The 72,089-nt window shown below is 37.7% G+C and overlaps 1 protein-coding gene across 1 annotated transcript; it reads right to left on the bottom strand.

The window, feature by feature from the left end:
* Positions 1 to 15,735: 15,735 nt before the first annotated feature.
* Positions 15,736 to 71,237, bottom strand: PTCHD1 (patched domain containing 1). The gene is made up of 3 exons (XM_063305177.1): positions 70,631 to 71,237; positions 43,999 to 44,659; positions 15,736 to 17,438 (listed from the first exon to the last, which is right to left on the bottom strand). Exons 1-3 carry the CDS (start codon positions 71,057 to 71,059, stop codon positions 15,784 to 15,786), a joined length of 2,745 nt encoding a protein of 914 aa, XP_063161247.1. The 5' UTR covers positions 71,060 to 71,237; the 3' UTR covers positions 15,736 to 15,783.
* Between the last annotated feature and the right edge of the window lie 852 nt (positions 71,238 to 72,089).

Genomic DNA, 72,089 nt, shown 5'->3' with positions numbered 1-72,089 from the left:
TGGCTGACTTTGTTAAACAAAGCAATAAGTGGAGAAAGAAGGGAAACAGGAAGTTTTGTAAAATCACGTGACTACAGAAGTATGGAATACTGAAAGGGTCTAAAGAGTTACGGATATAGAAAAAATAAAAGCCTCTCTCTTATTCTTTACCTCTCCTTTCTGGATTGCAAATTAGAAAAAGAAAAATGGCTACAATAGAAAGGCAGCAAAAGTTACAGAAGGGAGGAGAGAATCATGTACATAGGGACAACAAATAGAAAAAGGGACTACACCAGAGTCTTTACAAAGGAAGTTTGAAGAATTAGGGAAGAATGTTATAGTATCAGTACCTGCATCAGTGTGTGCATCACTCAAATGAGACCTAGCTACCCTTGAAGAGGGAATGGAGGAAAGATTTACATATGGAAGAAAAGATGAATAAAAAACTGGAAGAATTTGTAATACAGATTAGTGGAGAGGTTAAACAAATCAAAGAAAAAATAGAAATTTTGGAAAGTAAGACAGAAATAATAAATTGAGAGATGGAAAAGGATTCAGACAATGTGGCATTATTGGAATTAAGAGACAAAATTTTTTGTTTAAGACTGAGAGCAGTTCCAGAGGAACCTGGTGAAGTTTTTAGAGAGAGAGTTGTGGAATCCCTAACAAATTTTTTGGAATGGGATGAAGAAGATAAGGATGCAGAAGTGAACAAAGTATACCTAATTAATACAAGACATGAAAATTAAGAAAAGTACAAAAACATATACTTGTACACTTTGTCAGGAAGAAGACAAGATACCAGGTTCTACAACAACATTTTAATACTAAATTAAGGATAAATAATTCAGAAATAATTGTGCTCAAAGAAATACCTATTAGAAGACTGAGCAAGAGAAAACAATATACCTTTCTGACAGACAAATTTAAACAGAAGAGGATATCATTTCATTGGGACAAACTGGAAGGATAATCTAACTTTTAATCAACAGAGATATCGATTTAACTCAGTCCAAAAGGTGAGAGATTTTTATGAAAGTTTCAGAGAGGAGATGGAGAAAGTGCAATTGGATCAAAAGGAATCAACAATTACAGCAAGAAGACTAGAAAGAGGCCACAACATTGGGCCAGTACTGGCAAAGACTTTTCTAAGCTTACAAATAAACATGGATTTTAAATGTCTAATGTGGAATATAAATGGGGCAAATGCACCTCAAAAAAGTAAGAAGGTATTCCATTATTTGAAAAAATTAAAACCAGATGTAATTTGCCTACACATATAAGAAAAAAGATAAAAAATATTTGATTTATAAAAATTTGGGACAAGAATTTGTATCAGCAGGAACAGCCAAGAAAAATGGAGTTGTTCTGTATATAAACCAACAGTAATAATCAAGTATGATAACGAACGATGACCATGGCAGATATGTAGGGGATGAATTCAATTGGAATGAAATTAAAATCATAATATTGGGAATATATGTGCCAAATGACAATAAAATCATTTTTTAAGGGACTTATGGAAAAACTGATAGAATTGTCCTATGAAAATTAGTGTTTTTTGGGAGATTGGAATGGAGTGGTATGCCCACAAAAAGATAGAACCTCTGTGAAAGGAATTAAATCAACATAAGGTAAATTGCCTAAATATTTTTTTAAATGATGGACAACTTTGCACTTATAGATATATGGAGATATAAAAATGGCAATTTCAAAAAGCATACATACTTTTCTGAAAGGCACAGATCTTTTTCAATAATAGATATGTTTTGGATTTCTAAGAAATTTACTACATGTACTAATAAAGTGGAGATATTACCAAAACCTTTTTCAGATCATATACCAGTGACTTTATTATATAAGAGGAAAGGTCGAACTTACAGATGGAGCCTAAATGAAAAAAGAATCACTAATTAAGGACTGTAAAAAGAAGCTGAAATAACTCTTTGAGATTAATTTAAATAAAGACATGGATATAAGCACATTATGGGATACATGTAAAGCCTTTATGAGAGGACAATTTATACAGCAAAATAGTAAAGTGAAAAGACAAAGAGAAGATGCAAAAAATGTTAATGGAGATAAAAATGAAAGAAGAGGAATTAAAGAGGTGTCCAGGAAGGGAAAATATCTCACAGCAAATTAAACTTCTACAATACCAGCTTCCTATGTTAATGTTTAAAGAAATGGAAATAAAAACTGCTAACTGACCACAAATTCTTGGTGACTCAAAAGAAGTATATATTAAAATTATATACAATATATATATATATATATATATATATATATATATATAAAATTCTTGCTTATGTTTGTACTGTACAATAGTAAATGTCAAAACTGCTACAAAAATAATCCAACCTTCAAGAAATCTTACAGTGCATCAGGAATAGGTGGTTAGAATATATCAGTGCCTTTTTAGAGTCTCAGTAGTTTGTAGTTTCATTAAAACAAATAAACATTTTGGCCTTTTGGGCATTCCAGAAAAGCTTGTGACAATGAACTCAAGTTTACAATACTAGAATTCAAGGTTTTTTTGCTCATTATTAAATTTCAACCACATCACCAACAATTATCACTACTCATGGAAATGTGGAAATACAGACTGTTAAGAAAGTTTTGTGTGAGGATGATTCATGCCTTCCTGTCTTAAGCTACAGATCCATTTCATAATAGCTAGAGGATATAGCCCTGCCAAATTGTTAGTGGGAAGACAAATCAGGGCTCAAGATACTAAAGAATTATAGAGAAAAATCGTATGCCAAAGTGAAAAAAAGTTGCATCCTAGTGATAGTCTGTACAAAACCTGATGAATAAAGGACATGGCAGAGTCGTGCTAAATGGAAAGAAATAAGGAAACATCCAGATCATATTCTCTCAAAACAGATAGTGATACCTTCTCATCAGGCTTGAGGAAGAACAGTCTCCAGATATGGAGGGAATAGCTGAAAGATGAAGTTTACCTACGGACCAGCAACTGCCAAATACATTAATTTGTTGTAAACATTCTTGTAAATACTTGTTGTCCTGGAAAGTGTTCCATGTGTGGGGATGAGGTAATGTTGTTATAATATATTACAGCCAGTAGTATTTGTTGGTAGTAAAACTAACAGGAGGCAGATAGATTCCTTTCTATAAAGCATGCATATCCCTCTTGTTAATTCTGGCCTTTTCCTATTTGGCTATAAAGAAGTCTTTCCTGTGTAATGGCTGATATTCTTTGAGCTGTCATGGCATTCATCATCAGTCACATAAACCTGACATCTCTGATCTCTTCCCACCCGTATAACATTCATAAGAATACAGACTGGCTGACTGAAGAAACCACCATTATTGCTTCATTCTGCTAATACAGCAGAAACATAGAAAAAGAATAGTGATTTTTTAATTCAGAATAACACCTGGTGGAACTCCTCCTCCTCCTCCGCTTCCTCCTCCTCCTAGTGTTTTCCTGCAGGGGCAGGGTCTGCTTTTCAGATCAACAAATGCCATTTCATGTGATTGAACGCAGCAACCAGGTCCAACTGTGTGATTTTCATGTCTGCATTAGTTAGTGTCCTGCCACCTTTGCTTTGGTCCTCTGTGCAGATGTTTGCCATTGGTGTTAAAGTGATAGGCAGTGCAGGTGACGGTGTAGGGTGCTGCTCGTAGAACATGGCCATACGATTGTAGGTGTTTTCCCTGCATTTTCTGTTTTTGGTGCAACACCCATCTGTTGTTGGACTATATCCTTGCTGACGTGGTTGAGAAGGGAGATGCCTAATGACCAGTGGAGCATGCACATCTCCATGGCACGTAAAGGACGCTCAGCACTTTTGGTGGTTGACCAGCACTCAGCACAATACCGTGCTATTGGGCGGAACATCATTCTATAAACTCTTGATTGTAGGTGAATTGACATGCGCCTATCACAGAGTACTCCAGTGATCTCCTTCCACCACAGCCATGTTGCATTCACCCTTGTGTGCACTTCCTCATTAATGCTGCCATCACTTTGCAACCTGGTGGAACTCTCTATTTCTATTTATATCTACTAAACCCCTCTTGATATCCAAAATAATTACATATTAGAGAATAATTAATTATACTGACTTCTTTTGTGCCTTTTATTATGCTGTTCTTCCAAAATCCTTCTCTGTCAGATTTGAAAACTGAGATTGTCCTAAGATATGTAATGTTTGTTAGAAACATAGTGGAGGTAATTCTTAAGATTTTTAGGTATGCTATTATAAAATGCATGACACTTTATAAAATGAAGTCATTGGTATCCTAGGGTGGCTTCAGCAAATGTATTTGAAAGAAACAGTATTATTGTACCTTAAGATGACCATTGACTGTGGCAGTTTGTTCTGCTACTCAATTTGCTGTGCAGTTCTCAAATACCCTCCTTTCCAGAGAGCATTTTAATAAAGCAGAGCATGTTTATCATTTCATTTTTTGACAGTGCAGAAATCATAGGTAGGAAGTTAAGAAGCTGAGAAATGCATTAGCCTCATGCAGATTTCATCCTACAAATCAAGGAAGGATGGGAGAGACCACTGTGCTCCAGCAAGGTTCCTAAGCAAATCTTAACATTCTCCCTGAAACCATTTTGTGCCTGCAGAGCGGTTTTTTATAAGCCCACAAGAAAATCTTGAATAATTTTCTTGAAATAAACAAGTTGCCCTGTATTTTCTATTTGATTCAAGAAACTAGATCCTATATTTATTAAAAAATAGACTTAACATCAATAGTTGTATCTAACAGTTGGATTGAAAGAAAATGAGAAATTCAATCCACAACCCATATGGTCAAATAATAACTTTGTTCCAGGCCCCTTTGCTCAGATAGGTTTTTCAATTCTGAACTCCATGGCAAGGCTTTCTCAGAGTTGTTAAATGTTGTTATTGGCAAAAATAATAACCTCACAAATCTTGTATGCAAAGTGCTAGGAAAGAGAGGAAAAAATGTTTTTTTTCCTAGTTTATCTGCTGGATTTGAGGACCACGTGTTCTCAACTTATGCTGTTCTTCTGACTTTATAGCAAAGGTTGTTTGGGATGGCTGAGCAGAATGATTATTGGTTTTGCCTAATACATTTCTCTTATAATTCCAGTCATGGCTGTTATAAAGCAAATAACTTGGCTGGATCAAGATTAACTAGTAGTTACTTTCTGAAGTACTTCTTTGTATGCCCAGGCCAGTTAACAACCATTGTATTTATTCCTAGGAACAACTGGAGCTGATTGAGCAGAATATTGGTTGGCTGGATCAGGGAAGAATAAGCCTCCAGTCTCGTATCTGGCTGTGGCTAGAAGTGACTGGCTGGCTCTTCCTCAATCTCTTGGCTTCCCCTCTTAATTCTTTCTTCAAGGTTGGGAATCACGCACAAACACAACCCCCACCCTAAAATGACTAAATACCCTGGGAGAATAACCCAAGCCTACATGGAAAAAGTTGAATTAAAAAATTCAGTCTGGATTTACTAGCTTAAATCCAGACTGAATTTTTTAATTCAACTTTTTTGAATTAAACTTACTTATTTAACTACATAAGTAGTTAAATAAGAGTTTAGAGGAAGGAAGGTCCCACTCTTAAATGAAGGTATATCTATTTGGGATCTAAACTGGTTTGTAACATAAGAATACTCCTACTGGATCAAGTCTAGGCCCATCTAGCCATCAGTGGCCCACCAGATGCATCCAAGAAACCCAAAGATAGGGGATCAAGGTAGTCCTTCTCTCCCATTGTTGCTCCTGCGCACCTAGTATGTAGAGGCAGACTGCCCCCATACCTGGAGAGAATGCCTAGTCTTCAAGGCTAATAACCTTTAATAGATTTGTCCTCTAGGAATTTGTCTAGACTTCTTTTGAAGCCATCTCGACTAGCAACCAACACCACATCTTCTGGAAGCATATACCATAGGCTGATTACACACTGAATGAAAAAAAAATCCTATCAATTTTAAATTTACTACTCAGTTTCATGGGGGGGGGGGCTTCTACTTCTAGTATTAATACTGTTAACGAGTGTTCACAAGTTGCAACTCTTGCAGCTGTACAGTTCTACTCTAAAACTGAAACTTCTTTCAAGTTTAAATACAACATAGTAATCATGCATGTTTTAAAAGTGATGTCAACCTTGAAATTGAGTACTGGATAAAAAGGTTTAACAGTAGAAATATATCAATATATGTATATATAAATATATTTTAAATGTGTGCTTTATTTTTTAAACCTGTATAAATAAATACAAAATGACAAAGAGGTTTATGTTTACTAAACATTGCATTTGATTGTATGACATTACACAGTGTCTGTCACAATAGGTTGACTGAAAATTGTGTCCTTTCTGCTGTTGGTGCATAATTACAGAAGTTTGTCGATACAATTAGTCCTGAAGCTGCATCCAGCCACCCTTTTCAGTGAAACCCCTGAGTGCTTACAATTGCAAAAGAGTGTTAGGGGAGCCATTAAACCATAGTGGCTGAATACTTGAAATTTTGCAAGGAATAAAATAAAATAAGAATTTCTCGTTCAAAATATAAAACAAATGGCAGACTTGCAAACATTCTGGTTTCTTAGAATACTGTTTCCTCCCCCAGTGGCTGAAAAACCCACAAAATGTTCTAAAGAAATAATAATAATAATAATAATAATAATAATAATAATAATAATAATAATAAGGATTCATTTCATTTTTATTACATTACTTAATCACCTGAGATTCCTTTACTCCCCTTCATGTTCACTGAAAGCTTGACAATGTTAATAGCCATAGCCAGAGTTTGTTTGTGATGCACATACATTACTTATGATTTTTTTCATTGCTGAAATCTTCATCCCTGGATCTGCCTAACATGATAGAGTCTGAGCCAGTTTTATTATGGATCTGAGTTCAGCAATTGAGTAGCATGGTAGTGGTTATATTTCATTCTGGACTTCATAGAACAAAGAGAACAACCATCCTGACCAAACCTGGCTATTGTACTCCATGTTAGGGAAATCCAGATCTGAAGATGAATTGCATATGGTCATCCAGTAGGATTATGCTTTTCACAGAGCATGAGGAGGAGATTGATGATCAGCCGCTAAAAGGAGCCTTTGGATCTCCAAACACCTCAACATTCTTACCCATGGAAGGTCAACTGCCAAAGTTTGAAAAGTGTACTTTTGTTAACAGTTACAATTTAAAGAAATCACCTAATCTAGTCATTTTATAAATTGTTTGTTTTCCAGGAAAAGTTCCTTGCTTGCCAGTAGATCAGGTGCTGGATTTCACTTGAGAAGAAAAGCCCACCACCTTTCCAGTTCTCCTTCCCAACAACATAAAGCAATCACTAAGCAGACCAAATAGCTGAGAACCACAGGAAATAAAGCAAACCTAGATGTAGTTGAATATCTGAATAGCCAACAGTTGATCTGTCTGTGTATGTTGTAATCAGGTGTTAATGTAATCTTACATGATTTAAGTTTTGTAAATCAAAAATTTCTTCAACTGTTTGAGGTGAGGAACATGATTCTATTTCTCCTCTTATTCCCACATATTCTTCTATGGCAATTGACTATATTGAAGTTGAGAAGTTGGGGAGAGATTCATGGAAAGAATATTATATAAAAAATCAGCTCCTTCTGCATTCCAGCATATTTACATTGTATACCGCAATCAATTAATACACAGTATTCATGGGGTGAAAGGAAAGAAGCAGCATTGTTAGATAAGGAATTAAGCATAATTAAATATTAGTAAAAAATAGATTCATCATGGATTCTATTCACAATTGCTCTCTATACTATAGCTAGTTCATGAGAAGACTACAGAGAGGCATCTCACATAAAATGTTCCAAGTGCACAGCTTAAGGGAGAAAGACCTAAAATGAAAACCACTGCAATTTCCCACAGACAACTTGAATGCACACTAAACCATTTAGGAATCACTCATGTAGCTTGTAAAAGTGCCCAAAGTAATTCTAAAGCAAACTTCCCCAACCTGATGCATTCCAGATGTGTTGGTACTAGAATTCTCATCCAGCATGGATATTGGCATACAAAACAATCCTCCAGACTGGAGAAAGCAGTCCAAGAGTAAAAGGCAGGACTTAATTGGTGCCAAGGTCTTAAAGGTCTTGATATTTAAAAAGTGGGCACTACAAGCAGACAAGAGTCACGGGCTGTTTGTATGGTGATTAGAGTATGTCTGAGACACACTTAGGAATTTATAAATACAAATGCAAATTATGTGGCTTCCTAGCCAAGTGACTATCACTAATAGTGGTTTTCAATACCAATAGAATTCTAGTATATTTGGAGTAAAAATAGAGGAAAACATAGAATATGTAGGTTAATAATGGCATCCATTCACAGCTGAGCAACAAAGGCATTGTGAGCAAGCAGCATTCCTGCTCAATTGGTTTTTGCCAATCTACTTTTCAGATATTGGCAAGTTGATAAATACAAAGCACATTAGGTGGTAGAAAAAAATTGACAAGATGATTGTAAATTTTTGACAATCAAAATTACTAAAGACAGTAATTTTTGCAAAATGTGGAACAGCCAAAGTTTAAAAATAAAAAGCAGCTTCCTTTTGTTCCAAAGAAGAGAAAGCTATGCATTTGAGTTATTGGCTCAACAAATGTTATATTCCATCTTCTTTGTCACATTCGTACCATATTACTGCTATTCTTGTAGGTCTGCTTCTCCCCCCTTAAGTGCTCCTGGTTGTGTCTTTCCACTCCCAATATTCCTTGGAAAATGGTAGGCTGGGAAATGATCCTCCTTCTTCTCAAGGGGTGCCTTTAAATCAAACTGATGAGTAGCTCTAAAAGCAGGAGATCAAGGGTTGGTGACTCAGGTAGTAGAATGCTTTGTACAAGAGGAAGAAAACTAGACTTAAGAAGTTGGTCCCTTTATGTTTGTTTGTTTACCAATTATGTGCACTGCTGTAATTAGATAATAGACATAATTGGCTGCTATAAAAATATTTTTCCTCTGAGCATTGAAATAAAACATGCAGAAATGTGGCCCATTAGAAAACTACAATATTCATCTCATTTAGATCATGTACTGTATACCATATCTTGGCTGCAAAAATCCCAATGACCCCTATATAGCCGCAAAGCGTGTTCTGCATCTCTTTGATGACTTCATGTAATCACCCAGAGTTCTGCAGCTCAGATACTAATTTGCTAATTTACTGACACAGGAAAAGCAAGAGTAGCTGCCACTTGCTGCCACCCATTACTGAGTGACCAGACTAACAAACCAAGTGCCCCAAACTAACAGAAGGGCAAGCAGTGAGCTCTTGGTGTTATCTGCAAAGAGGAGCAGTAGGGAGCTGTGGAGAAATGGCGCAAGCAGTAAGTGACTTCTCATGTTCCATTTCCTAATGGACATTACTGCTTGCTCACTTGGACTGGTAAATTAGTTGCAAACTGACTGTCTCTGGGCAGCAATTGCTGCTGCTATTATCAATAGGATCCATTGTTGCTAGGTCACTATATAAGCAATTACCACCTGTTTTAAATGAGGTGGAGAAGTAGGCAGAGCCTTAATTGCATGGATAATGGATGTGGGGCTTGGGAAGATGCTGAAGGGACCTTTCCCCAGTGTCCCTAGAGCAAGGAAATGAAGCTGAAGGTAAGGAACCAAAGCCAGACCAAAAAAGGGGGTTACTAATGATCATCTAATACACGTAACTCATTCTTGATTGTTGACTTTGTTCTCAGAGTGTGGCAATTGGAGATTAGATAGACTTTTATACAAATTCATTATATCAACATAATCCTACCAGGCAAGCATTTTAGGTAGATTACTTAGACCAGGACTGGACAATGTGCAGCCTACTGGATGTTTTGAACCCTAACTCCAATCTTCCTTGTCAATGGCAAATGATGAGAATTACAGTTCAGTATCATCTGGAGGATCCTATATTGCCCTCTCCTTAGATTAAAAAGATGTAATAGAGGTGATATAGACAAGTCCTAGGAGCAAGCATACTTACAATTATTCTTTAATGCCTGTCCTTAAAAAATTACATTATTATTTTTATACTTTCAGTTTATATGGCAGGTGCTTTTATATTTTATACAAACCTTTCCCAATTTAGTGCCCTCTTCTTGTGTTGGATTACTACATCCAACTGCCCCATCTGGAGAGCTTCAGAAAGTGGAAGTTTTAGTTCTTCATATCTGAAGAAGCAAGGTTTTATAGGCTGAAAATATACCCTTTTTCCACAATTTTGCTTCTCCTTCTTGCTTGCTTTAAGGACTTGGGTTGTTTGTTATTTTTTTTCAAATTTACAACAGTTGCATGAAATGTCATTTATACAGCTTATGTAGTGCAGTCAATAATGTAATTTACACGTTTAACCTTTAGTTTCATTATATGTATGTATGTATCTTCCTATTGTATACTGTACCTTCCTTGTTTTGGAGATCTTTTTCCTTATCTTTTTGTTCTGATGCCACAACTAACCCCCTTTTCTTTAAGTCCCTAAGGTTATGGAATTGAGTAGAACATGGGGAAAGCAGACAATAACGCAGACACTTGGTTAACATAAAAACAAAAGAACTAGCTTTTATTAAATAACTAAAAATAGTTTTCAAACAGGTTCACTTATTTCTATAAGGTATCTATACTGCCAATACTAACCTACCCTGGCATCAAAAACAGGAGTAACTCTGACTCCCTGAGGCAGAGGCATCCACAGTGGAGGCCAGAAAAGTCAAGATGCCAGCCAATCAAAACAAAGAATGTATTCCCATGCTAGGACACAGATCTTCCACCAGATCTGTCCTTCCATCTACACCTCCCAATCCTTTTTCCCCCAGTTCCTTCCTCCCGCTGGAAGAAAACATCCTTTGTGTTGCCATCTTTTGATTGGCAGTTCTGCCTCTGCCCCCAAATCATCACCCTTTCCTACTGTGTTCATCATGCAGTATTGCCAGTGGCTGAGCTTGTGAAGATTTGCTTCATGCCAGAAACAGTTAACTGCAGGTTCTTTCCTACAGTTGTGACTACAAGTGTTAAAACTTACACGTTCCTCCATAACATTCCTAGCCACTATTTTGAAAGTTCTTGGGGGCTTTCAGTTATCTGGGCTGGAGCTCTGTGAGACTCAGTAGCTGAGAGCAGTTATTGCTCTAAACATAGCTTAGAGCATCTATTGCTCTAAGCTATGTTGTACTTAGGGTTTATTGACTAAACCACATATTGCTAGGTTTGCAGAATACATTAAGCCTTACACTTGATTTAATCGTAACAGCTGGATCTTTGCAAGATGCTATGTGAAAATCAATTAACTGCATTACAGTTTAGTGCAATGTCTGAACCCTGTTTGAGTCCGCACTTTCAATACTTAAGTCTGGAGTGGTGATGGTGGTGGTGGAGGAGATAACTGAAAAAAATCAAGATCTTTGCCTCAACTAGATGGATGGGAGGAGGAGTGAGTCCAGCAGGAGTTACACTCCTAGCAGCTGTGAGGATTACATACCATGCAGTATTGAAAGTGACCCCCTTGCTCTGGAGTTCAGAGCTGACTCCAGATAGCTCAACTTCAGCTCTTCTTACAGCAGCAGACTAGACTGTCAGTTGCATCCTACTTTGCCACTGGGAACAGGAGCACATCTTCCATTTCACCTGTAGACATAGCTAGCTAGAAGGACCAGGGCAAGCTGTGAAGTATGTTCACTTCTCACTCCCGTTTTCATCTTCCTAGGATTTGTTGCATGAAGTTGCTGTCCTACTTTGACCAATGGCAGGGCTGGCTCTGACATAGTCTTTTTATTCAGAAAGATACTTTTTTAAAAAGAGTTTTTAGGGGATGTGTTATTGATGTCTATGTCAGATGCCCAAAAGGTACCCTGACATCTGCTGTTATTATGTTTGTGTTTTTATTCCTTTGATTTGTGTAGAGGAATCAGTTAGTTCATTACTGGATTAAAAATCAGTTTAGCCAGGTTGTAAGCTGCATCAGATTGATAATGCCACTGAAATCCAAATAATGCAGCTACAATAGATCCTAATGTTCTCATATAGTATTTTTGGCAGTCACTTTTCCATATCACAGCAACAATCTGCATGACCTTCGAATACTCATTAATAGATACATGGTACATTTCGGTTGTAGCAGATGCTTATGGTAAACACCTATATGGGCTACAGAAAGCAGTTTTTTAAAATGAAAGTGAGTATATTATAACTTCCAGGAAATGTCCCATAAAATAGTTAGCTCTTGATTTTTTATTTTGTTATTTGGAGATGGGTTTTCACAGCAAACAGTGACGTTTCCAAATTTTCCAGCTAAAGCAAACATATTTTTGTGACTGTTTTCTAACTGTAGCATTACTTGATTGACTGGCCAGGGAGTCATCCTTAGCCAGAGAATAAATACAGGCTGTGTAGAAGAATAATTCAGTGGCACTAGAAATAGGTCTGCCTTATAGAGCCTCCCAGGATACAAGTAGAATTTGGCACATTTCACTGTAACGTTAACCTCTTTGAAATACATTTAAGCTTTTACAGGTCTCATTTAGTAAAGCGGTTGGGATTTGGAAACAGACATCCATTTCTCTTTGCCAGAGAGATTTTCTTCTAGTTTCACAGCTTTTGTATTCTGATTTGTACTGCTTTCAATAAAATGCTGGGCATGTATTTTAGATATGGATCACTTATACTGAAATTGTTCCAGTTACTTCAGTTGTTCTTCATTTCACTCTAGACTTCGCTTGCTTGGGAACTAGCCACTAGAAAGAATATCGCCAGGAAGACTTGTGTGAATTAACTTGCTGGACAGAGAAAAGTAGGTTTATTTTTTCCTTCCAGAGTTAAAAAAAACATTGCTCTGACCAGTGAGTTAGTTGGCTAAATGTATTATATTTCAGTTAAACATAAAAACATATAAATGCTTTGTAATATTTGGGCTTCATGGGTGTATTGGAAAAATGTAATCAATTACCATATTTAACCTAAACTCTGTGGCCACAGTCCAGCAGTGCTGTAAAAGTCCCATTGAATAAGGAGAGTTAAATTTTGCACATCTTTACAGTCTAAATATGGCACCCAAATTCAAAGTACTTTTATCATCCAGTTTAAGAATGATAGATAAACAAGAACATGTCTGAAATATATAACTGAACATTTTTTTAAAAAAAATAATTCATATAAGTGTACAAATTTGTGGACATAAGATTTTACCAGAGCCTAATGTGTGGTAAGGAAAGAAAGAATAACATTATACATGAAGCTGACATGCATTAATTTAAATTTGTTCTAAAAGAAAACAAAGTTCCCAGTTGGGAAGAAAGAATTAAATTCCTTCAACTAGTTTATACGCTCAAAAATACATCTAGTTTTGGTAATTGTGAATTTCAAGAGATTTCTCAAAACAATTTACTCGGCATTAGCTACTGCATATTTTACAGATGTTTTGTGCATGTAGCAGCTTGCCAACCTGGGCGCCAGGAGTGGGGGGGGAATGGTGTGGTTTTCATATTGGGAAGAAATAAAGTTTGGCAGAAATGCAGTTGTCACCTTTCGAACAAAAATATTTTATAATGAAACAAAACAACTTTCTACTATAACAAATATTTAGCAGGCTAACAACAACAAAAGACTGCTCTAACAACTCCTTTATTAGAGCAGTGGAAGAAGAAAGGCTAGGATGTATATCTGAAAATGTACAAAACAAATTTACTACCCACTATTTTGTTCTAGCCAATGATTCAGTGGGCTTATCCTCATAGTTTGTCCAAATCCTAGACTGCTGGAAACACCTGTGATTTAGAAAAGTTCAAATGTATTTGAATTACATGCTTTTCAAGTTTTGGGTATACCTTTTATAAGATATCTGAATGAAGCACTTATAGTATCAGAACACAAAAGCTCATTCCAGTTTTTTTCTTCTAGTGAAAATACTATTGGAAAATAATTAATAGAAGCTAACCATTTTTGTTTCTCAGTTGTTACATTAACATGCCAATCTTATTTTCTGCAGTGCTATGGAGGATTTTGCACAAAAGGACAGTGCCGATGTAAAGATAAAAATAAGTACTATAATTTGGTTTTGGCACAAATCCATGATTTTGTGCTGAATCAGCAGCAGCATTCATTGATTACCACTGCACGACTCTACTTCAACTTTGCAAGTTGTTTCAGGGCAAACAGAGAGAGAACTCTGAGAGGCCAGTGGTACCTGGTGGGCCGGTAGACCAGAGCTGCTGCGGCTGTGCCTACTTAGAAGGAACTTTGAGAAATGGAAGTGGTCGGCTCTGTTCAACCTGCTCAGTACAGACGTTGCCTACTATGGCTCTAATATCATGCCCAGCAGCTAAGGTTGCTAATGTTGACTGAAAAGTCCTAGAATTTATGAGGTGTCAGTGTAATAAGAAAATTCTGTACTTTTCCATATCATAGATGGCAATATTATTTTTAGGAAATACCAGGGATGTAATACACCAAGTAGACATACCAAGTGGTGGGGAGTGTAAAGTAGATGGATCCTTCTGGTCTAGATCACTGCATTACTGTTAATTGTTTGATTCCTTCCTGTCCTCTGGCACCACATTTCATACCTTTCAAGAGGATGGGGATAACTGTCTACTGCGTTTTATTATATAAGAGCAGCTGCTTTAAACATTATCTCAAGAAAGACTGCAGCGTTAGGAGTTCAAAACCACTTTTCTGGAATGCTCAACTTTTTCCCTTGATTCATAGTCTATAGTGGAGACTTCAGAAGCAGAAATTCTAGTTGAAGATTGTGACTTATGTTACATGTTATGTATGGCTACCCACTGAGCCTCTTTTCATGTATGAATAGTGTACAGCCTGGAACGAAGGCTTGTAGCTTAAGAAATTCTACAACATTCACATTTGTGTGACAAAATTTAGGCATCTAAGGCTTGTTTCATGGATTTTGGTAGGAAGTGCTTAATATACTCCTTTTCTGACCTGCCATTAGATCTCCTAACATGTCAGAGAATGCTGTCAAATCAAGCATCAGGAAAGCAAGGTTTCTTTAAATAATACTAATAAAAAATCTACTGATAAAGTGATGTTATAACATGTAACTTGAATGGTGTGTATATGTATCACTAATTTTGATTTTTATTTTAAAAATGCTAGAAAATCATGTTATATTAAAATATATAGGGGATTAATTCCACTTTAAAATATTTATTAATTCAGAAAAGAAGGCAACTGCGAAATGACCCTAGATTGACAGTGATAGCTCTATTTAGCCTTGTGTAAATTTGAATTTCTTGGCCATTGTTGGCTTGTTTTTGTTTAACAGCTTGCATATATATGTTTCCATTCAGAAAAAGGAAAAAAAAGAAAATAAAGAAGCAATAGAAATAAAACTTAGATGTAATGGCTAAGATCCATAATAGCTGACTCATGGAACTGAGTTATTGCTGTACTGAAAGTTTTATATAGCCTCTGTGTCCAAAATGTACACTTACTGCTTCTTCAGCCTTGACAGTTGACCTTTCAATGTGTGGGCACACTGCCCCAGGGGCAGCAGCATTGGCAGGGCAGACACGGCAGTATGCTATTTAGTAACCCACCTCTATTATCTTTATCTCAGGTAGCAACCCAAGTTGACACTCTCATTGTATTGGGTAAATGTAAATGTCACTGTACTTTTTATGTGAAGGCCAATCTACAGTTACTTTTCCCCCTTCACACACTGCTTTGGATGCTCCTGGTTTTAATTTGAAAACAGACATCCAAATCCCATTGTTATAATCAATATGATTTTCTTCTCTTGGCAATATTTAGGGTGGTGGTTGTTATTGTTTTTTTTTTAAAAGGAAAACCAACCAACTAGTCAGACTGTTGTAATTTGGTCAACCACACGGGTACTATCCATATCCACCATTTCAACGCACTCTATTTCCTCCCGATTCTCAGGAGTTTTCTTCTCTTTCCTTTTTTTCTTTGATGGTGGCAGAAAAGTCAGTATCACAGGTAAAATGGCAAAGCAATGAAAGAAGGTGACTAATGCTATCAAAAACAAGCACCTGAACAGTGTACGGGTCAGATTTGAAGGCACAGCTGCGAGAGGAATCAGACCAACAATGTAGCAGAGGTAGCTCTGTAAAATAGCTACCCCGTGCACTTCCAGGGCATTCTTTACCCATTTAGTTCTTGTGAAATCTTTGCCCAGGACAAATGTTGACAAGAGAGGTGCACAGTTGTCAACCGTATAATTAATCCCATAAATTAAGCACAACACAGAAATACAGTCCAGCTCAACTTTCCACAAGGTCATAAAACCTATAACTCCAAATTCGACTGAGGCAACAGTGAGCGTGAGCCATACGTTGATGAGAGAATCTGCCACCAGGAATGCAGAGAAGAAGAGCAGGAATAAAGCACTAATGCAGGAGTTTTGAAAGGGGGCCCCCACATAGGAGGCATAACGATCCATGTAGACAAACGATGGGTTGAAAACAATGAATTTCACCTTAGATTTGAGAGAGAGCTTTCGTAAGGTTTCCAGGAGATGGTAGAGCTCTTCTCGTTTGGTATCCATGGTCTTAGCCACCAAGAACATTCGAGAGGCCACCACTTCAACTTCATTGTTGTACTTTTTGGAAAAAATGATATCCTCTGAAAAATGAGCAAATTGGGGAGCTTTCAGAAAGGAGTTCCTCAGCATATCTGTAAAATTCTTTTTAGATAATCCAGTTGATATGTTGAGCTTTCTCAGATAATTCAAATAGCTCTCAAACCAAGATATCCTTACAAACCCCTTGGTATACTCTAGCATGTCATCTTGAACGGTCATGTTCCAATATTCAATTGATTCATAAATATAAAACCCAATGACTGGGCTGTAATTGCTGAAGTACTTCTGCTGAGCAGCAGTGTACTCCATGGTTCGAGTCGCAGTTGCTACAATGTTACTGAGGTCTGACTCTTCGTTGACCTGCAAGTAGCCCATTAAGGCAAAGGAAATATAAATAAGGTAAAAGAGAACTACAAAAGGCTTGACATAAGTGTTTGTTATCCAGTCACAGTAATAACGCTTGAGGAAACACACCAAAAGGTGGCTTTCATAACTGTTTGTTTCCTCTGACTCTGCTGTGTCCTCGCTAAATTTGGCTGTCAGAAGAAACCTATACCAAGCAGGCTTCTCTTGCAATACCTCTGGTTTTGGTACCTTTCGGCAGAAGATACTATGCTGGTAGTTGTTTTCTATGTAGCCAGTAAACACGAGGCTGGAACCATAAAAGGAGAGTACATAGAGGTAGTTGAAGAAAATTGCAATACAGGAATTGCAGCAGAAGATCCTGGCTGCTTCAATGTTGGTGAAGGGGCTGGCACCGATTCCAAAAGTCACCAGATACATGGCAGTGGTGAGAGAAAAGGAGAGCATGGAGTCTGCGAACACGGCTGCGGTTCTCTCTTTTACATGTTGGTCTTCTCTTGTTTTCCTCCAGGATGACAACATTTCAAACGTTCCATATAATCCATGCCCTGGAATGAAGAAAAGAGCAGCTGTAATGCTGTTATACTTTTAGAAAGTCAGGTGAGACTGGCAAATGAGAATATATCTAATAGTGCATTGCATGACCTGGGTAATTTAGGAAGAAAGTGTCCTGATGTAGGCAAATGCTTGTATATATTGACATGAAAGTTATTTTAAAAGATGGAACTACAGTAATTGGGGTTGGTAGTAATCCGTGCCAGGAAACTTGTAGCCAAGAAGAATTAGGCTAACAAGTTCAGCTATCGAATTAAAGCTAAATTATGCCTTTTTCATGACACAGTTTTACTTTGTGAAGATTTAAGAATAACCAAAGTTAAGGAAACTTCAGTAATACTTTATTGATATTGCAGTTAAATAGAAAAGTTAAACATGTTGACTATGTTAAGTAGGATGCAATCAAGATTAATGAGACGAGCCATGGCACAAATAATTTGTTTTCTCATTTCTTTCATAAACATGCCCAGAGAAAGCCATGTGGATGCTGTCAAAATGTACAGATGGGTCTTCTCACACAGTGCAAATGCTTGTTTTTAAAGCAAGGGCATATTACTGCATCAATGTTTGAAAATGTAAAATTAATGGACACAGCTTCATTTGATTTACGCAACTATGAAATCTCAATATTTATTTTCAAAGAAAGATTAAGGTGCTAGATTCTGCATCAGTCACAATGCTGTGTGAAACACAAGGCTAGAATTGTTTCCAAAGAGTCACAAAGGCAGCTTAGATTGATTATGCATTGAATTCATAACTCTGTGCAAAATTCTATATGCATGGAACCAAGACATTTCCTGGCCCAGGCAATAATTTAGAAGATAAAATGATATATGAATGAAGTGAAATACTATTACTTTAGTTTTGCCATGAATAAAGCTATGGAAGAAATATATATAGGTCACTATACCTAAAATCTTAAAAGTGTAGAAGATTTTAGGTGTCCGTTTCACTGGATAGTGACATATATATCAGTTTGATTCTATAAGTAACTAATCAGTACTAAATCTGGTCTAGTGGCTAAGACAATGGGCTGGAAACCAGGAGACTGAGAGTTCTAGTCCCATTTTAGGCATGAAAGCCGACCGGGTGACCTTGGGCCAGTCACTTTCTCTCAGCCCAACTCACCTCACAGGGTTGTTGTGAGGAAAACAGGAGGAGGAAGGAGTTTTGGATATATTCACCATGAGTTATTTAAAAAAATAATAAAGGTGGGATAGTGAATAAATAAATAAATAATCCTATTGGTTTTTACTGTTCAATTCAGTGGGATTAGTGGTTATGGGATTTTGGTCTAAATTTAGCATCATAGTAAAAATTAGAGTTTTACTATTTATTTCCGTACAAAATTCTGGCTATTAAGGATACCCAATACACAGTTATTTTAAGAATGGAAAAATACTTATGTGTATGTACCACACATACATACCCTTTTTTATGGAGCTCTACTTCTGCAATATATTATGTCATCTTTCTAAATCAGCTTTTAGTGACCCAGTGTCCTCCAAAACTACAGCTATTCTATCCACATAGCTAATTACACAGTTATTTATTTATTCATTTATTTATATTTCAAATTTCCATCACCGCCCATCTCCCCCGAAAAGGAAAGATACTGAAAAAGGCCAGGATTAACCCCCACTTGTTCTTAGATATCAGGTGAGTATTGCCTCAGAAACACCTGTGGCCAAGAAGAAAGAATGCAGGAAAGCTTAAGATATATAGGCCATAAGGCTTGCTTTGGACAAAGCATGTGTCTGTATGCATTTGTGTCTCCATCCCTAGCTTGCTTAGGAAAGTTCAGCATTTCCTTTTGGCCAATTATGCATATCAGCTTCATTATGCATATCAGCTTCCCCAGTCTGGAGGCCACTCAATTGGATAGACTTTAATCACCTGGCTATTGCTGAGAAATCTGGGTGTTAATGTCAACAAATCTCAAGGGCACTGAGTTCAGGAAATGTTGATCTATATGGCAAGCCTAATAGCTTGGATTTCTAATGTATTTAAAGGCATTCTTTAAAAGGATTGTTCTTTCTTAAGCTGGATTTTTTTTAAAAAAGTGAATTTATTAATGTGTTTTTTTAAAGAAAACCGGGATCAGAAAGTTTGAATAAAATGTCAGGTTAAGCATGATTAGATTAGTGTTGAATCTGATCATTGCTGTCAAGGTCACTGCTGGCCCATGAAGCCCTGAAGATCTTGGGATAAAAGTACTTGTAGCTTATCTCTGAGAGCCAGTTTTGTGTAGTGGTTAAGGCATCAGGCTAGAAACCAGGAGACTGTGAGTTCTAGTCCTGCCTTAGGCACAAAGCCAGCTGGATGACCTTGGGCCAGTCACTGTCTCTCAGTCCTAGGAAGGAGGCAATGTCAAACTGGTTCTGAAAAACCTTGCCAAGAAAACTGCAGGGACTTGTCCAGGCAGTCTCCAAGAATCGGACACGATTGAATGGCTTTTTTTTAAAAAGAGGTTATCTTCACCGATACAGACCTTGCAACTGCTAAGATCATTACGGGAAACTTTGTTGATTATACTGTAACCTAAAGATTGTCATTGGGCAAGCCTCTGGTTTGGGGGCACATGCCTTTTGCGATGTTCTCCTCTCTAATATTCAGTATCTCTTCACTGAGTTTGAGGGAATATTTATAGTGGTGATTATGTTAAAAGTTTTTCATTTTTATAATTTTTATGTAATTACACTGCTTTCTATTTTGATATTTGCATTTTGCACTGAACTTTGCTGAATATTACTTTGAGATTTTTTTCTTGATACGACCAGTACAGAAATTGGGTAAATGAATCAAAATAAATATTATAATTGGATCATACTTTATACATTCCATGTGAATTAAATCCTACCTGGAATGGATGGAGAACATTCTACTTTGAGGATGTAATCAATATGCTTTGTTTTCAAAGCAGTGCAAATCTAGATGTATTTACTGAAATTACTGTTACATTATACCACCAAAACCAATCTTTTAAAGCTGAACTTATCAGATCAATTTGAAAATCACAACATCTCTTTTGGGCTGTTGCCCATTTAAACATACATTTCTGCACTTACTTTGCTTAACCTTCAAAATGTTATCTTTGCAATCAGGACAGCTTGAATTTTCCTCTTAAAAAATGATCAAGAGAGGTTATTACAGGGATCCTGATCGATATTTCCTGCAAGCTGTTTCTCTTGACCTATCATTCTTATGCTTGCCATTTTTGCCAAGTTTTTAGTGCTGAACTGATTAATCAGAGCCCCTTAATCAATGGCACCTTGGTACAGTTAGCTTGTTTTAGATGCTTTTGGTACTTAAAGCCATTCCTGTGGTAAACAAGTATCAGTGCAGAGGTCCTGCTTTGATGACATTTATTGCAGTTAAAAGGACAAAATTATTCATGCATTCTGGAATCAGTAACTGAAAACACTACTGCCTTCAGTGTTACGGATTAAGTGCTACTGTAACGAGTGTACATTCAACATGAATGCCCAAAGAAAGTGGGCTTTCTCACAGGTAGGTCTGTACAAACCGAGACCCCATTTAATCTGGAACTACAACAAAAGGTTACAAACATCTTTCTGGGTTCATGGTGAATGTACAAAATCCTCCTGAGATGCCATCTCATGCACACATTGATGAACTAGTTGGCCTCTGACTTATGTGTTCAATTATTTCTAGAGGGCTGGATTGGGCTAATGAGAATGCATGTACTGAGTCTGCCAATATTATAAGCCATTAGGCAGAAACACTTCTGAAGAGAATACCAATTCTATATTAAAAGGTAGGATACTTTAATTTTCTCTGCCTTCATGTGCTAGTTCAAAAATAAATTAAAAAACCATTTATGTAAAGATCGCCGCAAATGCCAAATTATTTCCAAGATATTGTATATACACAATTTTACAACAGTTTAGGTCATCTTTTTTCCTTCTAAGCCATCTTACTCTAATTGTTTGTTTTATTGTGTTAGGGTAGGCTGTTTTAGATTTCTGGAAGCTGTAATCAAACATCTCTGGACAGAAGCAGGTTGGGGAGCCTGGTCTAAACCATACCACTTCACATTTAAATTTGATTTCATAACCTATCATCAAACTGTGGTATAATCTTTAAGGGGTCAAGCAAATTTGGTTGCTTATGCTTAAATTCTTAGTTCTTAACTTCTTTCCAGTTATTGCAAAAGCTTCTGCAAGTTAAACAAACCAATACACAAATAACATTCCAAAAGCTCAAACCTTGGCAGGAAGTTATTTACAAATCATATTTATCCATAAGGAAAATAGGATTAATGTTTTTTAAAAATGCCAAATGACCTTGTAGCTTCTCACAGGAGAACAATTACATTAAGGGCCTCTTCAGCAGCAATAAACTATAATAGGTAGTATCTAGATAACCATGTGCAACTGGACTGGTACAAGCAAAATTCCCTTGCCCTGTTTACTATGAAAGCCCTTTGGCTGTATGAGGTAGGTTTTGGTGCTGGGCAGGGGTAGGGGCTAAGGGGTGAGGGGAAAAGGAATCTCCGAATAATTGACCGGAGGCACCTTGCTTAAGTTTAAATTCCTGACATTAAACATTGATAATCCTAATGTCCTAACAGACATTAGTTTAATCATTAATATATGGCTTTGCAATATCATTTGCCAAGTCGTATTATTAGACCTGAAGCATCTGAATTACTTGTCGCTTTGACTAGCAATGGATAGCCTTCTTATTCCTAGGATCATACATTTTTGTAAAAAAAAAAAAGCTTCCAAAGCTCACAGGGGGATGGCAATGAGGTGATAGTGCAGAAGCAGAAAAAACAGATTTTTGGTTTTATTTGATTTTTTTAAAAAAGGAAAATAGGTGCATTCGAGGCTGCAAAAAAAAAAAAAAAAAAAGTCAGGGACCAACATGTGCCCATGGATTATGGATGGCCTGCTCTGCTGCTGTTGGAAGATAAACATGAGTGTTTGTTAATTATCTGAACTGGAAATGCCTTGTGAAAAATCTGTCCTCGTCTTTATGCATCTTCAATTCTTTCAATTTCAACTGGACACCAAACTAAAATAATTTGTTTATTAAAGAACTTCATTTCTCTATCACTGATAGAGACCTATCCATACATATACTGTACATGCATGGGAGATACCCAATTTTAAAAAAAAGGAAATGGATGTCAGAAAGGAGATGGCAAACCATAACTGATGAAAGTATCTTGTAGTTACAGCAATTTCACCTACTCAAAGGTCATCTGGGAGAGCAAAAAGACAGGAAGAAGATGAAGGTCCTTTCAGCATCCTTTCTTACAATCACCTGCTAAGTACAAGAGCGAGCATTTTGGATGCAACAGGACATCCTTTGTAATTCTATCATACAAAACCAGAGGAGATGCGTACATAATATTTGGCATCCATTTGTTGTGAGGTATTTGCCATTCATCTTTGTTCTCCAAATTGTTTTATGGTTGCTTCTGCTGGGTAGGTCATGACTGTCAATTTGATAACTAGAACAGTGCCCCCATTAAAGCTAATGGGGAACAGTGAAACTCTCCAGGCATAAAAACTAGCAAAAAAGTACAACCAGTGACTGACATCCCATTGTTAATTATGTTTTAAATAGTTCTGTACTATTCTCAATAGGGAAACTAATTAAGCTCACTTTCACCGCCTCGGTAAAAGCAGAATGACCTTTTAAAAAAAGAAAAGGAGGCAAAAAAGAAAAAATGAAAAACAGATTGCTTGCCAATGTAGAAACCTAGAGGCTTTATCCTTTCAGAGCTCCCGTAAATGCTGTAGACAAAGTTGCCTCAGACTTTTGTATCATCCTCATAGATACAGCTTTTATTCAACCAACTGCTCTAAAACCAAATCCTCGCAATTTTATGCAATGACAGCCTGGCAATAGGAGCTAATCTTAAAGGATTTCAGATCCTTTTATTAATTTGGCAGATCCTAGTAGCTGCAGCACAGTAACATTTAGTGCTCACCAAAACTGAAGGGGTTTTACTAGTATAAACTAGTAGAATTTCATTTTACTCTGAACCCTCCTTTTACTATCTCTCTCTCTTTGACAGTCATGGTATATCATCTCTCGGGATAATAATCCATCCATATGATGAAGTGGGCCATAATCCAGAAAAACATCTGTCACAGCTTTTCATTTCCCCACCTGCAAGAAATCACACTAGAATCAGGCTTACTGGAGATTTCTCACATTGAGCATGAAAGGAACTGCTCAACTTGTGTTTCTCAGCACCACAAAAGGAGACTGAGCTATCTTTGCTTCTGTAGTAACTACAGGGAGAGAATGGATTTAGGATCAGAGCAATGCAATTAATGTTACCTTTGATCCCCTGGTCTAAAGCAGAGCTCTAGGATTCCCTTCTTAGCTAAAGACTGTCTGTGGGATACAGTTGGGCTCAGATACAATGTTACTCACATATGTATGTATGTTACATTGCGTTGTTCGCGGCTAGATGGTGTACCTCACATAGCATTCTCTTCGTATATCATTGCAGACTTCTGATTTGGTATATTGTAAATATTTCCTTCATAAAATCCTCTGCAATGCCTCACTTACTAGGAATATATTACTTGGTTAAAGAGATAAAATAAAATGACCCGTTAGAAAAAGATAGCACCAGAGAAACAGAAATATGATATTAATGGATGGATATTCTGAGATGAGCATGTGCTAACAAAAAACAATTCTAGCAAAGAAGTAGAATCAGCAGCTCTTGGATAAAAATCTTGGAAGTCCGACACATTTACTTTCCTTGTACGTCTCGTCTTCAATGTTTCTTTCTTTCTCATACATAAATAATTTAGGTCTAACTAAATAACTGTTGAACAATAACTAATACAGCAGAGAACAGCACAGCATTATTGCTACCTTTAGGAAATTCTTAAGGAATGTCTTTCACACAGGTTTTTTTTTTTTGGAAGGAAATATATCTAAAGAATTTTGAAACCTTTCTGAGTAAGAACATGATTTAGCCCTAAGGCTGCAGAAAAGCATAACAGAAGGGTTTCATAGACCAGTCCAATCTTACATTATTAATAACATATAGCCTACTATAGGACTCCCAGCTCTATACAGCTGGCTTGTTAAAACACAGCTATTTTTCTGAACTTATTCATGATTGTGGAACCTGTGTGGAACAGCAATCAATCTATACTGGACATCCTTAAATATTGTCTCCTGAAAGCTCCTATACATAAAGATGATCTGTGTACAACAGATGGAACAGGACTCAGAAAAGCTAAAAGATGATTCACAAAACCAGATATATGTTTCAGAAATAATCCTACTAAGGTACCAAAATCTCAGTTTAGGTATCTTTTCAATGGTGGGAAGTACACATTTGTAGAGTGATAGTTCTTCCTAGACAAATATAAATTCTGCAGATAATTTATGCATGTCCAGTCTCATTTCTCCATGAATCTTACCCTGAAGTAAATTTTCCTAGGATTGCAATAGTTAGAAACTAATTGATAATCGCAACCCCAAAGAGTTCAATATTGTTTGAATTGCCTGTTTTGAATATGTAGATAACTCTAATAAGATTCAATAACTGAAGATGAAATTCATCCTGTTGAACTGTGCCTACTTTTATAGATAAATATTCGGTTGCAACATGTCCATACCAATCAGAAAGCATGATTTGGACTGGAATATGGTAGAACTGATTCTCTACCAGGGTTGTGAAATGCTTTGATTTGACTGAGAAGAGATGCTTCGTGATGCACAGGAGCATGACAACTGGATATAGATGCAGCGGCTTTAATGGGTCACAAACTGTTGCAATGTTTGCATTCCCACACATTGTTTTAGAACACACACCACAGCTACTACCACTTTTATTCTCCTCAAACTTACTTGTCCTAAGATGCTAGTAACCTGAGCAAGGTAATTGTCTATTCTTCCTGCTTTCACCCCTGCCTCCCAACTGGCAATTTTAGGAAACTCATCCCATGTTCATGTTTATATATTTTATTTATAAACATATTATTTCTGCAAGCCTAGGGACTCCACATATACACAGGAATTGCCACCCTATTTATTATGACTATTTTTGTATTGATGATTTATCTCTATACAACCTCTGTGGAAGGGAGTGGTAGACCATGCCTCTTGACTATCTTATTTACTCTTGTTCCATTTTGTGTGACAGAAATTGCAGAATGATTTATTCTGTTAAGAACTATGTTCTGTTATCTGTCCTAAATTCACTGCATAACAGGGAGTGATTTCTGGTCTTATAATGGGGAGAAAATATTTTTCTGTTCACATTGTATAGTGGTGCCCATCACCTGAAAATGCTGCTGACTTGTGCTTTGTCTTTCCCCATCAAAGCTTTTTAAAAAAGTAAACTAAAAAAATCTAAAACTCATCTTTTGTCTTAAAAGGGAATATTATTGTACTGATTCTGGATACCTGCAAATATGGCCGTTGTTCATCTATAAATATGATTAAATAGAATTGGCTCTAATAAAGTGTTTGGGAGACCATAGTGTTTTTCTGTTCATTATCAGAATTACTGATTTTGTATTTAGTACTCATTCATCTGCCAAATATTTTGCCTTTTTTATCATGTGATAGCTAATGTCACTGACAAGAGTTTGGCAAGGAGTTTTATTAAAAGCTTCTTAAAAGTTCAAGGACACAGTGTCTAGCAGTTACCACTAGCTGTCTGTTTACTGATATTCTCAATAATTTAAAAATTGGTGAGATAGGATTTATTTTTCCTCAGGAAGATTTTTGTTGTTGTTTATTCGTTTAGTCGCTTCCGACTCTTCGTGACTTCATGGACCAGCCCACGCCAGAGCTTCCTGTCGGTCGTCAACACCCCCAGCTCCCCCAGGGACGAGTCCGTCACCTCTAGAATATCATCCATCCATCTTGCCCTTGGTCGGCCCCTCTTCCTTTTGCCTTCCACTCTCCCTACCATCAGCATCTTCTCCAGGGTGTCCTGTCTTCTCATTATGTGGCCAAAGTATTTCAGTTTTGCCTTTAATATCATTCCCTCAAGTGAGCAGTCTGGCTTTATTTCCTGGAGGATGGACTGGTTGGATCTTCTTGCAGTCCAAGGCACTCTCAGAATTTTCCTCCAACACCACAGTTCAAAAGCATCAATCTTCCTTCGCTCAGCCTTCCTTATGGTCCAGCTCTCGCAGCCATATGTTACTACAGGGAACACCATTGCTTTAACTATGCGGGCCTTTGTTGTCAGTGTGATGTCTCTGCTCTTAACTATTTTATCGAAATTTGTCATTGCTCTTCTTCCAAGGATTAAGCGTCTTCTGATTTCCTGACTGCAGTCGGCATCTGCAGTAATCTTTGCACCTAGGAATACAAACTCTTTCACTGCTTCTACATTTTCTCCCTCTATTTGCCAGTTATCAATCAAGCTGGTTGCCATAATCTTGGTTTTTTTGAGGTTTAGCTGCAAACCAGCTTTTGCACTTTCTTCTTTCACCTTCATCATAAGGCTCCTCAGTTCCTCTTCACTTTCAGCCATTAAGGTGGTATCATCTGCATATCTGAGATTGTTAATGTTTCTTCCAGAGATTTTAACTCCAGCCTTGGATTCCTCAAGGCCAGCTTGTCGCATGATGTGTTCTGCATACAAGTTGAATAGGTAGGGTGAGAGTATACAGCCCTGCCGTACTCCTTTCCCAATCTTAAACCAGTCTGTTGTTCCGTGGTCTGTTCTTACTGTTGCTACTTGGTCGTTATACAGATTCTTCAGGAGGCATACAAGATGACTTGGTATCCCCATACCACTAAGAACTTGCCACAATTTGTTCTGGTCCACACAGTCAAAGGCTTTAGAATAGTCAATAAAACAGAAATAGATGTTTTTTTGAAACTCCCTGGCTTTTTCCATTATCCAGCGGATATTGGCAATTTGGTCTCTAGTTCCTCTGCCTTTTCTAAACCCAGCTTGTACATCTGGCAATTCTCGCTCCATGAACTGCTGAAGTCTACCTTGCAGGATCTTGAGCATTACCTTACTGGCATGTGAAATGAGTGCCACTGTTCGATAGTTTGAACATTCTTTAGTGTTTCCCTTTTTTGGTATGGGGATATAAGTTGATTTTTTCCAGTCTGATGGCCATTCTTGTGTTTTCCAAATTTGCTGGCATATAGCATGCATTACCTTGACAGCATCATCTTGCAAGATTTTGAACAGTTCAGCTGGGATGCCGTCGTCTCCTGTTGCCTTGTTATTAGCAATGCTTCTTAAGGCCCACTCAACCTCACTCTTCAGGCTGTCTGGCTCTAGCTCACCGACCACACCGTCAAAGCTATCCCCGATATTGTTATCCTTCCTATACAGGTTTTCTGTATATTCTTGCCACCTTTTCTTGATCTCTTCTTCTTCTGTTAGGTCCTTGCCATCTTTGTTTTTGATCATACCCATTTTTGCCTGGAATTTACCTCCAATGTTTCTAATTTTCTGGAAGAGGTCTCTTGTCCTTCCTATTCTATTGTCTTCTTCCACTTCCGCGCATTGCTTGTTTAAAAATAATTCCTTATCTCTTCTGGCTAACCTCTGGAATTTTGCATTTAATTGGGCATATCTCCCCCTATCACTGTTGCCTTTTGCTTTCCTTCTTTCTTGGGCTACTTCTAGTGTCTCAGCAGACAGCCATTTTGCCTTCTTGGTTTTCTCTTTCTTTGGGATGTATTTTGTTGCCGCCTCCTGAACAATGCTGCCAACTTCTGTCCAGAGTTCTTCCGGGACCCTATCTACTAAGTCCAGTCCCTTAAATCTATTCTTCACCTCCACTGCATATTCCTTAGGAATATTAGTGAGCTCATATCTAGCTGATCTGTGGGTCTTCCCTAATCTCTTTAGTCTGATCCTAAATTGTGCAAGAAGAAGTTCGTGATCTGAACTACAGTCAGCTCCAGGCCTTGTTTTTACCGACTGTACAGATGTCCGCCACCTTTGGCTGCAAAGGATGTAATCAATCTGATTTCGGTGTTGTCCATCTGGTGAAGTCCATGTATAAAGCCGTCTCTTAGGTTGTTGGAAGAGAGTGTTTGTTATGCAGAGTGAATTGTCTTGGCAAAATTCTATCAGCCTGTGTCCTGCTTCGTTTTGTTCTCCCAGGCCATACTTACCTGTAATTCGAGGTGTCATTTGACTGCCCACCTTAGCATTCCAGTCTCCTGTGATGAAAATAACATCTCTTTTAGGCGTGTTGTCCAGTAGGTGCTGCAGATCCTCATAGAACTGCTCTACTTCAGCTTCTTCAGCATCTGTGGTTGGGGCGTATATTTGGATCACTGTGATGTTAGATGGCTTGCCCTGAATTCGAATTGAGATCATTCTGTCGTTTTTTGGGTTGTATCCAAGCACTGCTTTAGCCACTTTACTATTAATTATGAAGGCTACTCCATTTCTTCTGTGGTCCTCTTGTCCGCAGTAGTAGATCTGGTGGTCATTTGATGTGAAGTGGCCCATTCCAGTCCATTTCAGTTCACTGATGCCCAGAATGTCTATCTTTAATCTTGACATCTCACCAATAACCACATCCAATTTGCCCTGGCTCATAGATCTTACATTCCAGGTTCCGATGGTGTGTTGATCCTTAGAACATCGGATTCGCCGTTCACCACCAGCACCGTCGGCCGCTAGCCGTCCTTCCGGCTTTGAGCTAGCTGCGTCATCACGTCTGGGGCTAGTTGAGCTCATCCTCTGTTCCTCCCCAGTAGCATTTTGACCATCTTCCGACCTGGGGGTCTCATCTTCCGATGGTATACCGACATATCTCTGGTTGTACTGATCCATTTAGTTTTCACGGCAAAAATACTGAGGTGGGTTGCCATTACCTTCCCCAGGGATCGCGTTTAGTCTGACCTCTCTGTCATGACCTTCCTGTCTTGGGTGGCCCTTCACAGTTTAGCTCATGGCATCATTGAGGTGCTCAAGCTCCAGCACCACAACAAGGTAACGATCCTTTGCTGAAGCAGGAAGATTTATCCATATGTTAATTTGTTCTTCAGCCTTTCACTGTTTATTTTATTTTATATGCAGTTTTTATCTATGGGCTTCTTTATTTTTATTTTGTTAATGAATTATAGATCACCATTTCTTGATACCTCTACTTGACGCAATTCTTCCAATCCTACCGTGGAAAACTTGCATGAATTGCCCAACTTCCTCTCACAGTGGAGATAGTTCAATCTATTCATTTATATTCTCTGTGCTCTTATTCTCTGTAATCCTCTAGTTTACACTCATACTGTGGCTTGTTTGACCTTAATGTTCTGAGATTAACTGCTAGAGAACAGTTAGAAATATTGCAATCAGTAGATACCCATTTTATTGTTTAATATTTTAATTTTGGAAATATGTTCTTATTCTTCATTTGGATTATTACTGTCAGCCTACATTTGTTTTACCGAAAAATATCTTTAGTTCCCTTTTTCAACCTAGTTACTACTTCTTAAAGGAAGCCCTATTTCTTATACAAACCCACAGTACCTTTTATAGGTTTCTTGACACTGTTCATTGACCATACTGGAAAATCTGTGATCTATATGCATTCATGTAGGCCAGGGTTTTTCAACGAGGGTTCTGTGGCATCCTAGGGTTCTGTGAGAGGTCACTAGGGGTTCCCTGGGACATCACAATTTATTTAAAAAATTATTTCAAATTTGGGCAACTTTACATTAAAGAGGTAAGTTTCATTCTTTATTGGAAATTGAAGTCCACACATCTTAAAGTGGCCCAGGTTGAGAAATCCTGTCTGAGACTGCTATTTAAAAAAGTGAAAATTAGTAGAGGATGCTACTCTTCAGCTGACTCTGTACCAAATGCCAAAATAATATAATATTCATTACTGCAAGCAAGAGCCATGAGGAATGAGAGTGCAAACAAATACCATAATATTTGTCCTGACAAAGTTAAGATAGAGCATCTTTACTAGTTAAAATCTGGGATGTATTTTCTTGGTGTCCATGACTAGGGGTTCCTTAAGGCAGCTTCCCTAAAGCAATATTGGTTTGATTTGTTTGCAGTACATAGTTTATAAATGTATGCATGATCATCATCATCATCATCATCATCATCATCCTAACAACAAGAACAGCAACAGGAGAACCAAAATATATTTCCTTGCAAAGGAAAAAAGAACAAATGTGTAGTGGCTTGGAAACCAGGAGAAAAAGCTTGGATTAGGAAAAAAAAGAATCAGAAAAGATTGTAATAAAAATGGAGAATATCCTGTCCTCACTGCCTCCACTCAGCTCCACCTGCCATTCATTCCAGAGCCTTGCAACTCCATTCTGCTGCTGAACTGCACATCTGACCAAAAATAGGAAGAAGATATTTTTTCCCAACCTTTGGTTTAATTAAGGTACAAGGACAAAGGTGTCCATGAAGTTATGAGTAATTTGCAGTGTTAATTAATATAGAGAAAGCGAACTGAGATAGGGTCATACAGCAGAGTCTGTGATTTCTTTCACAAAATATCTAAGGTATAGAGATTCTAGCTGAAAAGTATATTAGTTACATGGAATGTGAAAAAAGAATTGTAGAGTTGCTAAGCAACTTGATTGGTGTTTGAGAAAGAGACAAATTTCCTGCCAGAAGGCTTTGTTTATCCATGCTTATCGATGAATTTTCTTGTATTTGATCAAAGGAGAAGTGCTGTTTTCACGAGCATCTGAGCAGAGGCATGATGATATGTGTACTTTAGAGGAGAAATTATAAAGACTTCTTCTCCAGAAAGCAGAGGAATTCTCTTGGCTATTCTCATTTCTGAAAATGTCACATAAAGATTTTTTTTAGCATCTAAGAACATAAAAATTCTGCTGGAGTTGGCCAAAAGCTCATCTGGTTCAGTATTCTATTCCCACTTCTGACCACTTCTCTATGGAAGTCTGTGGTATGAAAATGAAATGAATAATGTGCAGTAATATATAGTCCCTATGACTAAATATTTATTGATAGCCTTAAACTGGAGCTATCACTATCTGTATCCAAATCTATCTCTATTGATTACGAAGTTTTTTCAGAAATAGGAAAGTCCAATAGAGTGGTTAGAGCCAATTGTTTTCAGACTGTAATTACAAAGTGTGTCAAATGTAGTGCATCAGATAAATTTCTGACTAGTCTTGCTAATAACTTTCTCTTGAGAAGATAAAGGGAAGTGCCTAAGACTTACCTTTCACTTGATATTAACCAGTAGGAAACTACTTAGTTAAGGAAGTGGAAGTAGAAGGAACATTGGGGAAAATGACCACCACCGCTTAAGTTTTCGATTTTAAGAAAACTAAAGCTGAGTGTAAATGTGTCTCCTGGATTTCAAAAAGTACATACATTCAGAACAATAATAAGTAGGAATTCTGGCAGGAAAAGACAATGGGGTAAGGAACACAAGATGCATTGGAGTTTTTAATAAAGAACATAGTAAAATCATTATTACAGACAATTTCAGTGAAGAAACAAATGGAAGACAGCTGAAGGAGTTAATGTGGCAATATAAAACCTTTGTGAATGGACACATGAGGAAGATAGAAAAAGGGCATACAAGAAGAGTACATCAAGTAGTCCAGAAGGCTAAAGTGCAGAATGAGCCAAGATTGAAAAAGGATACTATGAATAATAACAAAAAGAGTTTCTTATTTTTAAAATAAAATTTAAAAAATAACTTAATATACCAGCTCCTCAATGACAAAATGTTAACAGCTAACAAAGAAAAGATGGAGGTATTTTATTTTAGTTTAGTCCATTCCATCAAGAAAGTGGAAAAAGCAGGATGAAAGGGCAGGATGAAGCTTGAAACTATCAAATATGATCAGGGAATAACTATTTATTTTGTATCAGTTTAAATTTCTAGGGCCGGATGAATTCCATCACAATGCACTGAAAGAACTGAGGATCTAAAACTTTATGTATTATTTTTGATAAATGTTAGAGAACTTTCAAAGTACCTGATGAATAGTAGACAGCAAATGTTTTCCATGTTTCCAATAAAAGAATCTTGGGAACTATAGTCATTTTGATATCAGGATAGGGAATACTTTAGGGCAGATCCTAAATGACTGAATTGTAAGTACTTTGAAAACAGTGTGGTAGTTACCAGAAGACAGCACAGATTTTTCAAGAACAAGTCTTGCCAATTTTACCTTGCTCCCTTGTTTTATTTGGTCCTTAATAGATTGTGGGAATACTATGAATGTAATATATCTTGATTTAACCACAACATTTGATAACATTCTCCATGACATTCTGATTAGCAAATGTGGGCTGGATGGAATGAAAATCAAATGGATATATAGCTGGCTTGAAAACTGTGTTCTCAAAATGCTCATCAATCACTTCTTATCAAATTAGAGTGAGGTATTAAGTGGGTTGCTGCAGGATACTATTTCTCTGAGCACTGTATCTCATGTATTTTTCCAGGCTTCCATACAACATTGAAAAAACAAGCTATTAACTGCTTTTAAAAGTTGTATTAAAGTTATGTTGATTTAATTATTTGATTCATTGCAGAGTCAACATTTTTAAGCTCATGCTTCAAAATATTTTGAAGTATGTACAGCCCTGGTAAATAAGAGATATAAATATAGCAATAAATTATACTGCAGTGATGGAAGCAACTCAAAAGTAAATCATCATGGCTTGCTAAATGTGTATTCAGGTGCATAGTACTGGGCCACATCACAGCATCATGAATTTAATAGTGAGGTTAATGTGGAGATGCTTAGCAAATTTTGCTTCTTAGAAAAAAAGTCTTCACTTGACTTAATATTCATATACATGCATCTTTTTCAGCTACAGGACATGATCAGAAGTAAAAGCACAGTGCTTTCCTCTTTCATGGCCTTCCTTTTGATCCAGTACATAATTCAGATGTCAGAAAGTATATTAAAGGTAAACATGTATACAAACAAAGGCAAGCCAGGAGAAACATTATTCTCTCAATCACATGAGAAAGTGGTTCAAATACATTTTGTGGCTACCCTACGTTTTACTCTCAACCTAATCGCAAACCAGAATTCAGCATATTTTTACTACTATTACTGGCTACTGACAAAGCTCTTGAATGAACTACTGTACACAAAGGCCACTCTGGCACTAAATCTGGGCTAGCTTAAGCGCTGTAAGTTCCAGGTACCTATAAAGTAGCAAATATAGTAATTTAAGCTGCGTGTGCAGTTAACTTGCCAATGAAATTCAAGGACAATAAGCATTAATGATCCAAGGTGAACAGGGTGTTCTACAGCAGTTGCCCATTTTATGATCTTTGTCTTTTGTTGTATGCTATATTTTTTGCATATTTTTAGATAGCCACTGTGTTCCCTGAGCTTGGGGAAGAAGGGAGATTAGAAATGTAAATACATTTTAGTCAGCAAACATACTCATCCTGTATGATTCCCGATAGTCTTACTAGTATTGAATTAATTTACAGCAGAAATAAGATTTTAATTGACTGAGGGCTTATCCAGACTATTCTCCAAAAGCAGCCTGTCTCAAGCATTTTTAATTTATTTTTTCCTGAAATTTCTCTGCAAGCCTTTCCTAGAGTTATAGCCATGAGCATCTGCAGGAAGGGCAAAGGGAGACAAATGGCAAATTGCATGTGATCTTGCAAATGTGACTTGTTTCAGAAAACAAGAATGGAATGGTGGCATTAGCTTAATGATATCACCACATATGACTCATCATTTTGGTGTCACTGCAGTTTGTTTGGACCTTTGCTGGTATATCTAATCCCTGGAGGATAACTTCCCAGTGTATCTGAGAATTATTATCTAGTCCCAAAAGGTGTTTCCAATTATACTGTCCTTTTCATAAAATTGTAAAATGTGATTCTGATATTACTGTTTCTTTAAATCTTCAGTAAATCTGCAGACAGAACTAGGTAAGGGAATATACCTAAGTAATGGCCAATAGCAGAGCCCCCATAATGAAAGCTTCTAGCATTTTTAGATTTCACTGCGGTAAATCTGAAAAAATACTATTTTTCACACAATCAAGTCAATTATTTCTATTCATACAGAAATATTTGATCTTTGCCAAAAGGCTTAGAAGCAACCCATTCAGAGTAAGTTAGGTGTGAGATGAGGGTTACAATCCCCAGAACTCTGATGAAGTTTGGCTGAATTGTAATAGTGTGAACATCTTACTTTGATCCTTATTTATGATTATTCCCTGTTCCTTTTGGAGCTTCAGCTTTTTAAAAGAAGTACGTTGAGATATTCAGTTATTCCTAAAGTTTCAAAGTTTTAGTTTTAATCAGTAAAACATGGACCAGTGGCAACATGTGCAGATCATATCTGTTCAGAAGACTGAAGCATATACTTTCTCACAAGTAAATTGACCATTGTTGGATAGAGCAAACCAGAGCAGTAAAGACAGTGGGTCATGGATGGAAGACAGCACCTTGTAGTATTGCATTTCTGCACTGGCTAGGGCCTTACCAGCTTCCTTCCAACCTTTACATTTGATGATTCTTTCCTTGTCACACACAGTATTGTGAGCATTGGGGGTATGTCTGGGTATGGACAACCAGAAAGAAAATAAAAGAAAAACTACTGGTATGTTTGAAAGGAAAGAGAAAGGAATTTGAAATGGAGATGACCAGTTACTTCACTTTTGAAACCACCGAGATGGGATTTTTAATTTTTGCAAAACTTCACAGCTTTAGTAAAAAAAAAAAAAAAGTGTGTGGACAAGAAAAAGAAGAATGTAGCTTTGTTTTATTTATTTATCAATCAAATTTTTATCACCACCCATCTCCCCCTACAAGGAGGACTCCGGGCAGTTTTATGTGCGTGTCTTGATATGTTATTTTTACATGTTGAAGTAAACTTGGATTCTACTGTCAGATGTGTCTTAATATCTGGCAGAGGCTACTTCAAAGGAAAACCATGAGAGCTTAAAGACTTGAGAAAAATGTGAAAGCACAGAGGCTGTATTGTGAAAGAGGCAATACAAAAGACTCTATAGCCTTGCATGTTGATTTAGATGGCATAGTTAAAAGGAAATTTTTTTATATTTTTAATATATGTATCACATTTATTTCTGTACTAGAAACAATGAGTTGGAGGGCCCTGACATTGTAGATCTAGCATCTTGTATTGGAGAAAATAACCCAGCAGTGTTTTAAATCTCACCAAGAATCCTTCTATGTCCCACACTATGGACCTTTCTGGCTGAAAGGTAAGCAGGCTCAATCTCCCCAAGGGTGGCCTGTAAGATTAACAAGCAAATAGATAGAAGAAAAGTACTGATTACATACAAAGAAATGTCTGGAAAGGATCAGAAAGAAGGAATAGAGTTCAGGGTGGGGGGAAAAAAGAGGTATGTTACAATTTGTGAACAAATAGATTACTGCTCAGAAAATGGGGCAGGGGAGAGGCAAGAAAGATATCAACCTTACCAAAGATTAGGGGGCATGATCAGGAAGACTAAGAACCAGAGAATGATTGTAGTCCTGGAAAAATATGACAAGGCATAGAAAACGTGAGTAGGAAGTACAGAAGGAAAGCAAGCCCCGGATCCTGGTTGAGGAGTTTTGGAGGGTCTAAGGCTTGGAAAACTCCAGCAGAAACTAAGAACAAAGATCAGTGAAACAGAAGGAAAAACTGGGAGAAGACGTTCAGAAAAGAAAAAGGACAAGGGGACTCAAGACAGTAACAGAACCTTGCCTCAAATAAAAAGGGAAGAAAAACAAAAATCAAAAGAAAACAAACATACAGTACCATATTTATATAGGAGGATGAGGTTCTCTCCACCAGTGAAATGTCAGGCTTGTGACCGAACCCTTGAGAACAAAGGAACAGGCCAAAGGGACCATGATTGCAGGTATCAATGCTTTCCTGCTGAAAAGCATAAATGCCTATGAAGTTTAGCCTGAAGTTTAGCCCATGCTTGAAGTTTATTTGCCTAATGAATTTTAATCTTTGTTGGAGCTCCTTAAGAGGGCTTCTCTCTCTTTTCTTTTCTTCCTTCACCAGTTAAACCTTCTCTTCACCACACTTCCATTTAGGTTTGTTTTCCCCTTTTTCTTTCCCTATTCAGTTACCCCTTTTTGTCACCCAAACTTCATGTTGGTATTTTTCCACCCTTCTTTTTTGCAGGTTCTGCTGGAAGAATGAAGGGGAATGTTTGTAAGCACTGGTATATTTCTGTGTGGGAGTAGTTTTTCAGTTCCTTCCATTCCATTTGCAACTGAAATACAATGAATTGCCTCAGATTTGATTATATTGGTCGATCAATCCAGTCCTGTTGACTCCAAGTGGCAAGAGCTCACCAAGACTCAAGAGAGCAAGACAATTTCCTACTCTGGCTGATAGGATTTCTTTTCATTGACAAGGTCGGAGATTAAAATAGAGATGTAATGTACAATCATTAGGTCAAACAACTTGATCGATCAAACAACCTTGTATAAAATACATAATCTCTATAAGAACTAGACTCACTTCTTGTGAAAATAAAGCAAGTAAGTGGGGTTTCAAACTTTTTTGAACCCAGGGATTTTTCTTATTAAAGAAGGAGTCTAACATACTGTAGATGTTCATGCATGAATGCTGGTGAAATAAGTTCTTTGTGTTTGTTTGCAGGCACTGAAACACAATTTTCTCATAAGTCAGTTTCTAATGAGGATGAGAAACAAAGATGACAGACATGGGATTCTAATAAGTCATAATAAGCAGTCTCTTTCCTCTTACTACATCAAGTACTCAACCACTACATATCACCCCCTCTCTTGCTTCTATCAACGTCCCATTCATTCTCTTGAGATTAATTTTTTTCCTTACAGCTAGTTTTGTGTCAATGCAAATAAAGTATTGTAACATCGTAACCAAATGTAAAGTATATATTAAAGCTAAAGATAATATAGGCAGTTCCTCTTAGTAGATGGCAGCATTTTGCTGACCTTGCCTGGTCTTGAAAGCGAAGCATGGTCAGGCCTGGTTAATACTTAGACTGGACACCTCCAGGGAATACCAGGATTATCCTAGAAGGTGGCAATGGCAAATCACTTACATACTGTTGCGAAGAAAAACAACATAGAGTCACCAGGAGTTGAACTGGATCCAAAAGAGATTTTACTTTAAGAGATTCTTCCAACCCTATGCAACCTACCATAGTGCCAGAAAGAATTAGCCTAACAGTCATGCTAGACTCCAATGTTCAATTCAGATGTAATGTAATTTATAGGATATTTATTTTATTTATTTATTTTTCAAATTTCTATCACGGCCCATCTCTCCCGAAAAGGCCTGAAAGCCCAACGATTGCTAGGCTTTTTTTTTTCACAAAAATTTATCTCCTTTGCTGAATTGTTCATACACCGATTCCATTTGTGGGGGTTGTCATTGTTGTAGGCAAAATAAGCTATTTTAGTGGAAAATGTTGAGAAAAATAACAGGCTTACTATATAGGAGGTGAAAAAGTACCATCTTTGCCAAGAGGAAAATCTTACCTAAGGAAAACTTTACATACGTTCAGGACAATTGGGGATTAATAGGCCATGGGAAAAGGACTGGAAAGCTATAAGAGTGGAAAGAAACATGAATGATGAGGAGAAACACTGGAATTTATGATAGCTGAGGCTGTCTGAATAAAGGTGTGGGAAGTTAGGAGGGATGGGATGTTTCATATTGGTTTAAAAGAGAAAGTCAGTATTTTCTCTGTTGTAAATATATAATTCCTTGTTACTAGTACCAACTTTTATGCTGTGTTAGAAAGATAAAAGTCTCTCAAGCTGAACTAATTTTCATAAAAGATTCTTCGTATTTGCTATGCACTAGTTCTTAGCTCTCTACAGTCTAGCTTCTGTCAGTTTTTATTAAGCTATGCAAAGTATTGGGAGGATTTGAATGAACTGGACATTTTATTCTGACTGTTATTGAGCATTGAGCCACTTGTTTGAAACTCATTTCTGAATGGAACAACAACGTGCTTGATTCTGTTGGTGAACAATGGAAAGCTTAGAACTAAAGCCTTGACAAAATTAACACTATTCCCTTTAAAAGTAAAGATTGCAGTGCATTCATTGCCAGTCAATTAAACATTTGAAAATAAGTTCTTAGGGGACAGATATTTTGATCCCTTAATCCCAGGGTGTGCAAAGGTGAGTGGGGCCCAGGCCCATTGTTTCAAAGAGTGGAGGAGTTTAAGGAGTGAAATTTTAAGCACCTAGGAGTTTTATGACATCTATTTTGTGCCTTAATCTTTCCCTGGTCCCAAAAATGCAAACAAGAAATCAACTGCTCCCACCTTCCCCAAAGGAAGCCATACAAAAGCTGACATTTTAGCTGTCCTTCCCTCTGGTACAGACTCTGAAAAAAGGGATACTGGTGGCCCACGTGTTGTTCGTAGGCTGCACTTTGGGCACCCTTGCCTTAATCCCACAATAGTTTCATCAATAAATTAATTAACTGCCATAATCAAAATTGTGTTCCAGCTTATGATACAATTAAAACATATACATTTAATGAAGTCCAGAAATTAATAAAATGTAACTTGTAGATTTGATTCCTGTAGGGAATATTTTCCTTATTCAGGTTATGGAAAATAATATGATTTATATAGCTAACTTAGTTTTGATCAAAGCATTGTCACTTTATATCCAGCCAAATTTATGGAACTCATATAAACAACTAGTCTTCTAACAACAAATCCTTGTATGTTTTTTTAAAGACTATATTGTATTTATCCCACAGTTTGAATATAATATGGAATTGTGATAAAACAATGCCTCCAGGGTTGATTTCCTTATTTTCAGCTAAGCATATCTAGAGCCCACAGATCTCTACTGTGAAGGGTGAATCTATAACTGCTTTTCAGTTAAAAGCAAGAAGTAAGTAGGGCTAGCATATATTAATATTAATCTGAATATATTTTTAAACAGTCATAAAACCCACCTGAGAGATGTATAACACAGTACAAGATGTGATGGAAAAAATATGAGCTCCCTCATGCTAAAGCATAAAGATGCACTGTAAATTAAATCTCAGCATTGAAGCCTCTGTGAAATTGGTGCACTGAATCTTCTACAAATGAGTAATGCTCTTGACAAAAGATGCATCAGGTTCCTGCAATTTTTCATTTCTAATGTTTATGAGTAGTGGCAAAATTAAACTATAGGATTACAAAACACAGCCTGAGGAACTTTAAAATGTCATTTAATCTTACCACACTCCTTGTTTTAACCCAAAAAATCCTATACTGATAGAAAAGTTTGATTAAAAAAAATTTCTTATGACTTTGTGTCTAATCCTCTGTATATACAGTATGTGAATTTGTCAGTATGTATAGCATACTTAGACAGCCTCATGTGGCTCAGAGGTGGTAGGTGGCAGTATCACAACCGAAACTCTCCCTTCGACCCGAGTTCAATCCCAGCGGAAGCTGGATTCTTGGGTAGCTGGCTCAGGTCGACTCAGCCTTACATCCTTCTGAAGTTGGTAAAATGACTACCCAGATTGCTGGGGAAGGTGACGACTGGGGAAGGCAATGGCAAACCACCCTGCTCTATAGTCTGCTAAGTAAACGTCGTGAAAGCAGTGTCCCCCCAAAGGGTCAGACGTGACTCGGTGCTTACACAGGGGACCTTTCACTTTTCACATAGCACACTTAACATGAAGATTTTAACTTCACCGGATGGCATCTTCAATTACTCATTTATGAAAACTCAGTCCAGAGAAAGTTTCTAATGGAAATATTCCAGTCATCATGAAATGCATGCTTCTTGTGTGTCAAGTATCTGCTCAGAGGTGTATAGCAGGCATTATCAGTGAAAACATTCTGCTTAGGCAGCTCATCAACCTTTTCTATCAGATATGCTTGCATTTGCCACAGGTAGATACACCTTTGAACCATGACCAAACTGAATCCTAATATATTTAGTAGCTTAAATCCTCCCCAAATTATGGCATTCTGTAGTAAATTGTGGAAAATAGTTTTTTTTTCTCCTGTAAGATCACTGAAACCAGTTCCAGAATCTGCTTTCAGAGTTAAATTAGGTTACAAACCTGAAGGTAGGGGGATCCATTGCTTTCACATTTTCTTTCTCGAAAGTAAATATCTCCAAATCAGCAGAGCATCTTTTTGTATGTCATTTGTATGTCATTCATAACTTAAATTCATGATCTCCAGGAGAAAGTCAAACTATGATTATTTATTATCGCTCCCTAAAAACACTCTGCTTAAAATAAAAGCCAATAGCAATCTACTGTGCTTACTAAAGTATGGTTATACTTTTATAGGAACATGTATTCTAGTAACAAAATCGGTACAAAATTTTGTATCTGAGCTAACCAAAGTATTTACAGTGAAGAATATTTTCTCTATCATATTGTTCTGCACACCTGTCAGCCTGTTCAAATGAACTAAATCTACTTTACTGTAATGTTACGTTAACAGAATCTTGCAAGTCAGAAAGTAGAAATATCCTGCCATCCCTTTTGACTGCCTGATTAGTTATGGCAGATCCTTTCTAAGTTTCTTTCTCTTCCCGTTACTCAGTTGCGGGTTCCTCCCCCTTTTATCTGATTGTTCCCTAGGCAGCATCTCTCTCCCTGCCCATCTCCCAAGCTCATTCTCACATTCCATTACAATACCTTTCTCAGCTATTGCTTACCTTGATCATAGCTGTGGAGAAAATTATGCTATGGACCAGCTTAGATTCTATTCCTTATAACATATTAAATAAAGACTCCCTTGAGTCAAGCAAGCCTCATGGTGACTATATAGAATCGTAAAATTGGAAGGGATCAGTAAGGCCATTAAGTCAACCCTCCTCCATAGTGGAGAGAACATTTTATAAATGATAAAAGTTAAGAGTGTACACTGGATTTAGATCAACCATGTATCCTGAGACAAAATGTGGTAATTTGGAATGAACTTCAATATTCCTGCAAAGAAGGAGGGTCTGAACTTGCCATTGTAATTCTGGACTTTCAGAGAACGGTGGCTAGAGTAACATTTAAACAGTACAAACTGCCACGGCAGGAGCAGCACTAAAACAGAACAAAAGACAAAACCCAATTTCCTGTTATTTATATAAATCAGGACTGGTCAAATCTTCCACAAGCGGTGCTTTGGAACATGCAGGACCTTGCATAAGCACCTTTTAAAAAAATGTTAAAGCAGTTGTGTCTTTTTAAAGGCTTCATTCCATGTGAGTCCGAATCAACAACAGGGCTAGAAATTCAAAACTACACTGGCAGTGATGGGAGAGCTCTAATGCTGTGAGATGAAGAGGAAGACAACCTCATATCTATGTCATCATCAGAGTATGTGGTTCTATTATTGAAGAAATGATGGAAAAGGAGAATCCTTTTGAAAGCTGCAACTGTTCCACAAGTGAGTTAGCCATAGTACTTCCAGAGTGCCAGCGGAGGAGAAAGCACCAAAGTTACAATGTTACTATAAATGTTCTTAATACTTCAGTGTCAGTAAAGAAGACAATCCTGAACCCAGGCTTGTTCTTGAATCAGCTGCCAAGAAACTAAGCAACAGAACTGAGAGTTTAAATCATTCCAAAGTGGTGATATATCAGGGAAGAGAGCAGATTTAGTACAGTACTAGCAATCTGCTATGTTTGAAAAATCAGGTTCTGCTACTAACAATAGCGGCAACAAGTCCAGAACAGACAAGTTTATGGGACAGAAGAGAGAGCAGCCCCTTCTCTTAGCTTTTTCCTCTTCTCCTCTTGAATAAGTGGGGACCACTCATAAGAACATTGGACAGGGAAAATATGAGTTTACCAGGTGGCAATTCCTACCTATCACCACCAGGATAGACAAAATGTTGGTGTTGGATAACCAGCTGGGATGGAGTCATTCCAGTTTTGGTGCTTGATTCAGTAGGTGGTTTTAGAATATATGTGGCTGCCACTAATCAGGTGATTGATGGTCAAGCCAGTAAGGGGAATTGCCAGCTTAGCTGCACGAGGCAGAATACAAATTCTGTTATATGGAACAGCATATACGCCACACTCTAGTGTCTCCTTGCAATCTTACAGATTGCCCACCTGTTCTCCTCTAACACTGATAACTTACTATCTCTATGCAGTGCCAGCCTCCAACCTCTACCACAAATAGAGGCTGGAGGCTCACAAATTCAACCTGCCAAAATGTTACAATAAACCTATCTACAAATCCACAACTAATCTAACTATAAGTCCTGAAGGAGAATTAGTACAAGTCCATTGCTTATATTTCTTCATTTATCAGAGGCATCATGTATCATAGGCATTATCATCACTGCAATTTTTATTACATTTTGTTCCAAATGGGTGTGAAGTAAATCCACAACTAATCCACAACTAATCCAGACTATTATCAATTCTTTAGAACAATAACAACAGAAACCCGACAACCACTCAGTTCCCAACGACCAGATTTACTGGAAGAGAATATACTGTACGTAGCTTGGGCTGGAACTGTGGACTTCTTGGTACTTTCTGAGCTTGGTTGTTTACTTGCAAACATTTCATTACCCAACTAGGTAATGCGATGATATCACCTAGTTGGGTAACTACCCAATGTGATGATGTCACCTAGTTGGGTAATGAAATGTCTCAAGCAAACAACCAAGCTAAGAGAGCACCAAGTACTCCACAGATCAGATCTGATGTTTGCTTCTATCACAATATGGCCCCATCCACCAACCTTGATTTCCCCAGCCAGAGCTTTCAGTAGGTAGAGATACCTTTGGCACCGAGAGACAACCTCTGTGATACTCTATTCTACAGTTCCCAATCCTGAGAGTTTGTGTAATTATATTTTCTGACGTGTATAACAGCTGACCTAGGTGAATGGTTGATTTATTTTATGGAAAAGGCCAGTGAATTAGTCCTTTATACTTTCAACACAAGCTTCAACAATAAATTCTACAGCATTTAGGAGGTCCTTTTGAATATACGTGCCTTCACAAAATCTATCACAGGTGTTTGGCATCATAAAAGAAACCCTCACTGCAAATTACTTTATATTCTTCCTTAAAACAACATAATTGGAGGCACTTAGAAACAAAACATTTAAAGGAATGAACTACGTCTCCCCACATCTGTCATGAAATTGGGATGCTTCATCCCATTTAGGTTGCTTGTAAAAATAAAACTACAGCATTTGCGTTCTTCCCATGGTATACTTTGAATGAATGGAGTTCTGCTTTTCCAAACTTAATTCCACATCTGGGCATTAAACTGAGCTGGAGAACTTTTGGGGTGGCATGGATCAGATAGACCTCCTGCTTGAACTGAGCTAGATCTGGGTGGTCTCTGTATATCCCCCACCCCAATTTAAACTCCATGTGTTTTGTATGGATTAATGTTTATTATGTCATAGGAAAGTAATCAGAGATACTGATAGGCAACCATTTCTGAAGATTTATTGACCACAAAGTAAGTATAAGTAAAGCCTCCCAAATCTGAATGATTGTTAATGATTAAACAAAATTAGAGGTCTATCAAAATGCTAGAGCACTTCGCAATGTCCTTTTTTTACCTTTTTTTTTGTTTGCCATAATAATGTAGATCAAATAAATATTTCAGACAAACCCACAGTAATAACAGAATGAGAGATAGTTACCTAACACGATGAAGGGAATTCCCAGGAAGGTAGAATTATATTTCCCACCAGTCAGATTAATGATTCCAGCTGCAGTGAGAGTGGCCAGAGTCACAGTTAACAAGCCAAGGAGGCCAAGCCAAGGTTTGCTGCGGACACAGTCTTGCATGGAACAACAGAGCATTGCCAAGGTCACCGCAAGGACAAGGCTTGTGGTTAGGTAATGTTCTGATACCCTACTTGTCTTCTGGAAGTCTTTTTGCAGGGATGATGAAGTGAAAGGATACATTGTGACATTCCGGTTGGATTTCTGGAAAAGTTCTACTGTATCACAGAAGTTGGATTCCCATTTTTCTGCTACAATGTCATTTAAGGAGTTGATTGCCTGCAAGTAATAGGTAAGCTGGATAGCTTCAGCAGACTTTACCCGATCTTTGCTGTGCACAGTGACTCCACCAAGTTGGTGCCCATTGTATACTTCCCTGCCATCCTTTAAATGTGTGATGGGATATGTGATAGCAAAATTAGTTTGATTAGACAAGCGAGCAGCCTTCAGTTCCTTCAGGACATGTACAATGTCATCCACTATGCAGGACTTGTCGTTATTTAGGATGCAGATATGAGCAAAGGTATAATTGAAACCAGGTCTTTGTACTTGGATCCTGGTCACAGCAGAATGCAACTACAAGGGAGAGAAAAATCACACATATTATTTATCATCTGATAATCTTGCATTATAGCAACAGAACAGCTGCAGCAACTTGATCAACATCATGTTTCTTATCTAACCAAGCAAGCAGGTTTTAATAACTGAAGCAGTAATCATAAGTACCCTCTGAAAATTAAAAACATGCATTAAAGTATTGTTATCATTCCCCAACACCATTTTTCATAACTTAATTAACTTCTGGCAAAAGAAGCATTGTGTGTCTCAGTTGGTTGCTCTCTGTCTTTTCACAAACCCAAATACTCTCCCCACCTTTAGGAAAGCAAACAGGTTTCAGTTCAGAAGTTACCTCTCTATTACAAACAACAAAGAACTTTGCTGCAATTAGATCAAAATTGCTTTCTTACCTAAAAGAAAATGAAACAAAGCAATAATGTTCCCATACCATTTAGCTGCAGTCATGTTTGGGTTGAGATCAATTCCTGGTTAATGCATGGTCCCATCCATGTATTTTTCTTGGCAACAACAACACAACCCCTCTTCCAAGATGTTTTCTGACTCTTCAGTCTAGCCTACAGCCCTGGTACTCTCTGATGGTCTCCCATCCAAGTACTAACTAGGTCCAGTGGTCGCATTACTGTGTGATTCCTGAATGGGAGATTTACAAATATGCAACCCAAAGAGGTAGAAGGGGGATCATTGCTTTTAAGATACGTACACCTATAAAAGATTTACAGAGCTGTTGGGCTTTCCAAGGGAGGCATGAACTAGGTTGAAGCTTCTGAGAGCCTTGGGCAGTATGATTGGCCAGGAAATAATCTTTATTTTAGCTTAGTAATGGTAGCTCTTGCAAACAGCTACTGAGCACTGAGGTGGATAAAGAAGTTTTGCTCTTTCCTATTTCCCAAATCTCTTCCTATTTAATGGAGTTCTTGCTTTTGTTTCTCAAGCTCAGTGTGTAGCCACTGCATGTTTATAAGGTTCACATTCCTACTCTGAATCTCTTCCTGTTAATGAATTTGGACAGATGCATACAGCAGCCCAGAGCTTTTGTATTTTCTGGTGGTCTCCCATCCCAGTACTAACCAGATATGGTGGTTGCAGTACTAACTGATTCCAAATGCCAAAACAAAGAACTGGAAACATTTTGAAAGTGGATCATTGCTTCTGGTGTATATACATTCAACAAATTTTATAGTCTTTTCTATTATTTCTGGATTATGCTGATAATAAACAGAGAATATTGTTAAATAGATAATCAAGACTTATTTACTGCAACAGCAATGATTCCTATTTTGTTCTACTTTAGCTGTGCAAAGCTAATGTACAAAAATCAGAAATGTTAAGTATTACCTTCAATCTTCTGTTTATGCTGAAGCTCATTCAGGTAGCCTAATAAGTTTTGCAAATAACTGAATATTCTCAATGATCCGACTGCATGTTATGTACTTAATTATTGTTTCTTGAAGAAGATGACTACATGAAACCTATATGAATAGATTACACTTCTTTTCTAGTTAACAAAAATTACTATATTGCATATAAATATTTTATTTTGAACACTAGCAGAGTTTTTAGATTGAAATTCTATATTGAGTTATCCAAGTAAGTCCTATTAAACTCAAGAGACATTGTGTTAGATCTTTGATCAGGTATTTTTTTTTAGTTTGGACATAAATCACAGATAAAGCATAATATATTATAGTAATTCATTTGTTGTTGGAAGTTTATTTGTTGTGTATTTGGAAAGCTATGGAGCTGCTCAGATGTGGTACCTCCCTTCCTCTTCCTTCCACCTATAAAGCTGCCCAAAGTCTATGCTGAGTAGACCAGCTTTTGTAAACCTAAATTATAAACAAACAAACAAACAAACAAATAAAATCAACTATAGACGCTTGGTAGTTTACAGTAACAACCAACCATAAAACATCCACCATATACAATCAAAACTTTAAAACATCCATCATAAGGAATACAATAAAAAAACTAGAGGAAGCTTAAGCCATTCATCATCATCATCTCCTAACAATAATAAAAATAAAACAAAGACAGCAAGATCAAACTACCCACCTAATGCCCTTCATCTCAAAGAGCTTTTTAAAAGTTAACAGAGATGGGACAAGCCTTAAATCTAATGGGAGACTATTCTGTAGGGACAAAGCCACAATTGGAAAGCAGCATCCTCAAGATTCCATTCCCCTCATTTCATTGAAATGGAGACTAAGAACTTCTCCAAGGAAGGATATGCCACATGGGCCAATTTAAGTAGGTGATGGTGCTCCTGCAGGTATCTAGGTGCCAAGACACATAGGGACTTTATAGGACAAAACTAGACTTTGAATTGCACTGGAAACCTACTGGCAACCAGTGTAGGGCCTGCCACATAGTATAATGGGATCTTGGCAGGTAACAATTGTCAATAACTTGGCCACTGCATTTTGAACCAAGTGTAGTCTCTGGATGGTCTTTGAAGGAATGTAGAATGCATTACAATAGTCTAATTGTCAGGCTCCCTTTGCTCACCTGCCATAAAGCACTGCAAACACATGTCAGCTTTGCAGCTTCACAAACAGACAGAAGGCTTCAGCACATTCCTTTTTGATCTGTTACAGCCAAGGCCGAGCCAGCCACGCTGATAAGACACCTGGAATCTAAATCACTCAAACAAACTAACAAGCTGGGGGGGGGGGAATTCAGAAGTGAGAAAAAGTATAATGACTGGAACACTTGTGCATTCATTCAATTACAACTCACAAGCGTCTGCTTGTAAATCTATTTAATGAAGCATAGCATTCAGGACAGAGAAAAAGTTGCAAATGAAATTTCCCACGATTCTACAATTTAAAATCACAGTAACTTCAAATTTCCCCCCCACTACCCACTAAGGTATGTGCCCCTCCTTATTGTGTCAGCAGATGTCTATAACTGTTCCTTGCAGATGACCTTGGTGCAAGGCACAGCCAGTCCAAACAAGAAGATTCCCACTCCAACCATGCTTCCCCTCCCGGCTGGTTGACTCGCAAGCTGACACGGGTTGGATCACAATGGATGTGAGCTCGATAAGGTGTTCTGGGAACATCTGATCGGGGAGCATGACAAAGAGCTTGTTCGCAAGATGGGGAGAAGGGGTTACATCAGAGGGAATGAATCACTTTGAATGTTCTGGCACCAAAACCTTATTCAGAGCTTTGCAACTGTCTTGTGTCAACTGGATTTTAATAAAGAATTCTTTAAGTTTCCTAATGGACTATCTTGAAAATTTCTAAGGTTAAGAGCTTGGTACTGGGACTGTCATACTAATTGCAAAGTGATGAGGGCATGAGTCATGGTTAAGAGATCCTTGTGATCCAGGTAGGGCCACCACTGGTACACCATGGTTTCTGCCTGTCTATTGAGCAATAGCCATGACTCCAGGAGGGCTCCCAAGTTGTGGACCTACTCCCTTGGGGCACTGTCATTCCATTGAGAGACAACACAGGAGATGTCTGATAAACTAGATGAACAAACAGTAACTCCATCTTACGCCTGGCTCAGCTTCATCCTGTTTTGTCCTATCAGTCTCCAGACACTGGTATCCAACAGCACAACCAATGCCATTTTCATCTCATGCCCAGTCTGAATCATAACAGGACGTGTCTAGATAATCCACTTTCTCTAGGAGACTAAGTAGAGGAATTCCCACCACACTTTCAACAACTGTCCCTAAAAAGGAAATTTAGATATGGCTGATCCTGAGAGAACCTCAATATTTCAAGGCCACTAGCATCATCCCCTCCGACAAAGAGGCATCTTCTGCAACTAGCCAATCACACCTCCACTTTGTCTCCATAGGAGCCAGGAGGGGCATGAGTCCTTATCTGTTAATTTGATTTAAAAAAAAATTAAAAAGCAAGCAATAGGTTTAAACAGAACTTATTTTTGAACACTGGCTCTTAACGTTTAATAAATAGTATTGTGCATCTTTTAATATATAATCTATTAAAGATGGCCACAGAACATATCAAGTCTATGAACATTCTACTCACCTCAGATAAATACATTGTCTCAAGCTGTTGTCTACTGTCTCTGCTGGATTATTATCCTGAATGTGTTGCAAGAGATAACTTTGCATTATTTACTAACTGAAGGAAGGTCAAGACATAATGGACAGACTGTTTTAGAACTATAGTGCAAAGTGGGTAGACCCTCTTTGAGAACCTATTTTGGTGGTTGCACTTTGGCCTAATCTACTTTTGAAGAATGTTCTCTTGCAAGTTTACTACATACTGACCTTACTTGGAACTTCAAATTCCAGTGGAGTTTAAAATCTAGAAAAAAGATTATGAATGAACCACAGCATGGATTCAAAAGTTTTTAAAGCATAGAATGAATCTCATTAGTAGGCAGTATAATAGGAAAATTAATATTTAGGAAATGAGTGAAAATTTAGGAAGTAGATGGCAACAAGCAGTAAAGAAACCAACACTTTTCTGCCATCAACTGCAATCAAGCCGTATGAACTTCTGTAGATCAGATATGGTAGCCATACTATAGAGGACAGTGTGATTTGATGGTTATTTAACTGTGAGTTTCTGAGTATACTGTGACTTCATTTACATAGTTTATAAATAAAACAATATATTTAAAAATACAGATATTGGTTTCACATGTTCTTCTAGGTTGGATCATCCCATGTGTATGTATAAAAAACTCACCTCACTTTCCTTTGTTGTTTGTATGACGCTGTATCCCTAACTTCCACAGAATTGGCAAATTGCTTTTTGGCTAGCCACATGTTCTCTTAAAACTTTGAGAAGGCCTGCTCAGAAAAAAAGTCAGTCTACCATTTTTTTTAAACAATAGTATTTAGTATGTATATTATAGAGCTACTTTAGATATGTGTGATATTATTACGGTATTATTAATTTAGAACTTTCTTGAATAAAAATAAAAACAGAATAAAGAAATACAAACAAACAGATATAAAGCAAATATTTGCATGATACTTGAGATAAATAAATGAAAATACAGAATCATTAGCTGGTAGAAAATCTGATTTTAGCATGGTACTTTATAAGTGGGCTTTTATGTCATATTATAGAACGCCTCTTTTCACTGCCAGATTACAAATCTCCATGGCTTCATCCCTGAAAACCATACTTTGCTGAAGTTGCTTTTGCTAGAAGTGACAGTCAGTGATTGAGTTACAGATATTTGCATAGAATACATCGAACAGATTTTCCTAACCCTACGCTGAGACTTTCCAGTGTGTTGAAACCACAACTCTTAGAATTCTCAGCCATAAGAAAAAACAGAGTTCAACTGGAACATGTAATTACATTGCTGGCCACTGCTACTGGGTTAAATAAATCACCTTCAAATTCCTTCGGGTCTTTGTTCCTCCCTTGACTGTATCATATGATCTAGAAGGAAGCAAACTTGGGCAGTTTCCCTTCTGCTGTACCTCCTTCACTATCACTAGCCTTACTGAGGGCTTTCGCTCTCTGTCACTGGCTCGGTTGACTTTCCTCTCTGTGGTCAAATAGTATTCTCCCAGATGAACCATGTCCCAATAGAAGAGGAAAGAAAAGAAACCAAATGTCTGAGCAGAGAAACAGGATAGTACTTCAATTTATCTTTGCCTTTCTAAAGCTCTCCTTTTTATTCTGAGCAGCTGGATTTGAACTGGACATGGATCTTCATTCTCAAACTGTTCTTTTGAAAAATGATTATGTCACAGCACTACGCATACCAGTAAATTGCTGTCTTTCTCACTGTATTATTTGTAGTTGTACAATAGATGCTTTCATGATAACTTTGTAGAATCCCTATTGCTAACAGTGGCCAACCTCACCTACCATCACTACTACAGCCCAAGAAAAGATTTGAAACCCATAGAGCTATTTTTGCATCCCCCAAATTTCTTTGCATTGTGAACACCTGCAAAACTGATTTAATTTTTACTTATTTGGGTCTCAGTAATTCATTTTTCAAGGAATTCATTTTAATACTTTCTTCTTTTTTCTGATATAAGACATGAAAATATTATAAATGTGAATTAGTATAGTAAATGTTAATTCGTTTGGACACAGTGCATTAAAATAATTCCCTAGGAAACTTTTAAATTTATTGACAGTAAAAGATGCTTCATTAGGACAACTTTAGGATACACTTAATCAAGTGAGAAGTGTTAAACGTGAAAAAGGATGCAGAAAAGTAGGTTAACTTGAAAAAGCTTAATTTTATTGAGATGTTTTATTAAACTGAATAAATGTGGTGAACAAAAAGTTATTTTTTAAAATCTGGAAAGAACAGATTAAATAGATGATAATCTAATCTGCATGAGAAACTTGTGACTGTAATAGAAAAAAAAAGCAGCTGGCACTGCTTAGTCATTGTTCATAATTTAAGAGCTTGCACAGTATAAATAACTTCAGGCCCAAGAACATCGCCTTTTCACAAAATGCACTGCAGGAGTGAAGACTGTACAATATTACTACAACATTACTAGTTAACCAGGATGTCAGGAACTTTTTCACCTTGTCCCCAAATCAAACAAAGATAGTTTTTCCTACTTAAAAGCATGACCATCTTTTTGTTAATTATATAGGAGACGACACAACTTAAGGTCTGTTTACATTGAAAATACTGTCTCAGGATAAGGTAATTGCTAAAACTGCTAGGGTAAACCTCTTCTATTTTTTAATGAACTTCTTTTGTCTTATTGAAGAATAAATATTGCATTGTTTAGTAGTGGGCCACTGAAAACCTAGAGATTAAATCCAGTTATCTGTACTGGGTCTATCACTCATACACAGAGCCAGTTTGGTCTAGTGGTTAAGGTGCTGGGTTAGAAACCAGGAGACTGGGAGATCTAGTCTCACCTTAGGCATGAAAGCCAGGTGGGTGACCTTGGGCCAGGCACTCTCTCTCAGCCCAACTCATCTCACAGGGTAGTTGTTGTGGGGAAAACAAGAGGAGGCAGGAGTATTAGGTATGTTCGCCCCCTAGAGTTATTCATAAAAATAATAAAGGCAGGATAAAAATTAAAAAAGAATTAAAAAAAAAATAAAAATACAACCCCATTATTGACTCAAAGGAAAATTTAGGGAAGATAGAAAAAGTGAGTAATTAAGATACAGAGATGCAATGCTTGCATTTTTATTTCAGTTACCTAAGCAAAGAAGTGGGTTGGCAAGAGACTTTTATTTTAAACTGAGTCAAAGCAAATATTTGTAGCTCAGGGTTGAACTGTGGAGTCCTTGGTGCTCTCTGAGCCTTGTTGTTTTCTTGCAGATGTTTCATTGCCAGACTAGGCAACATCTTCAGTGCAAAGAGGGAGTGGGCCTTGCTCTCAGTTTATATACTGTGGCTTGCCCTGCTTGTGTTGGTGAGGGTGTTGTTCACTCCGTGGGAGTTCTTTGATTGGGCTGTTGTTTGCTGCTTGGTTGATTGCCTGAGTTAATAGTTCCTTGATTAGGGTGTATTGTGCTGTTTGATGGTTCATCTGGTGTTAATCCTAGTGTTGATTTTTGCCTATCTGGGTGTTGATTGCTGGCAAGGGAGTGTACTGGTCTTTTGGCTTTTCTATTGTCTCTTTTGAATGGTATGTAAATGTTGTTTACCTCTATGTGTCTGTTGATGGCTGCTTTGTCTGAGTGCCAGGCGTCCAGGAATTCTCTGACATTTTTGGATTTGTCTTGGTTTAGGATGCTCAAAGTTTCCCAGTTGAAACTATGGTGGAGTCTGTCCATTCAGACAAAGCAGCCATCAACAGACACATAGAGGTAAACAACATTTACATACCATTCAAAAGAGACAATAGAAAAGCCAAAAGACCAGTACACTCCCTTGCCAGCAATCAACACCCAGATAGGCAAAAATCAACACTAGGATTAACACCAGATGAACCATCAAACAGCACAATACACCCTAATCAAGGAACTATTAACTCAGGCAATCAACCAAGCAGCAAACAACAGCCCAATCAAAGAACTCCCACGGAGAGAACAACACCCCTAACAACACAAGCAGGGCAAGCCACAGTATATAAACTGAGAGCAAGGCTCACTCCCTCTTTGCACTGAAGATGTTGCCTAGTCTGGCAATGAAACATCTGCAAGAAAACAACAAGGCTCAGAGAGCACCAAGGACTTCAGTTTTAAACACAGTCTACTATACAAGCGCAAAGTAGCATAGTTAATAAGGTAAGGGATGAATGAAAAGAACCAGTCATTCTTGAACTTCCCTGCATTTTAAATCACTGGTCACTGCATTGCTAATCATTATTTTAACATTTTGTTGTTTTGGTAGTTAGCTATCTTGTCAGTGCTATTACTAATATTTGAAAATAATCTATTTTATGGTATGCTATGGTTTTTAAAATATAGATAAAAATATACAGCCAGATAAATGATCATTTGAGCAAATAGCTCCAGAGTTACCTGCTATATTATTTTCTCTCAATTTTAAATATGATTTCATCTAGAGAGACGCCTCAATTCATAGTCAGAAAAGCTTAATCAAATTAATATTTAAAGAATTAATAAAATAGGTTTCATTCCAGTTTCATAATTTAAGATTAAATTTGGGGAAATGGAAAGAAATAGTGATTTTTAACTCCAGTCTTTTAAAAGAAAACATTTTCTACAGTCAATAAATTGAAGCAGCATATATCCTAAGTATACAGAAGCCTGCATCTAGTTTTTGAACAAAGTATGGCTATTAATGTATGATTAAGTTCTATATTCATTATTTTTTTAAATAAAAGTTCTTATAATTAGACCTAACTCTGATGGTGTATTATGGGATGCCATCTACACTTGCACCTATACCTCTAATAAAATTGGTGTTTCTTGCGGCAGAAATTTCTTAGAACTTCCCCATCCACTGACTGCACCAACTGTACTTCTTTCACTCTGTTTTTAAGAAAATTATTCTAAAAGCAACTGCTCCTTTCTCAAAAAAAAAGAAAAAAAGAAGGGAAAATAAAATCCTGTTAGTAAGCAGATACTGAATAGTTATAACAGGATACAAAGATATAAAGCATCTCATATTGCAGAGGATTTCAATCACAAGTTGAAATACATACAAGATTTTGTTTTGGTTTACAGGAAACAAGATAGTCACTGTATTTGTATGTCTGATTCAGTTTGCAAATGCTAATGAAAGAAGCTATCCAGATCCTAGTTTTGTAGGGAAGAATCTAATTCTAGGTACAAACCACCAATACTATCCTGGGTCAGATAATCTGTACCAAACATTTGAGCCTATATTAAAAGAAAGTTCTATTTTTTTTAAAAAAAAAATCATCTTTCATTTACAACATTGGTGACTCTTATGGGCAGTAATGATTGCAAGTGCACTCTAGGATAATTGACTGACACAGATTAACATATTTGAGAGCAAAAAACACATCATTTTTACAAGCCTCCACTATGCTGTCATGCTCACAAGATTATTTTAACAGTCATCTAAAAGAATATTTCAGCATAGAGATCCCAATGGCTATAAAGTTGGAGGGACTGCTCCAATTCTCAAGCCTGACAGTGCCAAGTGCAATCCAACTGCACTACTGGCTGTAGTGTGGGACGTCTTCCTCCAACCTCATACACTTCATACTCCCAATTTAGGTTGCTGTCAAGACTGTGTTGATCCAAAGGCTGAGCCCAGTCTTACAAGATTTATAAGGCTTCCTTTTTAATGGGTTCTGGCAGATCTATCTGCCTGCAGTTATAATACCCTAAGAAGCTCCATCTTGTCCATCTTTTTATTTTCTCATAGTATCCCTGAAAGATGATAGGCTGGGAGCATTACAAAATGTTACAAAGGTAGAGAAATCTGTCTGCTGGGTGCTACTCAATGTGGTAGGCCAGGCAGAAAAAAAGGCAACAGTGGGTGCTGCCAAAGTATGCCAAGTACAAATGTTAGTCCTGAAAATAAGTAACAAAATTTGCTTGTTATCTTAAAAATGCTGCCAGCAGGTAGGTAGGCATGTTCTCTCCCTCACATACACACCATACCTATATAAGCTTGTATGGTCGAGATTATTTGCTATAAGGAATAATAAATTAATTTATAAACTCAATTACTTAAGTACTGTATACTCCCTTATTTCTTCCTTTTTCTATTATATGTGCTCCATGGCAGGTTAATTAAGTCTGATGCACGGATATGTTCTGCTGAGGTGTTGCACAAGCTTGCTCACAATAGATACTGTATTTCTTCTTCATTCTCTTTATTCCTATCTAAAAAAGAGTGGAGGTGGGCTGGCTGAAATGCCAGCTTGTCTTTGTGATACCAGGCATTGGGGGTGGGGTGGGGAGGACTTGGAATGGGAAAAGATTCCTCCCATGAAATCACTATCTTGTGTTAGTAATATCTTGAAAGAAATCTATAAAAGCTTCATTTTCTTTCCTTATAAGGGAACTGTTATGTCAATGTTTCAATTTTCTCATTTTCCCATTGTCACTTCCCCCCCCCTTTCCTTCAGTTCATGTTTCTCCAGTCTTTTCAAACATCTGTTTTTCAAAGACATCCTGGAGTTCTAGCCTAAGTGGGTCGTCTCATATCAGTGGTCCTGGTAGGCTTATCTGACAGGTTTGCACTGTTCAAAGGAATGACAGCAGCCTCTGTCATGAACACTATGGGTAATTCAAAGGATGGACAGATTAAAGTACCCAATCTGTTTGTAGTCCCAGGCCAGAATTCCTAAAAGTATAGACCTTAGCAATAAGTACAAGTTCCATAGCAATAAGCTATGGAAAATGCCACTGTAAGAACATTAATAAACTTGCAAACTCAACTCCATTCACAAACTTTTATTCTTCAAACGTCCTGATCTAGATAAAGTTATTTCTGGGAGAATCCCTTCATTCTATCTAAGCATTGGTTTTCACTTCACTATTAAAAAGAAGATAATCTCTATATGGCCCAATCACCCTCATTTGGACGACTGCAATGTGCAGCTCATGGGGCTGCAACTAAAAAGCACTTGGAAGTGACAGCTGGTCCAGAATGGCTTAAGTAATTACGGGTGTAGCTCAAGACAACCATGATCTTTCCTTCAGGAGCCGCATTGGTTGCCAGTTGGCTTCTGGGTCATTTCAAGGTGCTGGTTGTCACCTTTAAAGCCGATCATGGTTCAGTATCTATGGACTATCTTCTCTATGGACCACCAAGTATTTATGGACCACATTCTCCGAGTAACAACTTCTTGCCCAATAAGATGAGAAGGCACACTGTCTATGTGCCCCTTGATTAGAGACTACCATCTTCAGGGACCATGGCATCATGCCTTTTCAGCTGCTATTCTCCCTTCATCTGGAATAGTATCCTCATGACATGAGATCAGTCCCCTCCTTGGTCTTAAGAAAATTGGTGAAAGCCTGGTGGTTTCAGTAGGCTGGGGAGGGGAGCTGCATCGTGATGACTATTTTTCTGGATGATGGGTTGGTTTTTACTGTTTTGAATATGACTCCCAGTTTTATGTGATTATAGCATATGGTGTTGCTTTTAATCTGATTTGTTTCTGTTTTAATCCCGATTACATATTGGGGAGTTGTATACTGTTCAGACTCAGTTGGTTATATGCCCCACAAATAAATAAATAAATAAATAAACAAACAAACAAACAAACAAACAAACCAACAATTTTTAATGGGATTTGTTATGCATCATCACTTTTGTACTGAATGGGTAAAGCAGAGGACATTTCCCCCTTTAAATGGTCAATCTGGGTATATCTGTATTCCAGAACTGACCAATTTATCAAGAGATGGTCCATTGCAAATTGTAAATGTAAATAGGGAATGGACCAGTGACAGGCATTTTCAGTGGTGCTCCCCATCTTGTGTAATATCTTCCCCTCTAGAGGTATGGATGGACCTGTCCCTGCTGACATTTCATAAAAAAGCCAAAGCAGTTTTGTTCCAGCATGCATAGAGACCTTAGATTAGATTAGTTTATTTCAAGGGCACCTAAGATGTTTATGATGGTTTTTGATGATACCATTTTAATTATTTATATTTATTTTAATTTGTTTTGTTTTTGTTGTACCCTCCCCCCAAACCCATCAGGTTTGGGGTGGGTTGTAAATAGTAAGAGAGACAGTTTGGTGTAATGGTTAAAGGTAACAGGCTAGGAACTGGGAGACTGTCAGTTCTAGACCTGAAGCCAATTGGATGACTTTAGGCCAGTCACTCTCTCAGCCCACAACTTCTAAAAATGTTGCTCAGAAAACTGCCTGGAATTGTCCATGCAGTTGCCAGGAACCAAGACTTACCTGAAGGCACACACAAAGTAAAACAAATTGAAGTCTTCTTTTTCAAGGAAAAACAGGCCGAGAAGTCAGCCAATCATATTATGAAATCTCACAAAATATTACTCTATTAACATACTACTTATTGAAATAAAGAGTTTCTCAAGTCAAATTTGACTTCATGTAGCTTTCTTGGTAGCAGTACGAATGGTTTGTCATTCCCCTCTTTTAGAATGTTTTAGGATACCACTATAGCCTAAAATCAGTTACTAATGTTTCCCATCCAAGTACTAACCAGGTCTGACTCTACTTATTTATTTATTTATTTATTTGATTGATTGATTGATTGATTTCTATAGCCGCCCATCTCAGCAAGTGACTCTGGGCGGCTTACAACAATAAAACTATAAAAACAATTAAAACAATTACAATTAAAACAGTTAAAATATAAAATAAATACAAAATAAATATACATGGCTGCCAAGCGAACAATGCATGGATGTTAATACAGCCAAGAGATGGGACCATCCACACGCTCGAGGCCCCAGGCCCGGACACAAAGCCAGGTCTTCATGGCCTTATGAAAGGCCAACAGGGTTGGGGACATCCTAATTTCTGGAGGGAGGATGTTCCAGAGGGCAGGCACTACAGAAGAGAAGGCACGCCTTCTAGTTCCCACCAACTGACACTCCCTGGCTAATGGGACCCGGAGCATACCGAACCTACTAGATCGAATTGGACGGGCAGAAACAACTGGGAGAAGGCAGTCCCTTAGGTAACCCAGCCCAAAGCCATGAAGGGCTTTAAAGGTGACAACTTAGTTCTTTTGCGGGGTGGGGAAGAAGAAATGAATGTCCAAAGTCACGTAGTTCTTGTTATTTGCCTGGACCATCCCTTATTAGGTTGCACTGAAATAAGTGGTTAATAATTTAGTCAACTGTACCTATATACTGCTGTACATAGAACAAAACCATGGTTTTGAACCATGGTTGCTTTGTTTTTAGCTGTAAAAATAATCATTTCAGAAGATTATTCTCTGCTTATTAAATCCTGTTTATGTATTAAACAGAGGATAACCAAAAGCATTTAGGAAGCTCACAGACATGCAAGCTTTCTTCCATTGCTCCTCCTAGCAGCTGTTATTTAAGTTATGTTTAGGCTATGATTTCAATAAACAGCCATCAGCTCCATTTGCATTTGATAGCCCAATCTTCCGTTAATATATTCAGCCTCCTTTTAAAGTGTCCAAATTGGTGGCTGTTACCCCATTTGTTGCCAATAAAGTCCTGAGTTTAACTATGCTTGTGGGAAGAAGTCCATGGATGACCTTGAATTCTAAAACTTAGAAAGAAAAAAAACTTAACCTCTGCATATTTCCCATACTATACATGATTTGATAACCACGTCTAGCCTTACCTTCTCTAGTTCCCTTTCTGCTCCTTTTCCTACAATATCAGGTGTGATAATCAGCTCTACATTTAGTATTCTAAATATGGCACCCCTGGAGATATAAGGGCATGCTCTATTAGTTATTTTATTTTCAATGCCTTTTTAGAACAGGATTTACATACACTGTTTATATTTTCATTGAATTCTCTATAATGACTCCAATATCCCTTTCTTGATCAGTCACTGCCAGTTCAGATCCTATAAATATATACATGGTTTGAATGTTTTGAACCAATGTGCATCTTGTTAATATTTAAGCAGCCATACAATTAAAAAGGGAATAAAATTAAGAGTTTCCTGTATTCTCGGTAGCAATGGAGAAATTTATAATAATGTTTTATCCCTTTTAGTGTTAGTAGGAAAATGATGCTAAGGAGTTCCAGTTTACGTTTGACTTTTTTACATTTTACATTTTTAAATGTAAAAGCAATTTAAACACAACAGTGAATACAATATAGTATTATGAGTTTAAAAGGGAATGACTAAGAAATGGTAAATTAATACAAATGTAACTGGTAGGTGTGGTATAATAACAGATAGATACCTAGTTTTAAAGGATGCTGTTTATTCTGCATTTAGAAGTCACTTGCTATTTCCTTTTCCTAGTCTATGGGTTTCTGACTTTGTCAACCCATTCTCTTATCCCATGGCTGCTGAGAAACCAATAGGCCTAGGCCTGAAATGATGATCTTTCGAGATGGAATGACAGGTACAATTCTGGAATGATGGCCCTTAGGGAGCACCCAGACAGGTTAAGACTTGGATGATAGCCCCCTGATACTGAATAAGAGGCTTGGGAATGGAACGATGGCTCCTGAGAACTGAATGGCAGGTATAGGACTAGAATGATAGCCCCAGGCTAGCAAAGGACTCTAACTCCAGTGCAAGTTGTATTATTTCCATTCTCTATTATGTAAATTTCCTCAGTGCAAACTATTTTTATGTAATAACTGTATATATTTGGGGAATTACAAAAACGGGAATAGATATATCAGGGCAAAATGCTCCCAGATAAACACTGTAAAGACTGTAAAGCAAACTGATTTATAGTGATCTATACATTCCTAATTTATAATAGTAGAAAAAGGTTAAATCCTTCTTTGGAAGGATGGAAGGAACAAGGGAGAAATGCCTTCCAGGAACAGACCCAATGAAAAAGAACAGGTCACTGGTACAGCCAAGACATCAGTTACAATCAGTTGGGAAAACAAAGTGTTAGCAGGGAGAAGTAGATAAAAAACAAAGCACAGAGTGGGAGAAAACTGTTTGCTGATTGTCTGCAAGGAGTTCTGTGATATGCTATCAGGTGCAAAACCATGTCCGTCTTATATATGAAATGTTTCTACATGCAAAGGCATTGTACCTGTTTATTTGATTTACTAAGGGCCTAAATCAAGATGATCATCAGTTTGTAATAAAATATCATGCAGACAGCCACAACAAAAAATAAGAGGAAGATCTGGAGAGAAAAAAAATGTAGGACAAATTATAGTACAGAATATGCTTGAAGATATTCACAGAAACTTACTTCCTAGGTCTATGTCCATGTTGTATGAGATTTCCTGAGACCTTCTGAAACTATGGCAGAACAGAACAAGCAATAGCATGGAGAGGGTAGCAAAGACTGCTGTCAATGACCCTGCCATCCATTATGGATGATGGTCAAGCTGGTGGTGAAATGCTTGGGCTGGCACGGTCACCACTCTGCTTAGCAGTGAGGGTCTTAGAGCTACGCCCACAAATAATCAACAAGTCAATATGAAGTGTCTAGAAAAATTGGTGGAAAAAAGGATATACTATCATCACCAATCATACCTTCACAGGAAGGTTGTTCCATGGTGTGCTACAACTGAGAATAGTCTTTCCCTTATTGTCAGATTTCATTGCTAACAGAAGAGTTTGCTTTGGTATTATTAATGCAAGGGCTGGTAAGTCAAATAAGAGAAACTCCAATAGATACGTGTGGGTCCCAGGCACTAAAGAAAATTTGCATATTTGTGCATAATAGGGATCTGTAGTGCTTCAAAGTCAAAAAGGTATACTGTCTGCAACTCCTTAAAACACTGTCATTTCTCAGGCTCAAATGTCTGCCCTCTGCACCTGCAGCACAATCCTGACAAAAGACAGGAATTATGGGTCTACACCAAGGGATATTTTTTGCCTTCGAATACAAAATGCCACAGAACCCTAGTTCATGTAGGGTAATGTTTGTGTTCTGTGAATGATTTCTAAAAGGCACCAAAAGTTTATTAAGCAGGACAGAGGTTTAGAGTTGATACTTATTCTAGGCATGAGATAACATCCTACCTTCATTGCATCGATAATGCAAAGGAGACTTATACATTTACTAGAGAGAGTAAGTACCACTTGGATTGGTGGAGGCATCAATGCATTTGGACTGGGAATTAGAAACCCATAAAGAACATGACTGGCCAGGAAATTGAAATGAGAAATGGTCCATTTGACACTTGGCAGTATTAATTAGTTAACTTTGGCAACACCAAGAATGGATCTGTGCCTGAAAGGGAGCTGAACTGAGAGAGAACCTGGTTGGAAAAAACTGATGAGCCGGAATAGCTGGTAGGAAATGGCACAAAGATGCCCCTGAGGGGTGATGGAGATTGCTGCAGCAGCCCTGCCCAGCCCAGCCCTGTCCCAGAAGGCCTCATGATGAGGTCTTGCCTTGCTCTGAGGGTCAAGGCCAGGGAACAGGAGAGGCTGACTGCAGAGGGAGAGAGTAGTCAGCCTCAGTTCTTCTTGGCTTGGCAATGGAACAGTATGCATGATCTACATGCAGCTATTTCTGTTTAAAATAGGAAAGTTCATGCCTTTGGGATAAATAATTCCCCTATTAAATATGCTAATTCTGTTCATCTAGAAAGTTTGTTTCTAATGGTAATGTGAAGCCTGTATCTTTGTCACCAAAGCAGATTGCTATGGTTCTCCAAGATTAAGGCAATTTATTTTGGAATTGAAGGCTGATAGACTTCAAAAAACAAAACAACACAAAAATCTTAAGGTCTGTTTGGGAACTTAATTAAAAACTGCGCCAAGGAATTCCAGAGTATTAAACATTTAATAAAAGGGGAACTAGGAATAGTGTATAGGGGGCAAAGCTCATGTGGATCTTGCACAGCTATAGGTAGCTGTAAGTTAGCTTGTGATGTCATCTACTTTACAAGAACTCTATCGTTAAGCACCAGCTTGTCATTAGAAAACAAATGTATCGTTCATCTTACTATTAGCCATGTGTTCATCTGACTCAGTAAGGGACTATAAAGAAGCAAGAGTAAAAAAACAAGGTTTCTTCTTCTTCTTTCTCTCTGAAAGCATTGAGACAGTGACTGAGTAGCTCCAAAGGTTGGGTGACTGTAGGAAGAAGGAAGAAGGTCCACTGAAGTATTTCCAAAAATCCAGAAACTAACAGGGCACAAATCATGCAGTTCTAAACTAATTCCGCAGTTAATCCTATATCCTAATTCCAGGATTTGAAGTACAGAAATAAGAACTCTGGGATTAAGACCCAGTTGCTATCAATACTGCTATTAATGATGTATATAGAACTATTCGGTGGTAATTTCAGTAATAGTGAAGAATGAGAAATATTTTCTGTATTTCAAAAACAGCTGGTCAGTCCGCATCCTTTTAGCTTACCTGTACTCGAGCTTTAAATGTGTTTATTTTTGTTTTTGCTTTGAGGTCCTTTGTGCAAAACATTTTGCAGCGAAATATGGTACATTGTTACTCTAAATTATGCTGTGTCATTAGACATGTGGCAATAAAGAGATCACCGTATAAAATTAGTGGTGATGGATTTATTTTGCTCCAGCAGAGTGAGTAATCTGACAAGAATAGAAAAACATTGCCGATATGACAGCCTGACACTTGTGACACTACCGTGGAACTATAAATTCTGCCCTCTACTTGTTTACAGATTGACTTTGAGGCCAAGGACAAAGAACAACCTGTGGTTGGAAGAACTAAAGAGGATGCTGTATATGGGTAGGGTTGAAAACTCTCATGATGGAACACATTTTTCTTTGCAAAGCTTGAGCCCCCTGAAGCCATGTCATTATATGAGAATTGTTACCAGAAGACTTTAGGTTCCCTCATTAAGCAGAAAAAATATCTCCTCAGAGGGGGAAAATGTTGCAAATGTCAATGGCACACATCCCAGAAGGCAAAATTTAGGAGGTTGTTTCGAAACAAATCTATTTTGGGGATTCTGCCCTGGTGGTTTGCGAACACCTGAGTGCAAAAAGTGACTGATAAAAAGATGAGAATATATTATAGACAGATTACATAGATTTTATAGGGAGTTTAATGCAGTACAACAAACCCACTGATTATTGTAATAGTGACTTTGCACAAATCTGATTCTATATGGATACCTAGAATCTGCAATAAAAAATATCCACCCCACTGCCATAACCAAAGAATTCTCTGCAAGATTACAGCCAATATGGAAATGAAACATTGCATTTTATTCAGCTATGTATTATTATTTTTCTACTAAAACAGGGACCATTTTAGTAGAAAAAAGGATAAAAAGGACTCCTTGTTTCTCAGTGCTACTTCCTCGGGGCTTTTCCCTGCTGTAATATGCAGAGTGAAAGGGTTAATCTCTGCTAGCCCATAATCTGAATGTTTTCAGCTCTATGGAGTGAATATATGTTTGGAAAGTTAACACTTTCCAAACATATATTCACTGATCACAACTAAATTAAAAGTGCTTTTTTCCCCCTTCTCTTTCATCTGTTGAGATTGTCTCTACATCCATACATCCTGGACTCTTACAGGTTTACGATTTTCTTTTTAATCCTCTCCTTCTAAACTACAAACTACAAAGACACACACACAGATGGATTTTTCTGAGTATGTAGATATTACTGCCCTATATTTGGGTTGCCATGTTTGCTCCTGTTAGGTATATCGCCACCTAAAAAGTTACTTTAAATGTTTAAAAATGTGGATAGTGGTGAATGTTTGAAAATTCAGAGCTATTGGTAAGCAGTGACCATGGTATTACCTAAATGTGACTGTTAGCCTAAACTTGTGACAATGCACAAAAGTTATTTAGGTTTGCCAATATTCTTTCATGAATGTTGACCCTTGCCAAATGTGGCACAATCTATAGCATATATTAAGTGTTCTAATACACTAAACATAGATATGCAGGGCTATCTATGTTTAGTGTATTAGATTATCCTTGATGGATTTTGTAGTTCTTTTATAGCACAGTATAAAAACGTTTCTAGTCATTTATAATCCTATAATTTAAGATTTTTGCTATATTGGCTAGTACTCTCCAATCTGGTACCTTCAAATTATGTTTAGTTACAAAATCCAACATCCATTACCCACATCCAGCATGGCCATTAGTCATATTGTCTGGGAACACAGGCAGCAGCTTTATATCATGTCATATTATTGGTCACTAAACACAGTATAGTACTGACTGGAAGACTCTAGAGTTTCAATCACTTTTCCAAGTCTAGAGGTTCTGGAGATTGAACATGGGACCTTCTGCATTCACTAATTTTCAGTGGGGAAAACAAATAAAATAAGTGGATAAGGCTTAACATATCCATTACCATTAATTCCCTTGCTTCAAACGACAAGGAGAAAAGGCAAAAAATCCCTCTTATGTTGGCACAATGACATTGCCACGTTTCCTGACAACCTAATGGCCATAAAATATATTCAGAAAAAGTGCACTTCTGGCCACAAAACCTTTGCTTTAAACCTTAAAGCAGGGATGAAGAACCTGTTGTTACTGAGATGTTGATAAACTACAACTCCCAGAGTCCTTCACTATTGCAGCTGCTGATAGTAGTTCAGTAACATCTGCCAGTCACCAATTTCCATCCCTGCCTGAATTACCAGGTTTTCTGAGACTTGTCACCTCCTGTGGACGTTTATGCAAATCTTAATATTCACAGAAATTATTCTATGGGTGTTTCCATTAGTTCAGTTAAGGTGAATGGCTACTAGACAGACAAATTTTTATTTTGTGGAACTTAATTACGGAATGCCGTCAATGCAATTTAGAAGGTTTTTCATATCTGATGAAACTTTTAACATTTTCTTTACAGGATTTAAAATTTTAAGATGAAGTTAGTACTTTTAATTGTATCTATTGTATGGTTTTATTCTGTTCCATGTTTTATACTGACTGTTTTAAGACGTTTCTGTGAACAGAGGACTATTTTTGTTACTCAGTGGTATAAATGATGTCCGTGATCCTGCTTCATGAATAGAAGGACAGAAATTTTAACACTGCTAATAATAATGAGGAGGAGGAAGATATATAATTCCCAGGAAAAACTTCTAGCATTTTTTTTCTCAGCAAAGGTTTGTTGGCTGCATAATATCTTAAGAAATCTGTTCTTAATATTGTGAAGTCTCCATGGGTGAAGTGCAATTGATTCATGTCAATTAAGTGTGAAAAAGAATTTCATCATGTATTTATATGCCAGCAAAGGCTGTTAGCCAGAGCTACTTGGGTGCATGAAAAATTGCTTTTTTTTTGTTTTTGCTAAAGGTGTTCAATATTCAGGTGGTTAATCACTCTGTATAATTATGTTTTTGAAACTGAAACATTTATATGTTACCGGAAAGTAAGTATTGCCAAGCTGTTTCCCTAAAACTTTCTGGTCTATAGCAAGTAGATTGGGATCCAGTTCTAATAAATATGTGATAAATATGAATATGAAAAAATGCCTCCTAAAATGCTTGGATTAAAGATGGATTCTGTGTATGAAAAGATTACTCTGAGGAAGAGAAGGTGAACCATAATTGTAGATAGATTGAATCAACCATCTTAGATGAATGTCTTGAAATGGCAAAAACCAGTTAATTGATTTACTTTTATTGCCAGAGGTGCTTGTGGAATTATCTGTAAATGTGCCAAAATAACTTCACTGGCTTGATCCCTATCCATCTTGATTTGAGTGGAGTGCAGCTCTCATCTCCTAGGCAGCAAAATATCTTGGGCCATTCATGAATGCCAGAACCTGCATCCTGCAGCAGATCTCAGATTAGTATTCTGAGGATTATACTGTACATTGAGAATTTAGATTGAACTTTACCATCCATCTCTGGTCAAAGGAGAGAGCTGTCATGTTATCAGGTACCATGTTTCTTACCCACATGCTAGAGTGGATGAGGTGAAACATTTTTCTGACTTCCAAAGATCTTGTAGCAGAATGATGCTTACTTACTGGTAAAATGTCCAAGAACTCTTTTTTCACTTTGTTCTACCTCAGCTGTCTCCATCTTGTTTCCCACCTTACCTTGGCCTGAGTGACAAATGGGGATGCAGAACTTTCTTTCCCAATATTCCTCAGAGTAATTTTCCCTTTCCCTGACTTATGCTTATCATTGTTTGAACATATACATTTAATTTTACTTTGTCATTTGTGACTAAACGTTTATTCCAGCAGCCATAAATTTGGACTATACTTTTAGGGTGAAAAGACCATGAGAATATAACTTTGCCTTTGCCCATTTCCATTTGCTGCAGTCTCCCAAATACCTTTTGAATGAAAGCAGGGACCCTCTCCTCTTCCTTGTAACAAAAGATGCTTTGTATTAAGCTAGTTCATTATGCATTATCTGAGATACTCCAAGAGACTAATCTAAATGCCCTAACTTTTGTACTTTGAACTTCTATAATGTTTTTGGTTTCAAAATAAAGTTGGAGATGTGGAAGGTAACTCAAACTGTCCAACTGTTGTTTTGAGAAAGGAAGAGTATGTCCTCATTCAGGAAAAAAAAAACTGCTTTTTTTTTTAGCGCAGTCCTCACTCCCAGTAACTTTCTCTTGTCGGGACTGAACTTCCGTTTATTTACTCTGGTCTAGCAATTTTCTTTTTCTTCCCAAAAAGGGCCAGTTGTTATATACATGTTTACTCACTTAAATCACATTGTTTACAACAACATTCAACATTATTCTATAACAACATATTGCAGGGGCATACTTTCTTGCCATACAATAACAAACCACAGCACTTCAGTCTAGGCTTAATGATAATCCATAATTAAACTCCCTTAATCATAAGGTGAAATGGTATACCCATTTCACCATACTTACAGGTTGCCGAACAAGCAAAAATTAAAGTTAGTTTGGTTTGGTGTGATGTCTGAATACTGTATTGTCTAACGGACTGTCTAAAAATACTAAAGTTGTGATACCCTTCTTAATAGCAGCTAAAATGAGTCATACACAATGTCATACACAATGTGCATAAGCAAAGGAAAACAAAATAGAATGCTGCTTTAAAAAGTGCATTTACTGTCACCGTTTGTAAAGAAGCCACCCTGCTGAACTGCTCAGTCTTGGCTTAGTATTTGGGTTCTTGTTCTAATCTTGGTTTTAACCTCTGTCAGACGATCCAAAAGCTGCACAATCAATTGAGCAGATTCAATAAACCTCCCACAGGCAATGGTTGCTTTCATCCTTTCATAAAGATTTCTGATCCAATGGAGGGATCCTAATGACAGGTGATGTTTGTCAATGCTGGCAGGCCAATTATGGGAACTGATGTTCAACATGTCTGAAGACCATATAGTTGGGCAAACCTGATCTAGGTTTCTTTAAAAGAAGGCAAGGGGAAAAAATAATTATTAGCTTTTAGCTCAAAGGAAAACAAAATAAAAACCAGCTAAGTGAGTCATCTCCCCCCACCTCCCCAAAATATCTGTTATATTTTGGTCTATGGTCAGCACATATAGCTGATCAAGAATGCAAAATATTTTTCAGAGAAACCAAAAGAATTCCAAACAAGGTACTATGAAGCAAATCTGAGATAAACATTATAAACATGAGATAGATAGATAGATAGATAGATAGATAGATAGATAGATAGATAGGGAATCGAACATATGAGACAGGAAGTCCACTCATTGGGCATGGATGTCATTCAAGGTAATTTCTTTTAATTTTAATTTCAAATTATATCTCTTATCTATTTGGGGCAATTATGCTCTCTGTTGTGTTTTGCTGTCCAAGCTGGATTAATAGGAGAGAAGAAGCTAACTCTAACTAGTTAATACCCTAAAACGCAGTTCACTAGCATCTAGTTAAGTAAGAAACAAACGAACAAAATTGCCACCTCACCCTTACTGACCATACAATAGTTGCTTCTAACAACAACAACAACCAAAGAGGAGCTCTCTGTGTTTCTTGGTCACTCAATAGTGAGCTGTAACTTTTTGGTTCCATTGGGAAGCTACTGCTCAGAAATTCTGTTACGATCCAATTTTTGTATCAATATATTATTGTGCTAAACACACTAATTAATAAGTAAGGAATAGATTGTACTTAACACAATGGGACTTCTGAGTAAGCATGCATAGTAACGAACATTGTTGTTCATTAAAAAACCCAACTGTTTTAACTGTTAGCACAACCCTCTGTCAGGAGAAATGATACCTTGATAGATTTGCCCAAAGATTGGTCTCTTTTTTTCAGCATTTTGCCTGACGAAATATGGAATCAGGTTGCAAAGAAGTTGCCCCAAAATGTTTGAAAGTGAAGGCATAAAATGTATCTCAACATTATATTGCTGTATGGAAATTTAAAAATAAATTAAGTTAACCAGGCCCCAAAAGCAAAATCAGTGCCAAAGAATTTCTTCACTTCTGCATCTTCAAACAATTAGCAATAAATTAGCAATAAATACTTAGAAACATTTAAAAATTTCAGTCAGAAATTAACAGCACTGCTCATGATAGCACTACATTTCCCCTCATGAATTCATAGTGTTTTTGACACTGGAGGATAAGCAGCAGATGTAACTTTAGTACCTGAGATCTACCTTGATCTGGGAGAGCTTTCGATTGCTGATATAGTTTAGCTGCCTATTTCCATGCATTTTCGCTTCTCTGCCAAGTATGATTCATTACTTCAAAAATAGTTCTGTCTTATGTCCCAAGACCAACACCCATCAACAGGAAACAGACCTGAATCAAAACCATCAGACCAACAGCACAATTTGTCAATCAGACAATAGCACAATTTGTCAGTCAGACAATGGCTTTACAACTAAACAGTGGAGAGATGAACTTTTCCTTCTGATATTTAAAATAGTAGGAAAAAAAAAGAGGCTAGTAACTCGAGGTTTCGGTAGACCAAATAATCTCCACCTCTTATAATTGAAATGTTCCAGATAAATTCAATTAATTGGTTACACCAGTGGTGCCAATGACAGTTTTTTTAAGAATAGATAAACAAGGGGAAAAAGGTTATTGATTGTTGGAATATATACTATATATAAATATACTAAATATGGAGTGGGTGGCTATATTATATCTTAATAATAATATTGTCAATAAATTTTTATTTGCATCATCTCTTTTAAAGGATCCCTTTTCTTGTTCTTTCACTGGTGTGCTACTATAATAATAATGTGAAACATGACAAGTGTAGCACAACCCTATGCATGTTATTTGGAAGTAACTACTACTGTGTTCCATGTGGCTTACTCTTCAGTTAATAGCTTTAGTTATTATAGATTTGGTTCATATGTTTCTTCATCTGCTATGTTCTTTTGCTGCACAATTCAGTATCATATCACTACAACCTATCAAGAGCTGCATTTTTTTCTGTCTCTACTTAAGCCCAACCTACGGCATGTTTCAAAGACTTAGCCATACATTTGGCAGAACATGGTACTAGTCCCCCAAAGAAGCAATTAAACCAAGCATTTGGACAATTAGGACTACAGAACAAGAGAGAATATTTAATGTGCCTGATGGCCTCAATGATCCCTGTAAAAGCCGATGGCATTGAAATGATAATGGTGTATAGTTGATGATTATCTCATTAAATTAACAACAACCATTTTAGATTGTGTTGAATATGATAGAATTTTCAACTATTCAATTTTCTTTTCAGTAATGAATATTTTTTATTACGATTTTGTTTAAAAAAAAGATTCAGACACAGCTGTTTATTGCTATAATTGTACTAAGGTTTCAGGAGATTGCACACCAGAAAAAAATTCCATTTTTACCTACATTTGCTTGCAAGGGAATATATTTCAGGGTGAATATAAGCACTGATATTTCTGAGGGTTTCATTTGACAATTTTTTTCCATGGGAAGACATTGGATATATCTGCTATATCAGTGTGCTGTGTTTGTTTGTCTGTATGCATGTGTGTGTGTGTGTGTGTGAGAGAGAGAGAGAGAGAGAGAGAAATACCAGTAAAGGCTGATACCATGGATTCCATTGCAAGTTTTGCTTTGTTTTGTTTTCTTTCAGATCAGATGTTTGGCATGTTTTTTTGGTGGAACTGGCAGGACTCTCTATGAATATGTATTTTCTTACTGGGAGAGATACTCAAGGTCCAAACATTTATGATTACTTTGCAGCATGTTATTAAGCTTATCAAAATGTTGTAACTGTTTAATGCTAAAAAGTAGATGTGGATGTTCATAGCCATGTCTCTAAATCTTTCTCTCTCTCTCTGTCTCTGGACAATTTCCTTTCCTTTCATCGACTTGATCTTCATCTCATCCATGCATTTTTTTTCACGTTTTTATCCCAAGCCTGAACTGAAAAGTATGACAGGGTTGTAAAATAAGACAACAAACTAAATATTGACAAAAATATTGCAATAGGCAGAATCTTTTATACAGCTCAGGAACAATCTAGTAAAATTTGCTGCATTATGTTACACAGTAAATATCTACACAAAGAAACCATATAAACAATTATTTCTTCTGATCTGAAATTTGTATTTGTGTATGTGAAACTAGCATGTAGCAATTTTCAAAATGACATGGTTAGAATGCCATGAAAGAAATATTTTGGAAATAAAACAGCTCCTGTGTTTAATTTGCAATTAACTTGCATAGCCATTGTAACAGAAGGATTTGTTTTAAGTAAATTAAGAGTAACCTACAAGTGTTACCCACCAATGTTGAAGTTTAGGATGAACTGCAAATTAGCAAAAGTGGTTGTCACTGACTCAACTTGTACAGAAAGAGAGAAAGAAAAAAAAAAGTGCCAGTCCTTCATTCACAAAATTTTCCCCACCCCCCTTATCACCTCTCAAAAGGAGAGGGAATTTGTATTCTCCTCTGCAACCACAGTCAACCCAACTGTTGCAGAACTGTGAATTGCAGGTCAGAGCAGAGAACAGCTACCAAAACAGACATACATTACTGATACTCAACTGACGGAGTTACCCCTACACATTTTTAAGGATCCATATAGGAAGGTGAAGAAAGGATTCCAGAAACGGGGTGGAGAAGAAAGGGGTGACTCATCTGGAACGGCTGGTCCTTACCTTTAAGATCAGTTCGGTGTGATGTTGGTCCAGCATGTTCGCCTTGACAAAGGATGTGATGATGACTCTGCCGTATCTCCCTGGGGTCTGCAGGTCGGAATAGAGCCTGTGCTTGGACCGGTTCACCGGGAAGAGGCTATTGACCAGGTTCCTCTCAATCTTGGCCAGGCTGTGTTTGGGGGCCAGCAGGTGTTCGACGCTCTCCTCGATCTGATACTTGCTGAAACTGGCCCCCAGCAAGATGGAGATGAGCACGGGCGCAGAGGCGAAGAAGACCGGGTGGCTGGCAATGAAGTGGCCGAGTCTGGCGAAAGACGTTCTCAGCCCCCTGTGCAAGACCTGCCGCAACATTCTAGTGCAGAAGCAGCTCAGGAGGGCGAGGTGCGCACGACGGAACCCGAAGCTCTCCCAGAGCCGAGGCAAAACCATCGGGGAGCCCAGGCAGGCGGGAGCTTCCCCTGCGGGCTGAAATTGACCGGGCAGGCAACTCGCCCTCCCCCTTTCCGCGCGTTGGGTGCTAAAGCGCTTTGCCTCCCTCCAGGCTGCCTAAGGGAGTTTCCCGGCGCCTCATTGTCTGACTTTAAACAACAAGAGATTCCGAAGGGAGAGGGCGGGAAAAAACAGAAAGACTCGCGGGGGGGGGGGGGGCGGACGAGGAAGCCAAGCTCTTATTGATGGCAACACCTATTTCTTTTCTCCGCTTCTTTTTATGGTGGCAGCTCTTGCTGCCAAATCAAGTGGGTGGGTGAGGATTGTTTATCCAGGAAAGATATGGGGGAATACAGAAGCGGGGGGGGGGGGGAGATCAGTAGGCACACTTGCTGACTAACTCAGTTAAGCAGCCTGCACAGAGCAGAGCGGAGAGGGGCAGAGATGGGGAGGGGATAAAATGCAGATCTTGTCTGAAAAATGCCACACACACAGTAAGCTTTGAGAGCACTGATCTTTCGGAGGCTGGCGATTTCTGTGGCCGTCGCTGGCTTGTAGCTCCCGAGGAGACCCGGGGGCTACGGTTGACTACACACCCGCAGAACTGAATGAATGGGTTTCCTCCCCCACCCGCGCCTCTAAACGAGGCCAAGGAAGAGACTCTCCCCTTCCTCAGTCAAACACCCCAAAGGGGGAGAGATTCGCCGTTTCAAAGCCGCCGCCGCCGCCGCCGCCGCCAGGGCTGCTGCCGGAGTTCAGGGGCAGCCCCATCCCCAGCTTCTTCATGGCAGTTGTTGAGCCGGTCAGTGCCCAGGTGGTTCAGGACTGGCGACTGGGCGTAGGAGCGCCCTCTCCTCCCATCTTCCCAGGCTCTTTTCCGGCACTGGAATCTGGAGGGTCGCACTGGATTAATATTAAATAAGGGAACACAACCCCTCCCCCCTCCCACAGTGTGGGCAACTTAGCTGGAAGTCCCGGTTGCCGACAGCCAAATGCCGGCGACCAATCACCTCCCTAAATCGGAGCTTCC

This window comes from Candoia aspera, chromosome 5 (genome assembly GCF_035149785.1).
Source record: "Candoia aspera isolate rCanAsp1 chromosome 5, rCanAsp1.hap2, whole genome shotgun sequence".
Classification (NCBI taxonomy): domain Eukaryota; kingdom Metazoa; phylum Chordata; class Lepidosauria; order Squamata; family Boidae; genus Candoia; species Candoia aspera.
This window is presented reverse-complemented; position numbering and strand designations above follow the sequence as displayed.

Coding starts and splice junctions, on each gene's coding strand:
- PTCHD1 (XM_063305177.1), bottom strand. CDS start 71,059: ATGGTTTTGCCTCGGCTCTGGGAGAGCTTCGGGTTCCGTCGTGCGCAC. Junction 44,660..70,630: donor ACACCGAACTGATCTTAAAG/GTAAGGACCAGC, acceptor TCTCCCTTGTAG/TTGCATTCTGCTGTGACCAG. Junction 17,439..43,998: donor AATTCCCTTCATCGTGTTAG/GTAACTATCTCT, acceptor TCTTCATTCCAG/GGCATGGATTATATGGAACG.